Source organism: Hyla sarda, chromosome 2 (assembly GCF_029499605.1).
Source record: "Hyla sarda isolate aHylSar1 chromosome 2, aHylSar1.hap1, whole genome shotgun sequence".
Lineage (NCBI taxonomy): Eukaryota > Metazoa > Chordata > Amphibia > Anura > Hylidae > Hyla > Hyla sarda.
In genome coordinates, this window is record NC_079190.1 from 351,480,831 (window position 1) to 351,552,919 (window position 72,089).

Sequence of the window (72,089 nt, forward strand, 5' to 3'; positions counted from 1 at the left end):
AAGATATACGTTAGGGATTCCACCAACTCCCGGTGATTTTTCAGAGGACAATGCCCCCAACACACATTCTAATTCCTCAATAGTAATAGGCTCATCTAAAATATCCCTTTGAGTCTGCGACAGGGCTGGGAGTGGAATGCCGGAAACAAATTGGTCAATAGCGGCAAGATCATATGTCAATTTAGAAGAATAGGTGTCCTCATAAAAGGAAATTAAGACATTCAGAATAGCCTTCTCATCCTGGACCAGTGTCCCGGCACCATCGCAGAGGCAAGGAATACTGGTCGATCCCTGCTAAGCCCTAACAATACGAGCCAAGAGGCGACCCGTGCTCTCACCACTTTCAAAGTAGTGCTGCTGTTGAAAGAACCACTTATTGTCTGCCATTTACAACAGATGTGAGTACAATAAGGTCTGCAGAAACTGCCAGCTATCTCTATTAACCCCTTCCCGCAGAATGTCATATATAAACGCCGGGTTGTGCAGTGCGTTCGCGCATCCCGGCGTTTATAAATGACATTCAGTTAACCCGGCGATGCGCAGCATCGCACGGGTTAACTGGCAGAAGTCCCGTTGTTTCCAGCAGGGGACAACTTCTGCTTCACCCCCCAGGACCATCCATTGATGGTCCTGGTCAGCGATCACTGTGATTGGTCCCTGTGGACCAATCACAGTGATCTGGGGTGAAAGTTCAGATCCCCCGCACTGCCCGCCCCTGGAAGTCGGGCAGAACGGGGGACGAAGGCTGCAGGGGCTCGCGGGGACCTGCGGCATTCGGGGGGAACACGTGGGGACCGGCGGACTTACCTGGAGCAGCGGCGGGACCGAGGAGCAGCGGCAGGACCGGCCACGTGGAGGAGCAGCGACGGGTAAGTATGTAGTCCTCAGAGGCAGCAGTGAAAATCTTCACTGCTGCTTCTAGGAGTCTGAAAACTACAACTCCCAGCATGCCTAGACAGCCTTTGGCTGTCTGGGCATGCTGGGAGTTGTAGTTTTGCAACATCTGGAGGGCCCCAGTTTGGAGACCATTGTATAATGGTCTCCAATCTGTGCTCTTCCAGCTGTTGCAAAATGACAACTCCCAGCATGCACTGACTGTCCAGGCATGCTGGGAGTTTTAGTTCAGCAACATCTGGCCCTTCAGATGTTGCCGAACTACAACTCCCAGCATGCCCTTCAGCTGTCTGGGCATGCTGGGAGTTGTAGTTTTGCAACAACTGGAGACACACTGGTTGGGAAACATTGTTTCTAACTCAGTGTTTCCTAACCTGTGTGCCTCCAGCTGTTGCAAAACTATAACTCCCAGCATGCACTAACAGACCATGCATGCTGGGAGTTGTAGTTTTGCAACATCTGGAGGGCCCCAGTTTGGAGACCATTGTATAATGGTCTCCAATCTGTGCTCTTCCAGCTGTTGCAAAACTACAACTCCCAGTATGCACTGACTGTCCAGGCATGCTGGGAGTTTTAGTTCAGCAACATCTGGCCCTTCAGATGTTGCCGAACTACAACTCCCAGCATGCCCTTCAGCTGTCTGGGCATGCTGGGAGTTCTAGTTTTGCAACAACTGGAGACACACTGGTTGGGAAACATTGTCTGTTTCTAACTCAGTGTTTCCTAACCTGTGTGCCTCAAGCTGTTGCAAAACTATGACTCCCAACATGCACTAACAGACCATGCATGCTGGGAGTTGTGGTTTTGCAACAGCTGGTGCAACCCCCCCCCCCCCCCCCCCCCCCGCCACCCCCCGTGAATGTACAGGGTACATTCACATGGGCAAGGCTTTTACAGTGGGTTTCTCGCATCTTGAGATGCAGCAAATTTTGCGCTGGGAAACTCGCTGTAATCCCCTGCCTGTGTGACTGTACCCTAAAAATACTACACTACACTAACACAAAATAAAATAAAAAGTTAAAAACACACAGCCCCCCTCCCCCAATAAGAACGTCCGGTACACCACTGTTTCCAAAGCAGAGCCTCCAGCTGTTGAAAAACAACAACTCCCAGTATTGCCGGACAGCCGTTGACTGTCCACGCATGCTGGGAGTTTTGCAACAGCTGGAGGCACCCTGTTTGGGAATCACTGGCGTAGAATTCCCCTATGTCCCCCCCCCTATGCAAGTCCCTAATTTAGGCCTCAAATGGGGCATGGTGCTCTCACTTTGGAGCCCTGTCGTATTTCAGGGCAACAGTTTAGGGCCACATATGGGGTATCGCTGTACTCGGGAGAAATTGTGTTACAAGGTTTGGGGGCTTTTTTCTTCTTTAACCCTTCATGAAAAGGAAATGTTGGGGTCTACACCAGAATGTTAGTGTAAAATTTTTTTATTTTTTACACTAACATGCTGATGTTGCCCTATACTTTACATTTTCACAAGAGGTAAAAGGGAAAAAAGCCCCCCAAAATTTGTAACGTAATTTCTCCCGACTACAGAGATACCCCATATGTGAGCGCAAAGGGCTCTGGGGGCGCACAACAAGGCCCAGAAGGGAGAGCGCACCATGTACATTTGAGGTGATTTGCACAGGGGTGGCTGATTGTTACAACAGTTTTGACAAACGCAAAAAAAACAAAACCCCACATGTGACCCCCATTTCGGAAACGACACCCCTCACGGAATGTAATGAGGGGTGCAGTGAGAATTTACCCCCCCACAGGTGTCTGACGGATCTTTGGAACAGTGGTCCGTGAAATGAAAACTTGTACAGCCCACTGTTCCAAAGATCTGTCAGACACCAGTGGGGGGCAAATGCTCACTGTACCCCTTGTTACGTTCCTCAAGGGGTCTAGTTTCCAAAATGGTATGCCATGTGTTTTTTTTTTGCTGTCCTGGCACCATAAGGGCTTCCTAAATGCGACATGCTCCCGAGCAAAATTTGCTCTCAAAAAGCCAAATATGACTCCTTCTCTTCTGAGCATTGTAGTTCGCCCATAGTGCACTTCAGGTCAACTTATGGGGTACCTCCATACTCAGAAGAGATGGGGTTACAAATTTTGGTGGGTATTTTCTGCTATTAACCCTTGCAAAAAGGTGAAATTAGGGGGGAAACACACATTTTAGTGGAAATTATTATTATTTTTTTTTACATATGCAAAAGTCGTGAAACACCTGGTGTTCCGCTAAGAGCACTTGTTGCTGCAATTAGGTTTGACACGCTCTAGTCTTAGATTTGCAGGTAGTAATATCCCTAATAAGAATGCTCCGCACATATGCTTTTAACCTCTTAAGGACCCATTCATTTTACACCTTAGGACCCGGCCATTTTTTGAACATCTGACCACTGTCACTTTAAACATTAATAACTCTGGAATGCTTTTAGTTATCATTCTGATTCCGAGATTGTTTTTTCGTGACATAATCTACTTTAACATAGTGGTAAAAAAAAATTGATAACTTGCATCCTTTCTTGGTGAAAAATCCCAACATTTTATGAAAAATTTGAAAATTTAGCATTTTTCTAACTTTGAAGCTCTCTGCTTGTAAGGAACATGGATATTCAAATTTTTTTTTATTCACATATACAATATGTCTACTTTATGTTTGCATCATAAAATTGACAAGTTTTTACTTTTGGAAGACACCAGAGGGCTTCAAAGTTCAGCAGCAATTTTCCAATTTTTCACAAAATTTCCAAACTCACTATTTTTCAGGGACTAGTTCAGGCTTTGAAGTAGATTTGAAAGGTCTTCATCTAAGAAATACCCCACAAATGACCCCATTATAAAAACTGCACCCCCCAAAGTATTCAAAATGATATTCGGTCAGCCTTTTAACCCTTTAGGTGTTTCACAGGAATAGCAGGAAAGTGAAGGAGAAAATTCACAATCTTCATTTTTTACACTCGCATGTTCTTGTAGACCCAAGTTTTGAATTTTTACAAGGGGTAAAAGGAGAAAATTTATAATTATATTTGTAGCCCAATTTCTCTCGAGTAAGGACATACCTCATATGTCTATGTAAAGTGTTCGGCGGGCGCAATAGAGGGCTCAGAAGCAAAAGAGCGACAAGGGGATTTTAGAGAGTATGTTTTTCTGAAATGGTTTTTGGGGGGCATGTTGCATTTAGGAAACCCCTATGGTGCCAGAACAGCAAAAAACAAAAAACAAACAAACACATGCCATACCATTTTTGAAACAAGACCCCTTGAGGAACTTAACAAGGAATTAAGTGAGCCTTAATACCCCACAGGTGTTTCACGAGTTTTGCATATGTAAAAAAATTTAATAAAATTTCACTAAAATGTGTGTTTCCCCCCAAACTTCAAATTTTTGCAAGGGTTAATAGCAGAAAATAGCCCCCAAAATTTATATCTCCATCTCTTCTGAGTATGGAGGTACCTCATAAGTTGACCAGAAGTGCACTACGGGAGAACTACAATGCTCAGAAGAGAAGGAGTCATATTTGGCTTTTTGAGAGCAAATTTTGCTCGGGGGCGTGTCGCATTTAGGAAGCCCATATGGTGCCAGGAGAGCAAAAAAAACCCCACATGGCATACCATTTTGGAAACTAGACCCCTTGAGGAACATAACAAGGGGTACAGTGAGCATTTACCCCCACTGGTGTCTGTCAGATCTTTGGAACAGTGGGCTGTACGAAATTTTTAATTTGCACAGCCCACTGTTCCAAAGATCTGTCAGACACCAGTGGGGTGTAAATTCTCACTGCACCCCTCATTACATTCCGCGAGGGATGTAGTTTCCGAAATGGGGTCACATGTGGGGTTTTGCTTTTTTTGCGTTTGTCAAAACCGCTGTAACAATCAGCCACCCCTGTGCAAATCACCTCAAATGTACATGGTGCACTCTCCCTTCTGGGCCTTGTTGTGCGCCCCCAGAGCACTTTGCGCCCACATATGGGGTATCTCCGTAGTCGGGAGAAATTGCATTACAAATTTTGGGGGGCTTTTTTCCCTTTTACCTCTTAGCAAAATGAAAAGTATAGGGCAACACCAGCATGTTAGTGTAAACAATTTATTTTTTTACACTAACATGTTGGTGTAGACCCTAACTTTACCTTTTCATAAGGGGTGAAAGGAGAAAAAGCCCCCCAAAATTTGTTAGGCAATTTCTCCTGAGTACGGCGATACCCCATATGTGGCCCTAAACTGTTGCCTTGAAATACGACAGGGCTCCAAAGTGAGAGCGCCATGTGCATTTGAGGCCTGAATTAGGGATTTGCATTGGGTTGGACATAGGGGTATTCTACGCCAGTGATTCCCAAACAGGGTGCCTCCAGCTGTTGCAAAACTCCCAGCATGCTTGGACAGTCAACGGCTGTCCAGCAATACTGGGAGTTGTTGTTTTGCAACAGCTGGAGGCTCCATTTTGGAAACAGTGGCGTACCAGACGTTTTTCATTTTTATTGGGGAGGGGGGGGCTGTGTAGGGATATGTGTATATGTAGTGTTTTTTACTTTTTATTTTATTTTGTGCTAGTTTAGTGTAGTGTTTTTACGGTACAGTCACATGGGCGGGGGGGTTACAGCGAGTTTCCCGCTGCGAGTTTGAGGTGCCGCGCAAAATTTGCTGCATCGCAAACTTGCAGCCTGATACTCACTGTAAGCCCCTGCCCATGTGAATGTACCCTGTACATTCACGGGGGGGGGACCTCCAGCTGTTGCAAAACTACAACTCCCAGCATGCACAGTCTATCAGTGCATGCTGGTAGTTATAGTTTTGCAACAGCTGGAGGCACACGGTTTGGGAAACACTGAGTTAGGAAACAGACAATGTTTCCCAACCAGTGTGCCTCCAGTTGTTGCAAAACCACTACTCCCAAACATTCTCAGGCATGCTGGAAGTAGTAGTTCGGCAACATCTTTAGAGCCAGATGTTGCCGAACTACAACTCCCAGAATGCTTGGAGTTGTAGTTTTGCAACACCTGGAGGACTACAGTTTGCAGACCACTAATACAGTGGTTCCCAATCTGTGCCCTTCCAGATGTTGCAAAACTGCAACTCCCAGTATGCCCTTACTGTCCAGGCATGCTGGGAGTTGTAGTTCTGCAACATCTGAAGGGCCAGATGTTACAGAACTACAACTCCCAGCATGCCTGGACAGTAAGGGCATGCTGAGGATGTGTAGTTTTGCAACATCTGGTAGGGCACAGTGGTCTCCAAACTGTGGACCTCCAGATGTTGCAAAACTGCAACTCCCAGCATGCCCAGACGCCAAGGGCTGTCTGGGCATGCTGGGAGTTGTAGTATACATGGTCCCATTACAGCAATGCATGTCGCTTTACGGCGACGTGCATTGCTGTAAAGGGCCCGACCGCGGCTGAAGAGGAACTCACCTGTCGCCACCGCCGCCGTCTTCATCGCCGGGATCCGGGTCTTCAGGGACGAGGTAAGTACCGGTGCCGGGCCCCAGCACTCCCCCGTCCCCTGCCCCGTCTTCCGGTCTTCCTCCCATCCTCTCCGGACTTCCAGGGGCCGGGCAGGGTGGGAGGAAGTAACCGCCCCCCCCTGCGATTGGTCGGTTAGCTAACCGAAGAATCACAGGGGATAGGAGGAGGTGGCAGGCTTGCCCCCTCGCTCCTATACTTTAGCATGGTCCTGGCTGTCTGTGACAGCCGGGATCATGCAAAATTACCGGGCGGTCGGGTCCCAGAGACCCGATCAGCCCGGTATCGCCGCAGATCGCAAGGGCGATTTCCCTTGCGATTTGCGGCGATTGCCGACATGGGGGGCCTACATGGCCCCCCTCGGCGTTTGCCCTGGATGCCTGCTGAAGCATTTCAAGCAGGCATCCAGTTCCGATCTCTGCCCGGCGCGCGGCAGGGACCGGAAAACGCCAGGGCGTATGGATACGCCCTGGGTCCTTAAGGCCCAGGGTGTGAGGTCGTATCCATACGCCCTGGGTCCTTAAGAGGTTAAGGAGTCCCAGACAGTACCCATTGAAGCAGTTCCCGCATTGTTCTCAAGAAAGGTGTTTATGTCAACCCGAAGCATGTGGCCCACCGAGGAAATCTGAAGCCAAAAAGGATTCAGACACCACAGAGAACCCCGCAATCTAGGATAGGTGTCAAATGTAAGACGTATAAGTATAGGGGAATGGTCGGAAAGATTACGGGGGAGATACTCCACCGACCCAACCAGGGGAAAATTAAATCATTGCCCAATGCAAGATCAATGCTGGAGAGCGTGCCATGAGAGCTAGAATAACAGGAATATTGCAAATCAGTGGGATGCCGTCTCCTCCACAGATCTGCCCACTCCACCTTCTCCACAAATCTAGTCAGATCAGTAGATCCCAAAGCTCCAGACTGTCCCCTGGTAGGAAACTTATCAAGGGTTGGGTTCAACATGTTAATGATATCCCCGATCACCAGGAGCGACGCATCAGGCCGAGAGGAAAGGAAAGATACCACTCTGCACAAAGTGTTGCTCGAGTATGGGGGGGGGGGAGGATATATAGTGCCACCATCATACATAAATTGCAGTGAACAGTGCCATAGAGACACACAAATTTGCCCTCCAAATTGATTAGACAAGAAATACAAGAAAACAAAATACTTCTATGAATAAGCACACTTACTCCCCTTGCATGCAATGAAAAGGTGGTGTGGAAGGTGTGGCCAAACCACAGTTTGTTTAGCATGTGCTTAGTATCATTAGTCATGTGTGTTTCAGAAAGACACAGTATAGCAGGTTGATAGGGCTTGAACGCCTGGAAAACAACCAGACGCTTAGTGGGATCATTGAAGCCTCTTGCATTCCACACCACGACAGTCATATTATTAGTCAGAGTACAAACGGAGAAACATAAGTGACAACATGGAATGGCGGACGCCAATATCATCCGTTAGTCGAGTGTCAGAAGATCACAATATAGTAGGTTGATTGGGTGTAAGCGCTTGACAAGCAGCATGACACTTAGTGGGATCATGAAAGCCCCTCACACTCCACGCCACTATGCGTAAGTCGTTAGCCATAGTACAAAAGAAAAGACATAAATGACTACGTGGAAGGACAGACAAAGAAAGCGGACATAGACATACAAGACACAGTACTGTATGAAAAATTGGAAGGAAAGACACAGAAAAACACAAACACCCCAGACAAACAACAAACCAAACAGTCGAAACACGCAATGCTAGAGGCAAACAAGTAGCCCAGGTAGGATCAGCAGGTAACATATGGAACAAAAGGGTCAGATTACCAGCATGCCATGCTCAAAGCTGAGCCAAAAAACATGAAATAAATGAAGGACATTTGGCAATATTGAGGGGTACCTAGAAAACAATTACCCAGTACCACTAGCAAAATAATGCATAGATCAAGTAACAGGAAGGCCTAACATAAGTAATAATACACTCCTGACAGCACATGACGAGTGTATATATACATAGGCCTTGAGAGTCCCAGACATGTCATCATGACCTGCAGATACGTAAAAAGTCCACGAAAAAAACCTCAAGGTCTAGCGCGTCTTATCTGTGCCTCATGCAGATCCAGCCACTCCGTAGCCGCCACAAAGGTATCAGACATATGAGTAGTTCCCAAGGCAACCACACAGAGGCATGCAGGGTATAGCATAGAGTACATCACATTCAGGGCACGCAGTCTGCGTTTAACATCCGTAAATTTTGCAAGTCTCTTCTGGGCTTCAGCCGAAAAATCTGGAAAAATCGAGACATTGATGGTGAGAGAGTCCATGTCCCAAGCTTTACAAAGGATAATGTCCCTGTCTTTGTAAGGAAGAATCCGGATAAGGACAGCTCTGGGTGGAGATTCAGGTGGAAGGGGACGGGTAGGCTCCATATGGGCGAGCTCAACTGCAAACAGAGGAGTCAAAGTCTCTCTTCAAAATGTATTAAAGGAGTAGTCCGGCGCACACTTTTTTCATTTTATCCCGACCGAGCTGCAAAATAAAAGAAAACAAACTTTCTCTTACCTGCCAACGAGCCCCCGGAGCTCCGGTACACTCTGGTACAGGTGTTCGGTCCCCGGGCTGTATTCTTCTTACTTCCTGTTAGCCTGGCACGTCACACGGAGCTTCAGCCTATCACCAGCTCCTTGTGACGTGCCGGGCTAACAGGAAGTAAGAAGAACACAGCCCGGGGACCGAACACCTGTACCGGAGCTCCGGGGGCTCTTTGGCAGGTAAGAGAAAGTTTGTTTTATTTTATTTTGCAGCCCGGATGGGATAAAATGAGAAAAAGCACGCCGGACTACTCCTTTAAGGAGATCATTTTCAAAATATTCCCGAGGGTCACGACCCTCAGCCTTTTCGGGGACACCCACCAGGCGTACATTATTTCGCCGCAAGCGGTTTTCCATATCGTCAGATTTAGCGGCAAGAGCAGTTAGATGGTTAATCACACTGTGAATGTCTCTCTTAAAGGGGTATTCCGCCCCTGGCATCTTATCCCCTATCCAAAAGATAGGGAATAAGATGTTAGATCGCCGCGGTCCCGCTGCTGGGGACCCCGGGGATCGCCGCTGCGGCACCGCGCTAACATTACGCACAGAGCGAGTTTGCTCTGTGCATAATGACGGGCGATACAGGGGCCGGAGCAGTGTGACGTCATGGCTCCGCCCTTCATGACATCACGGCCCGTCCCCTTAATGCAAGTCTATGGCAGGGGGCGTGACGACCGCCACGCCCCCTCCCATAGACTTGTATTGAAGGGGCGGGCCGTGATGTCACGAGGGGCAGAGCCGTGACGTAACGATGCTCCGGCCCCTGTATTGCCCGTCATTACGTGCAGAGCGATCTCGCTCTGCACAGTAATGATAGCGGGGTGCTGCAGCAGCGATCCCCGGGGTCCCCAGCAGCGGGAACACCGGCGATCTGACATCTTATCCCCTATCCTTTGTATAGGGGATAAGATGTCTAGTGGCGGAATACCCCTTTAAGTGGAGGGACCTGATCCTCTAAATCCCCCACTCTTTCCTCAACGTCGCTGACCCGCTCGGACACCTTTTGCATATCATGGCAGATAAGGTTAACGTTCTCACATAGTTGCCCAAGAGCAGCTTAAAATCAGTATTGCCCTTAGAGACGGCCAGGAAAACATCTTTCAAAGTGGGTTCAGTAGGTGGAGATGAGGATGAAGGGACAACTGTAGGCTCACTGTCCACACCAGCATTTGAGGGGTTAAGATGTAGAGAGGACCGTGGAGCAGCAAGGAGAGTCTCAGTGGGGGATAGTTCCAGGAGAGACTCAGCAGGGCCAGTAGACAACATAGCAGATATGGTAGAGGAGTCCCAATTTGAAGCAGAGTGCACTCCAGCACAGGGAGGGTTAACTGGAAACTGACCTGCAGCAGCATGGTGTACAGACCTTGTGCACATAGAAGGATCCACAGCTGCAGAGGAACCCGAATTATCAACTGGCCAGTCAGCTCCTTCCTGTTCCTCCTCACAACAGGGAGGCACCGGAGCCCCAGCTGCCGGCTCCGTGACACTTACAAGATCTCCAGGCAAGATGGAGCTGGGTCCCCTTAGGCTACCCCGGAGATCTCCAGGCAAGATGGAGCTGGGTCCCCATGCAGCTCGGCCTCACCATCTTCCGGCAGCCCCTGGGTCTTTCTGTTTTGCTTGTGCCTGGCCATTCTGATATACACTGGCTCCAGGCACCCTCACAGGCAGGTAGGGATATTAATAGCAGAGTTTACAGCCAAATAGCTAGGATAAACTTAGGATTCTCAGCGGAGCTCAGCAACGCCCCGCTACAAAGCATCTTAAATTCTTGACTGTCTGTTCCTACTGCATATCCCAAACTCATTTAGCATAGTACTTTAGGTTGTCAAACCATACTAAATAGAAGTACAGTAAGGGGGGCAGACCCTGGAAAGCCCCTGCAGCAACAGAGCTGGGTCTGGTGGGGAAAAGAGGGTTCCTGATCTGAGAGGAACATTACTGTCATCATGGTGGGGGAATCGTAGAGAGCCTCCAGTATAGAGGGAGTTTTGGCCCTGCATTAGATGTAGAAGGAGACTAGAGTTCAAAAACTTTTCAAAAGTTTGGCTCACACGGCTCGCAGAACTTTTGAAAAAGTTTGGTTCAAGGCAAACGGGTTCTACATGAACTGGCGAAGCAATAAGCCACAAAACATGTGTATAACACTGCCTAAGAGCTCTAAAGCTATGTATAACACTGAACACAAATGTATTCAAGTAGTTTTAAAGTTGTAAAGTTAATGTCAAAGTTACGACAACATGCAACAACAGCGGGTAAGTTGCCCGCTACCTCTGGACCAAGCCACCAAGTGTGGTGAAACATGTCGAGGGGGGCATTGATTTATATTTTTAATAGTGTGGATTACCCTCTGCTAAGTAGGAGTTAAACTGCAGATAACCCTGATGACTTCAAGTGACACATACAGCCAGCTGGCATATGGATAATGAAGAGCAAATTGTAATGTGAGGGTACACACAGTTTTTCAAGTCTACATTTTTCTTTTTGTTATACACTTTAATAAAGCTTGTGGGGTTCTTAAACTGCTTAAATATGCATCAACTTGGTTTTACAGGTGAGGGTATACAGTATATCCCTTTAATGGTCATTCAGATTGAAGTACATAATGTAAGCATTTTGTCATCATGTATTCCAATGTTAAGATGCTGCTGCTCCTGCCTCTTGCAGGTTTAGTTTCACAGGGGTAGCAGAGTGTTAGGTTAGATTAACACTGCGGAATCTCCGGGCAGAAAATTTCCACCTTGAGATTCCGAGTGGACACTTTAGTCTTCAATAGACTGCAATGTGTTCCAAGAGTATTTCCGCCTGTAGAATGAGCAACGCCATTCTTTAGGCGGAAATTTTCAAGCGGATTTACCGTTCACAAATTCCGCTTCACAAATTCCAAAATGTGAATTTGTGAATGGAAATCCATTCACTGCACTATACATTTTAGTAAGTGGAATTTCTTCCTGCAATTTCAAAGTGTGAACCTAGCCTTAGGGGGACAGAAAGTGGAACTCCATTCGGCAGGTGTTTGCCATTAGAAAGCTGTGGAAAGCTTGCTGCATTGTTTCTCTCTATCTAAATCCAATGTAAAATCCCCAAGTCTGGCTTCATACCGAGGGTTAAAGGGTACCTTTCATCAAAAAAACTTTTAATATATTAAAGATTAATGTATGCGGAATAACTTTCCAATAGTATGTTACTAAAAAATATGCTTCTTTCTATTTAATTTTCCACTTTGAAAAAATGACCACTAGGGGTCTCCCTACCAGTCCTTTTTTATAGATTTCATACTCATGCAGGAGTCCTAAATCTCAGACTGCAGCCGGAACACAGACAAACTCACCACTGCTCACTGCCAGGGAGCAATGCTGAGCGTGTCTGTGTCCCGGATGCAGTCTGAGATTTAGGACTCCTGCATGAGTCTGAAATTTATAAAAAAAGGACTGGTAGGGAGACACCTAGTGGTCATTTTTTTAAAGTGGAAAATTAAATAGAAAGAAGCATATTTTTTATAACATATTATTGGAAAGTTGTTCTGCATAAATTAATCTATAATATATCAAAAGTTTTTTTTTTGATGAAAGGTACCCTTTAAAGAGTATTGCTATCAAGTACTCATCTCTTTCATTCATAATTGCTGCTATCATTGGCAGGAAACCAGTATATTGTTATGAAGTTGTTAATACTGTCCACAGTTTAAAGGGAATAAATTTACATATTTTTGGAAAAAAATTGTACAGAGATGGTGGGAGTGGCAACAAAAAATGTATCTAATTTCTTCTCCCAGGAGCCGTCAATCCAGTCTGTGTGACTATGTATAGATAGTGTGAAGAATGCTATGGCCACCAGTCAAACTGCGGCAAGGTCTGCCCTATCAATCAGTAGGTTAAAGGGTTATCCACCATAAGGTGATTTTAATTCGTACCTGGCAGACAGTAATGGACATGCTTAGGAAGGATCTGCGCTTGTTTTGGGGCTAAATGGCTATGTCACGAGATTACCATAACACTGTAGCTACCTTTTTGTGAACTTGTATTTCCTGTTTGACTTATGTTTCTTTTACTACAAATCCGACAATGCCATTTTCTTCCCTCCCACACATCATCCACCCCACCCAATGATACAAAAGATCTGTGGTTTTCAATCAGGGTGCCTACAGCTGTTGCATTAGTAGTAGATTGATCCTTCCACCCATTGAAGCAGACAGGATCCCTGTCATTAGCTGACTAGTGAGTAAGGTCTTGGCCACATTGCAAGCTGGGAAAAATCCGAGACAACAGTCATTTTGTATGCTGGTAAAAATAAATATTGGGGTGAAAATCACAGAAGAATTGTGAGAAAACCATCACACACAGGTACAGACACTATATTATGAACTACACTAACTTTACAGCCCCTGTAGCATAGTCAAATAAAAAAAATTCCTGGAATACCCCTTTAAGACACTGAGTCAACTAGGGCTTTTGTGGGCCATCAAGGGCTGAGTGTTTTAATCTTAACTGACTCAGCTTTATTTCCTGAGATTTTTTAATGTGTCCAGGCTCTCTTAGGCTAAGTCTCCACTTGTTTCTTTGTTTTTGCAAAACGCAAAGAAAAATGCCAATTCTGCCGCATGGTTTATTTTTTGGTCAAAAAACGCTGCGGCCAGATTTTAGCTGTAAGTCAATGAGAAATCGCAAATTTCGAATTCCACTTTGCGTTTTTTCACTTTGGCGTTTTTTTAATCCTTTTGCCATTTTTTCACTTTTTCTGTGTTTTTTTCCGCTCTTTGGCATTTTGAAAAAAACGCTGTAGTTCCCTCAAACTGGCGTTTTTTGTCAAAATTGTGGCGTTTTGCTCCAATAGAAGTCTATGGGAGTGAGAAAACGCCAAGAAAAACGCTATGTTGATTTTAACTTTGGCATTTTTGCAGGCGGTTTTTAATCTTTTTTGGACTTTAGCGATCCAAAAAAGTGATGTAGATAGCTGTTTTTAATAAAATTTCGAAGGGTACCATTACATTTTTTTTTTCAAAAATATACAGTAGTGAAGGAAAAAATTGTATCTAACGAAATGTATATTATTGGAAAAAAAAAACTATTACTTTTTAAACAGGGATCAATTTATGTGTGCAGGGAAATAAAAATGTGGCCGACAATTCTAAAAATTTATTGTGTGTGTGTGTTTTTCACTTTTTTGCTTTATTTTTTTAATTTTTTTTTAGTTAGTACTACTACTCCCAGCATGGAACACACTGTTCCATGATGAGAGTAGTAGTACCTGTACAAATCGACAGATCGCCCGCTGCGATCTTTCTGTATGATATATAGATGCGGCGGCCGCTCTTTTATGGTCCCCTGCCCTGAGGTATATTTACACTTATTCATATTTCCTGCAGGGCGGTGATTGGCCAGATGGTTCCAGCCAATCACAGCTCTCTGTGAGAAATAGGAACATGTGTATATATACGGCCGTGCAGGGGACCATAGGAGAGCGGCCACCGCATCTATACATTGTACAGGAGGAACACAGCGGCTGTCAGAAGTGATACCCGCTGTGAGCTTTCCATAACTGCAGGTAATACTACTCCCAACATGGAGCACACTCTGCCTCATGCTGGGAGCTGTAGTACCTGCATTAATAGACAGATCGAAGCAGGTGTCAGAAGTTATACTCGCTGCAATCTGTCTATTAATACAGGTACTACAGCTCCCAGCATGGAGCAGAGTGTGCTCCATGTTGGGAGTAGTAGTGCCTGCTTAAGGACACATCACAGTGGATGTCACTACTGACACCCTCTGTGATCGTCCTGTCTGTAGCAGAGATGGAGCGACTGTATACATCGCTCGCATCCCTGATCGGCACTATACTCCGGCCGGCCACTCATTCATTTATTCATCTTTTCCTCAGAGCTGTGATTGGCTGCAACCATCTGGCCAATCACAGCTCTGGGTGGGAAATATGAATTTCTGTTGACATCAGTGGCCGGAGTATAGTGCAGAGAGGCGAGCGATGTATAGACCACTCGCTTCTCTGCTATATTATGGACGATATATGTCTATAGTACAGGTACTATCACTCCCAGCATGGAACAGTCTGTTCCATGCTGGGAGTAGTAGTACTACATAAAAAATGTTTATATGTAAATATGTAAATCTATAAAAAAAAAAAAAAAAAAAGTGAAATCACACTTTATTAAAAAATAATAAAAATTGGGTTATAAAATATATACATTGCGTTTAATAAAAAAATTTCCATCACTGCTGCATCCTTTTTTTTTTTTTTTTTGCTGCACAATAAATTTTGGGTACCAAAAAAAAAAAAAACGCCAAGGTGCAATTTCCACACAGATGAAAAAAACGCCGGAAAGAACGCAAGAAAAAACGCAAGAAAAAACGCATGATAACGTCACTTGCACTGGCGATCTTTCAGCCGTTTTTTTAAATCCCTAAAAACGCAGTGCAAAAAACCAAGTGGAGACTTAGCCTAATGGTGCTCTAGTGTTTTTCTTTTGAACTGTCCTGCCTTGTTTTTGGATCCATCCAAACTCAGGTTATTTCTTCTGGATAATCCTATTTTGGCTTTGTCAATGTCCTCCTGGTTTAACTTTGGTTTCTTTGACTAATCTTTCTCTTCCTGTTAGTGGTCATCCAGGTAGGTCTGTGGTCTACAAACTTTATTTTATTACCAGACTTTTGCATGTGCAAGTCCATTCTCCCGTGCAGCAGGCTCTGTTTAACCCCTTCATGACCCAGCTAATTTTTTTTTCTGGTTCACATTTTTTTCCTCCTTACCTTCTAAGACCCATAACTTTTTTATTTTTTGACTGACAAAGTTATTTTTTTTCATCATACAATCATTACAAAGCCAGAAAAGAATATGGAATTGCACAATTTTGTAGGGAAATTTTTTTGGGAGTTCAAAATTCTAAATCTGACATGCAATCTGTATTCTATGGGTCAATACAATTCCATTGATACCAAACTTGAATAATTTTTGTTTTGTTTTACGGTAAAAAAAAATTTAAACCTTGAAAAATAAAAAATAAACTTTGTTCATTACCATGTTCTCACCCCTATAATTTTTTTTTATTTTTCCACCTACGGAGTGGTTTTAGGGTTTGTTTGTTTTTTTTTGCACCATGAGCCGTAATTTTGAATGGTACCACTTTTGTCTAGTTCTGGCTTTTATGATCATTTTTAAAGAGGTACTCCGTTACCTTGCTGTCGGAGCTCTGCTTTCCAGCGTCTGGAAGCTATTGTTCCGAACGATGTGTGTGCGGGCTTCCGTGTTCAGGGCCGCCCCTCGTGACATCACGCCCACCCCCTCAAAGAAAGTCTACGGGAAGGGGGCATGACTGCCGCCACGCCCCCTTCCATTAGACTTTCGTTGAGGGGGTGGGTGTGACGTCACGAAGGGCGGCCCTGAACATGAAAGCCAGCACACACATCGTTCGGAACAATAACTTCCGGATGCTGGAAAGCGGAGCTCCGACAGCAAGGTAACGGAGGACCCCTTTAATAAATTTTGTATCCAAAAATCTGCAATTTTGTGGTTTGGAATTTTTTTGCATTTACGCCATTCACCGTGCAGGATCAAAACATAATAATTTAATAGTTTGTACAATTATGCACGCGGCAATACCAAATATGTGTATTTTTTTGTTTGTTTGTACAGTGTTTTATTTAAACAATGGGAAAAGTGGGATGATATGAATTTTTATTAGGTGAGGGATTTTTTAAATATTTTTAAAAAGTTTTTTTTATTTTTTTTCACACTTTTTGGCCCCCCTAGGGGCCTATCATAAGCCATCATTAGATGGCTTACATAGATCAATGTAATGCTGTTGCATTACATTGATCCATGACATCTGTACTTGATTGCTAAGGGCTGCCAAAGGGAGCCCTAAGCAATCACAGAGCCAAGGAAGATGCCGAGGACAAGGTAAGGCCTTAGTAAGTCTTAAATAGTGGCAACCATTTTCTGCAATTATTTAGCTGAAAAATAAATCCTTTGGGAGATTTGAAATGAATATCACTTATGCTGAATCGATTTGTTCATTGCTACCGTATTCAGAATATGTTGTGGATCTTTTGCTTATTTTCCTCATTCAGAAAGGAAACAAATCTACAAAATAGCATTATTGTGTATTTAATTGTGAAAACTCTGTGGATTCCCAACAAACCTCACAACTGTGGATTTTTAGTACTTTATTTATTTTTTTTATTTTTTATTTTTTACATAGTTTACATTTATACTCTTGAGGACCAGGCCATTTTTCACTTTTTCATAATTTTTTTCTTTTCCCCTTCTAAAAATCACACTCAATTTTCCACCTACAGATCGATGTGAGGGCTTGATTTTTTGCTCCACCAATCTTACTTTGTACTAGGTTCAATCATTTCCCCATAAAATATATGGCAAAAAAAAAATAAAAAATTATATATATGTATATATATATATATATATATATATATATATATATATATATATATATATATATATATATATATACAATTTGTGTAGTAAAAGTGAAGCAAAAAAAAAAGTCATTTTGTAATATTTGGGGGCTTTAAATTTTCCTTCTTTCCTTCTTATATAGGTTTGATCATTTAAAAAATGGACTCAGGGTTTTTCAGTTTTTGCATTTTCGTTTTTTCCTCCTTACCTTTTAAAAATCATAACCATTTCAATTTTCCACCTAAAAAATCCATATTATGGCTTATTTTTTGCGTCGCCAATTCTACTTTAAAGTGACATTAGTCATTTTACCCAAAAATGCACGGCAAAACGGAAAAAAAAACATTGTGGCGTGGCTTGGCGCGCTGGCAGACGGTCGTGTCCTTTGACTGCTCCTGCCCGAGCCGTCTGATTAAGGGCTAATTCACCATATTATGGGAGGCAGAAGATGCCAAAAGAAAAACCAGCAGCACCCTAAAGTCTCCGAGGACCCCCCTCGCACAATTGAAGCGTTTATTCAGCCCGCACAGCGCAGCCACATCGTGCGCTCAGAGGACCTGCCTGCCGGAGCAGCCATGACAGACAGACCAGTAACTGCGCACGCTTCCCCTGGAGGGGCTGTGTTCGTGGCGCAAATGCCGACTCACCTAACCACATCGGGCCCCGCTCCTACACGGCCCCACCAGTCGGCAGGAGGACGGATCCAAGATGCAGCACCCTCCACCATCGGGGTGCTGCGTGAAGGTACAGTTACGCCACTTGCCCGCACAGTCGCTCTCCCGGCCATTACTGGAGGCGGCCCACGTGACACGGGCAGCCAGCCGGCACCTTCCCGGTCCCCTCTGCTGCAGCCTCCGAGCCTCAGCTCGACGAACCCAGCGTCCCCTCAGTCACACTTTCTCGGGGACCCTCCTCTCCCTCACCCCCTATACCATCAGGAGTCACCCGATGCCCCCTCGTCTCTTCAGGGCCCGCAAATGCAGCCCCCTTCGCCAACCCCAGTGCTTCCGTGCACCTCAAAGGACGGCTCACCCTATACACAAGGGGCCTCTCCCACCTGCACTCCATTACAGGGAGACACTGAAGCCTCACCTTTACCCCCCATGCATCCTCCCCAGCCGCCCAACCGGAGAATTAAGCACAGTGGGCCTCACACTGACAGTGGTGACTTGCCTCTCACCTGCAGTGCGCAATCTACCCGTCCACAAGTACCTGACCCACCTCCAAGAAATGTACTAGATTGGGCGACAGAGATGGAGGTAGTTGCCGCTACCTCTGATAAAGATCCCAGCAACTCCTCAGACGATACGAGTACCGGAATACTGGGGCGCCAGCCCTCCAGCAAAAAAGAAGCTATTTAAGACTCCCTCCAAGCTGTCGGCTAACAGGCCCTATAGCTCCACGTGCTCCTCTTCCGAAGACTCTCAATGTGAACTACGCCGCTCACTTAAGTCCCACAGGCTTCGTCACCCACCCTCCACCAGTGGAGGATCTACCCCATCAAACCTGGACAAGGTGGGTTCTACATTGCCAACACCAGAATACTGGGGCGCCAGCCCTCCAGCAAAAAAGAAACTATTTAAGACTCCCTCCAAGCTGTCGGCTAACAGGCCCTATAGCTCCACGTGCTCCTCTTCCGAAGACTCTCAATGTGAACTACGCCGCTCACTTAAGTCCCACAGGCTTCGTCACCCACCCTCCACCAGTGGAGGATCTACCCCATCAAACCTGGACAAGGTGGGTTCTACATTGCCAACACCAGAAGTGGCGGTCAATACTCTCAAAGGACACCACGAACTCCAAGCCCTCTTGGCCCTGCTGCCGACTAAGGCAGACATGTTGTAAATGGCGAAGGACCTGAGGTCCGCATGGCAAAGCGACCTACAGCCGGTCAAGAAAGAGATTTCTCACCTGCAAGAATGAACTGTGAATGAACTGGAAGTGAATGAACTGGAAGAATTTAAAACATCTATTGCATCTCAAGTACGCTCTCTCCAGGAATCTACAACGTCCTTATCCCTGCAACAGGCAGCCACTATTGCACATCTGGACGACATTGATAATAGAAATCGTAGAAACAATATAAGGGTCAAAGGTTTGCCAGAATCGTTACACCCGCAAGATCTACCAACGACCCTCCAGAGACTGTTCAATGAGGTTCTGCAGAAATCCCCTGACAACCAGATAGAGCTGGATAGAGCCCATCGTGCACTCAAAGCTAAAAACCCGGATCCAAAAAAACCAAGAGATGTTGTGTGCCGAGTTCATCATTTTCTCCAGAAGGATGAAATAATGCGCAAAGCCCGAGACCTTAAGTGCCTCACCTATAACGGTGCCCAGATTCAGATTTTCCCAGACCTCTCACTTCGAACGCTCCGTCTGAGAGCAACTCTGAAACCGCTACTTGAGACTCTCCAAAACGCTAAGATCGTTTATAGATGGGGCTATCCATTCTCCCTGACAGCTAAACATGGCACCACCTCGGCCACCCTGAGATGTCCGGATGATCTCCACCACTTCATGCGGACTTTCAAACTCCCTCCGGTTCCTCTCCCGGAATGGATCGCCATGTTTTCTATTGGACCCCCACCAGCGCAAAGTCCCCCTGCCCCGAGACAAGACCAATCGACGCCCTCTCCTTCCCTGGGATCCCCTACATCTCGACTGATTCCTGAGAACACCTCTTCGGCCACACTCCCTCAACGCCCGAAGAGGAAGACCTGATTGTGTTGTATTGTCTTTGCTCCTGAAATTACCTGTACCATGCTTGTCCCGGGAGGCCCTCTCTGTGAGCGTCCTGCTGCTGGACCTCCCACGGGACATCTTTCATTTACTGGTTTAGTATACTGTTCCATATAACTAGTCTGCTGGTTTACTTACATTTCTTAGTTTGTTAGATTCCTTGTCTTCTACTGCCTCCCATCCATTGGTTGCTCAAGGGCTCCTTAGTTGCCCGTCCTTGAGAGCCCTTCATACCTCGAACACACTCTCTGTCTACCTATGAGAGTGACCAGCCTGTTGTTTTATGGCCCCGGCCACTTACCTCGTTAATGACTTCTAGGTTGAGGTTAACGGCCCTATGCTTGTGTGCCTTCCGTGTATCCCCCACTAGGTTAGAGGTCAGGCTGGTCCTGTCCTCCTATTTGGCCATTATGGCAACCTTTAGTAGTACCCTCGCTTTCGTGTCTATACGTTTGCTTCTCTGTTGTGTTTCTGTTCTCACTCCTCTTATTTCTTCCCTTCCCTCTCCTAGGTCTACTCACTCGCTCAAACCTACCTGCCATGCTGCGGACGACGGGGTACTCACTGGGCACTCGGGTAAGTGTTTCCACATCCCATACACCCACCATGGCAGTTGATGTCAAAATTGCCTCCCTCAACATCAAGGGCTTCAACACCCCTGAGAAGAGGGCACAGACCTTTCACTCCCTCCACAAACAAAATGTGCATATTATCGCATTGCAAGAGACACACTTTAAATCTGACCACCTTCCGCCCTTTAGCTCCAGATACTACTCACAGTGGTTCCACAGTATGAACCCTGAAGCCAGGACGAAAGGCGTCTCTATTGCCTTTCATAAATCTCTACCCATCCAAGTGTCCTCCTCTCTATTAGACCCTAATGCTAGGTATGTCTTCCTTAACTGCACATTGGCTGGTAAGTCCCTCACCATAGCCTCCATATACTCACCTAACAACTCCCAAATACCTTTCCTCCTCCGCACTCTTGATGCCTTGACTGAGTTTGCTACGGGCCCTATTATATTATGTGGAGACCTCAATATACCCCTCTTCCCAACATATGATACCTCTACTGGGTCCTCCTCCATCTCCCACACTTAACTAAGAGCCCTGAGACGTAGGTTACATGACTTACAGCTGAGCGATGTTTGGTGTACCTTACACCCCCAAGGGAGAGACTATACATTTTTTTTCCCATCCCAGACATTCATATAGCAGAATAGACATCTTCTTTCCTCACCATCTTCTTACCACTGTCTCTTCAGCCTCCCTAGGCGTAATGACCCTGTCCGACCATGCCCCTGTTTCCTGTACCTTTTCCTTGTCCTCCCTTGCCAAGCCCCATGCTTCTTGGAGGCTTAATGAATCTCTGCTCCTGGACGCTTTATGCCTGCAGGACCTTAGAGACTCCATTCGGCATTTCAACCTCGACCATGCTTTAGACCCTACTTCCCCCGCGATGAAATGGGACGCTCTGAAGTGTGTGCTTAGAGGGGTGTTTATGAAGCATGGGGCTCGGTTGAAAAGGGACAAATCTGCCAAATTCCTATTGCTGACACAGAAACTCAGAGCTCTAGAAACTCTACACAAAAGCACCCAACAAGATCAGGTGTACAGGGAGCTGACCCGAGTTCGACATGAGCTCTTAGACCTGTTAAATGCCTCACACCGCCATTATAAGCAACTTACAGGCAAAACCTTTTATGAATGGAGCAACAAGTCTGGTCGCCTATTAGCATCTGCTCTTAGATCCAAATGCTCGTCTACATTCCTATCGGCCATCAGAACTGAATCTGGCTCCATCTCACACCTGATATGCTTAATACCTTTCGTGCTTACTCCAAAGACCTGTACAACCTACCCAAACCCCCCGCCCACTCCCCTATAACATCGACACCCCCATCCCTGCAGCAATACATAGCCTCCACCGGTCTACCGTGCCTACCCCAGTCCGTTCTCCAGGCACTTGAATCCCCCTTCACCCCTGAGGAGTTGGGCTCCGCAATTTCCGCCCTTCCGGTGGGTAAGAGCCCAGGTCCGGATGGTTATACCTCAAAATTTTACAAGACCCTCCAAGCGGATTTGCTGCTCCCACTCCTCCAGGTGTTCAATAATGTCTCCACGGACTCTCCCCTCCCCCCTCCTTCCTGAAAGCGTATATTACAGTCATACCCAAGGAGGGTAAGGATCCTCTCCTTTGCCCGAGCTTCCGACCAATATCCCTGATCAATGTAGACGCCAAGCTGTTCGCGAAATTACTGGCCAACAGATTAGCAGAACATTTGGGCTCCCTTATCCACCCTGATCAAGTGGGCTTTGTACGCGGCCGGGAGGCACGTGACAACACCCTGAAGGTCTTCTCGTCGATCCATCACGCACGGCGTAATGGAACCCCTCTCCTCCTCCTATCCCTGGACGCGGAGAAGGCCTTTGATCGGGTGGACTGGGACTTTATGACAGCGGCGCTCGCTCAACTGGGACTGGGAAAGCTGATGCTAGACAGGATCCTAGCTTTGTACTCAAACCCCTCCGCCCAACTTTGTATAAACGGTCACCTTTCTGCCCCTTTCCCCATCAGAAATGGAACAAGACAAGGCTGTCCCCTATCCCCTCTCATATACGTTCTCTGTATGGAACACCTACTCACGGATATTAGACAGAACCCAGATATACGTGGCTTGTCGCTGGCCTCCTCCCAATACAAATGCTCAGCGTTTGCCGACGATCTCCTCTTATTTCTGACCTCCCCGCTGATTTCCTTACCCTCATTTCTCAACACCATACGCACATTCTCTCGATTCAGCAACTACAAACTCAACCCTACCAAGTGTGAGGCTCTCAATGTATCCCTGTCAGCTCAGACGTGGATGGCTCTGAAATTGTCCTATCCCTTTAAGTGGCAGGAGCGCTCCCTCAAATATCTGGGTATACTGATCCAATGAAGGGAAGAAGGGAAGGGGGCTCCAGCTCCACAAGGCGGTAAGTAAAATTTAACCTTTAATGATACATGGTTAAAAAATGTCCATGGTCCAAATAAACATAGAAATAGACAAAAGTGCCCAGTGAGTTAAAACCCACGTCAACCGACGCGTTTCGGACCAGCTAAGGGTCCTTAGTCATGATGCTGCATCCTATCTGGACGGCTGCTGCTTTTATACTGAACTAAGTATCATAGTCACATGACAAATTACATCACAGATTAAACCACAGCTGATGTATAATCACCGATAATGGGAGTACGGCATATACAAAGAAGTGCAAATATAACTAAAACAAATGGGAATAACCATAGAAAAGAAGCTAATAGATGTACGCTAAATCAGTTTTGTAATTCATGCCTTTGGGATACCTAGTATCCAACATAAGAATCCAAAAGGCTTCTCGTTTGAGGAGGACACGTGACCAGTCCCCTCCTCTGGACGGTGGATGCACCCTTTCGATGCCACATATTTCTATGCAGGACACATCACCTTGGTGAGTTTCATGGATATGTTTTGACAAACCAGATAGAGGCCGCATGTTAAAAACCGCAGTGTGTGAACCGTGAAAATGTTCATATATGCGTCTCTTCAATTTTCTGGTGGTGCAACCTACATATTGCAAATTGCATAATTTGCATGTTGCCAGATAAACGACATGTGTGGTGTCACAATTAATAAACGTTTTTATAGGATATTTATTCCCATTTACAGTTGACACAAATTCTGTCGATCTGGCAGCATGTTTGCAAAGATTGCATCTATTTCGGGCACACTTAAAAAAAACCTTAAGATAGAGCCAGGTAATTGAAGGCTCTTTGCTAGCTATGTCGCTTGGTGATAATTGATTGCCCAGCGTACGGCCTCTTTTGGCCACAAACTGGACCCCTTCATGCAAAATAGAAGTCAAAACTTCATCATCATATAGAACCGGTAGATGTTTGGATACAATGCTTTTGATCGCTGGAAAATCGGTACTATATTGTGTTGAAAATGTAATTATGCTCCTCGCCTTGACACTGTCAGAATTGACTTTGGTACTGGTTTCTGTTAAAAGAGCCTCACGGGTCTTACTTTTGGCTATATTTTGTGCTCTGATTAGTGTAGCTCTAGAGTAACCCCTAGCCAGTAATCTCTTATCAATATCTGTGCATGTATGCTCAAAGGAGGTTTCTGTGGATGAAGCACGTTTGGCCCTAATGTATTCTCCCACCGGTAAATTGCGGGTAACATGACTGGGATGGCAGCTTGTCGCAAAAAGAATGCTGTTGCCTGAAGTAGGCTTTCTGTACATTTCTGAATGCACCGATTTGATAGATATGTCACCCGTCAAGTGTACATCCAAGAAATTTATTGAGGGGCCCCCCCACTCCAATTTGAACCTTAAATTTAAGTTATTGTTGTTGATGTATTTGAGGAACAATGTGGCCTCGTCACGGGAGTGGGACCACGGGAGGTCGTCTATATATCGGCCGTACCAGTGCACTGCACAGGCATAAGGGTTGTCGGCCGAATATAGATGAACCTCCTCCCAGTATGCCATGTATAAATTGGCTAAACTGGGGGAAAATTTTGATCCCATGGGGCATCCTGTAATTTGAATGTAATGATCAGTGTCAAAGCGGAAAAAATTATTCTCCAGGAGAAAAAGCAATGTATCCAGTAAAAAATTTGACAATGTCACATCATAGTTACTGTACTTTCTAACATGGTATTTGACAGCCTCTATTGCCATATGGTGCGGAATGCAAGAATAGAGGCTAGTCACATCACAAGATAACCACGAATAACCGTCTAGCCAATCAATTTTCTTTATAGCTGACAATAAGGCTTTAGTATCGCAGACATAGCCTGCAGTGCGTACAACCAAAGGCTGCAACAGCGAATCCACCCACGATGACAGTCTTTCATGCACTGATCCAATCCCTGCCACTATGGGACGTAACGGTGGAGGGAATACCTGTTTGTGGATCTTGGGTAGTGCATGAAAGACTGGCATAACCGGACAATCAGGACAGAGAAACCCTGTTGCTCACTGAAAATATTCAGAGATACACCATAGGATATTAATGCTTTTAACTCCTTTTTCACTATTTCCGTAGGATCACTAGGGATTTTTCGGTATGTTACCACATCACTAAGCATGTTTAACACTTGGTCATGGTATAGTGATCTATCCAATATGACCGTAGCTCCACCCTTATCTGCTCCCCTAACTATAATGTAGGGGTTCTGTTCCAGTTGTTTGAGAGCTTTTCTTTCTGCATTGGTTAAATTATTAAAGGATGTTTTTTTGTTGTTGTTTTGAGAAAGATCTTTCAGATCTCTCTCCACACGACCTTGAAAAATGTCCATGGATTCAGTTCTCGCATTGACCTGATAAAAATAAGGGTTGGCTGTTTTAAAGCTTTTTTTAGTGTTGGTGACTGGGGTGATGTCAGACACAAAAGATTCTGCTGACAAATCAACCATGTTGAGCATAGCACATTGATCCTTAAAGGAGTGATGAAGTGGTAATTGGTTAGTTCCCAAGGTATTCAGACACATGGGAGGTGTGTCATCTCCCATGGCAACGTGATCATTATTGGAGTTAAAGTGACGTTTCACAGTAAGGAGTCTTACAAAGCGATTAACATCCTGTAATGTCCTGTATAAGTCAAAAAATGTTTTGGGGTATACACATACCTACGGATTTGATGGACTCGTACCACCTTAACTTCCCTCCTCTTCTCCAAACACTTCGCTCTTATTTGTCCAGATGGGAGCGCAGAGACTTCTCGTGGTTGGGCAGAGTCAACGTGTTCAAGATGAATGTTCTACCTAGATTATTGTACTTATTCTCCTGTATCCCAGTTCACTTGCCTAGCTCCTTCTTCCGAGAGGTCTCTGCGCTACAAACTAAATTTGTCTGGGCTGGACGTCATCCTCGCCTAGCTAGACATTTCTTGATTAGGCGTAAGCAGAAAGGGGGACTAGCACTGCCTGACTTCTCTTATTATTATCTAGCCACCACTCTCACCAGACTACTAGACAGTTTCCATCACAGGGCAACTAAACAATGGATCTCTTTTGAAAGCGAAGCTTCGGGGATTGAAGTCAAATCCATATTATGGCAACCGACCCACGTGATGCACATACAGGGCCTCGCAGATATCCCCGCGATTGCAGCCTCTCTACTCGCCGCATATAAGACGTACCTGAAGCACACACCCCTGCTGTCACCAGCTGACCCGCTTACCCCCTTGTTTGGTAATCCGACTTTTCCACCAGCTCAACATGTCACTTAGTTTTTATCCCTTCGCCTAACTGATGCACCCACACTCCGAGATCTCATCTCGCCCGGGGGACTACGAACCCTCACAGACCTCCTCCAGGGCTCTCCACCATCCATAAGCCATTCTTTCCAATACTCCCAACTGACTCACTATTACCATTCCCAGAAGGCCTGTCTGACTCTCCACAGGGATCTCACAGCCTTTGAGGAACTGTGTGTCTCCCACCCTCCTCCCCATAAGTCGCTCATTACCCTATACACCCTCTTACTGACGACCTCCACTACTGATCCCCTGCCCTTTTGCTCGGCCTGGGAAAGGGAACTAAACTGTCCCCTCTCCACAGACGACTGGACCCAAGCCTTCTCATGGTTCCACCGGTCTTCCACCTCGTGTAAAGCTCACAAAACCAACTACAAAATATTAACGAGGTGGTACCGAGTTCCCTCCCTACTGTCTCGCATCTTTCCAATGGTCTCGGACACGTGTTGGCGGTGTGGTGGTCCGGGGGGCACCATGACTCATATTTGGCTGCACTGTCCAGCTCTCGACTCCTTCTGGTCCCAGGTCATCGAGGTAATATCTAAACTGACCTCTATCCAAATACGTAAAGATCCGAAGCTGATGTTACTGTCTATGCACCCATCGTCCTGGCCTAAAACATCATCGAGACTCCTACACTTTCTCCTCTTAACAGCCAGGACGGTGATCCCCAGGCTATGGAAATCTGATACCCCTCCTACGCTTTCGTCCTGGCTTCGTGAGGTTTCCCACCTCCATCGTATGGAAGAACTCCTTGCGGACTCCCGTAACCACTTAGATAGGTTCTTTGGTATCTGGAGGCCCTGGACAGAGTTTATGTCCTCACCCGACTTTGAAACCCTACACTTACACTCTCATGACACTGTTCCACATCCCCGCTGACTTACTCTTACAGATAGCTGCCATCCCGGTGCCCGGTCGCCCCCGAACCCGTACGCGTTGACAGGTAACGTGCTCCTAATCTCTAGACCTTCCCTTCCTCTCTTTGTCTTTCCCTCACTCCCCTCTAGCCCCTGAACTTCTCTTTATCTCCTCTTTCTCTCTCTCCTTTCCCCCCTCTTCGCCTCCCATCTCTATCCTCATGACTAATATGGCATTCCATGTCTACCCTTTAACTATGCCTATTCAATACTCTTCTACAGCGAAACAAGAGAGTAGTATAAGTGGTTGACCATTAGTCGGATGTAGTCACAAGAATACCATCCTCTACTTGTCTTATTGCTTAGATCCCTAAGGACCCACTGTATTTTTCACATGTTTGGATTGTTCTCCATTTGTACTTTGACCCCCATTAGTCAGAGAATGTATCAGGTTACTGCTGTTATTCATTTTCCTGGGGTGGAACGGAATTGTTCTGTAATTTTCTTATGAAACTTTAATAAATTTACTTTGAAAAAAAAAAAAAAAAAAAAAGAACATAGTATCAAAATAGTGTCAATAAGAAAAAAAAAATAAAAATCATTGTGCGACAAAATCGAAAAAAAAAACACCCCATTTTGTAACTTTTGGGGGCTTCCGTTTCTACGCAGTGCATATTTCGGTAAAAATTACACCTTATCATTATTCTGTAGGTCCATATGGTTAAAATGATACCCTACTTATATAGGTTTGATTTTGTCGCACTTCTGGAAAAAATCTAAACTACATGCAGGAAAATTTATACGTTTAAAAATGTCATATTCTGACCCCTATAACTTTTTTATTTTTCCACATATAGGGTGGTATGAGGGCTCATTTTTTGCGCCATGATCTGAAATTTTTATAAGTATGATTTTTGTTTTGATCGGACTTTTTGATCACTTTTTATTCCTTTTTTAATGGTATAAAAAGTGACCAAAAATGCTCTTTTTTTGACTTTGGAATTTTTTTGCGCGTACGCCATTGACCGTGCGGTTTAATTAATGATATATTTTTATAGTTCGGACATTTACGCACGCGGCGATACCACATATGTTTATTTATTTTTTTTTTTACACTGTTTTATTTTTTTTTATGGGGAAAGGGGGGTGATTCAAACTTTTATTAGGGAAGGGGTTAAATTACCTTTATTAACACTTTTATTGTACTTTTTTTTTTGCATAGTACATAGTTCCCATAGGGACCTATAACACTGCACACACTGATCTCTTGCACAGATCACTGGCGTGTATTAACACGCCTGTGATCAGTGTTATCGGCGCTTGACTGCTCCTGCCTGGATCTCAGGCACGGAGCAGTCATTCGCCGATCGGACACCGAGGAGGCAGGTAAGGGCCCTCCAGGTGTCCTGTAAGCTGTTCGGGATGCCGCGATTTCACCGCGGCGGTCCCGAACAGCCCGACTGAGCAGCCGGGTCACTTTCACTTTCACTTTAGAAGCGGCGGTCAGCTTTGACCGCCGCTTCTAAAGGGTTAATACCGCACATCGCCACGATCGGCGATGTGTGGTATTAGCCGCGGGTCCCGGCCGTTGATGAGTTCCGGGACCGACGCGATATGATGTGGGATCGCGGCGCGATCCCGCTTCATATCGCGGGAGCCGGCGCAGGACGTAAATATACGTCCTGCGTCGTTAAGGGGTTAAAAGGGTTCTCCTCTAGAAAATACTTTTTTTTTTTTTTTTTTATCAACTGGTGCCACAAAGTTAAACAGATTTGTAAATTACTTCTATTTAAAAATATTAACCCTTTCAGTACTTATCAGCTGCTATAAGGTCCACAGGAAGTTATTTTCATTTTTAATTTATTTTCTGTCTGACCACAGTGCTCTCTGCTGATACCTCGGTCCATATCAGGAACTGTCCATAGCAGGACAAAATGGACAGTCCTGGACAGTTCCTGACATGGACAGCAGAGAGCACTGTGGTAAGACAGAAAGGAAATTCAAAAAGAAAAGTACTTCTTCTGCAGTATACATCATGATGATAAGTACTGGAAGCATGATGATAAGTACTGAAAAACGGAAGTCATTTACAAATCTGTTTAACTTTCCGGCATCAGTTGATTAAAAAAAAAAATTCCAAAGGAGTACCCCCATTAACCTCTTAAGGACTCAGGGCGTACCTGTACGCCCTCAGCCCAGTCCCGGTGTTTAAAATGGGGTCACGCCGTGACCCCGCATCACACTGGGTCGGTCCCAGCTGCTAGTCTTAGCTGGGACCCTGAGCTAATAGCGCGTAGCACCGATCATTGTGCCGCGTGCTATTAACCCTTCAGACGCGATGATCAAAGTTGACTGCCACGTCTGAAAGTGAAAGTAAATGCTTCCCGGCAGCTCAGTTGGGCTGATCGGGACATCGCGATAAAATCGCAATGTCCCGATCAGCTAGGACGCAAGTGGAGACCCCCTTATCTTGCTCCGTCGCATCCGATCTGGGTTTGATTGCTCCAAGCCTGAACTACAGGCTTGAGCAATTGAGCCCCTATCTCGCTGATCCATGCAAAGCTATGGCTTTGCAGGGATCAGCGTAAGAAAATCAGTGTGTACAGTGCTGTAGGTCTCTATGGGAGCTATAGCACTGCAAAAAAAAGTGAAAAAGAAAGTTAACAAAGGTCATTTAACCCCTTCCCTAATAAACGTTTGAATCCCATAAAAAAAACTGCGTAAATAAAAATAGAAATAAACATATGTGGTATTGCCACGTGCATAAATGTCCAAACTATAAAAATATATTGCTAATTAAACCGCACGGTCAATGGCATACGCGCAAAAAAAATTCAAAGTCCAACATAGCGTATTTTTTATCACTTTTTATATCATAAAAAAATGAATAAAAAGCGATCAAAAAGTCTGATCAATGCAAAAATGGTACTGATGAAAACTTCAGAAAACAGCACAAAAAATGAGCCCCCAAACCGGCCCGTATGCGGAAAAATAAAAAAGTTATAGGGGTCAGAAGATGACAATTTTAAACGTATAAATTTTCCTGCATGTAGTTATGATTTTTTTCAGAAGTACGACAAAATCATTAGATTGCATATACTGTTCAATATTATGCCATAGCACAGCATTGATCAGAGTTATCTGTGCATGACTGCTCCAGCCATGACTGGAGCATCGAGGCACAGATCGGACGGCAAGGAGGCAGGTAAGGACCCTCCCGCCATTCTCTCAGCTGACTGCGATGGTCCCGATCAGCAACGCTGAGCAGCCTGGAAGTGGTTTTTAACATTTTAGACACTGCAATCAACTTTGATTGCGGCGTCTAAGGCATTAATGCCGAGCATCATGTCCAGCATTAGCCATGGGTCCCGCAGCTCCTGAGCCCGCGTCATAGAAGGGGTGCGGAAGACAGGTACACCCTTTGTCGCCAAGAGGTTAAAATTCACATAAGCAGTTCTTCACCTAAATTTGCATCATATGGTGTAGATTTGCTGAGGAGGATTCACCTGTGGAAATAATGGGGCCTTCTGCTGCACAAAATCCATAGCATTTTTTTTTATCCGAGTGCTATATTGTTTTTCCCCCCGAAATGCCATTTTGTAGCAATTTTCCATAACGCTACGATATGGGAAAATGAACAAAGTTACAAATGAGCGGTTGTCTAACATGGGAGTTAGATTCAAAATTTTCTAAGGAAAAGTACAGAGATTACACTGATGAATGATCCAAATGGTTATTGCACTTGAATTGCCTTTAAACTGTATACTTAGCAAGTATTTTACCCAAGAGATGCATCCTCATTATATTTATTCATTTATGAAAAACATGAGAAAAAAAGAATGGAGCCAGGGATAGAGGCGTTAGCAGGGGAAAGCTCTACGTGTGAACACTTCTCTTTGCAGAGCTCATTAATTTTGTTTAAACTTCCATTTGCAGAAATATCAGGAGAAACAAGTTTTCCTCATGCTGAGTCAGTGGACTCATTACCATAAGTAATTGCAGAATTATTCCTCCAGGCTTAGCACCCCTGGGCTGTACTGCCTGTCCAGAGCTGCTAAAACAGCAATGGAGAGGAAGACGTGATGGATCTCATGGTTCTGCTGAGTGATTTCTGGGCATTAAGATGGAAAGCCGAAAAAGTTTTCGAAGTCTATTGGACATGTTGAATCATAATGAGATGTTCATAGACACTTACTTGACAGTAAAGCATGGTTATGCCAGCAAGGCATCTTATCTTATGATGGTAAGCAGTGACGTTGGGACATGAGTGTTTTGCAAGTTACAAGTGAACACTGAATGGATAGGAAAAGGAGGAAACAACTTTAGGAGCAAGATCTTTCAATTAAAAAGAAAAGGCGTGGGCATAAATGCAATGAACTATGAAAGTTGTGCTTTTAGCAAGGGTGGATTGACAGGTCGGAAACTCGGGCACTGCCTGAGGGTCAGGGTCTGAGAGGGGCCCTCCCACTACAAGAACTGCTGCTTCATAAGATCAAGGAGCATGCAAGCTGGACATATACAGACCTCAAGCTTGCATGTCCCCTGATCTTCTAAGCCACAGCTGTACACACTATTCTACTATTGTATCAGATCTTATATAGTGATGAGCGGCATATGCCATATTCAAATTTGAAACATTTAGTGAATATATGGATGAATATTTGTCCTATATTTGCGAAATTCGCATATTTGACATATTCACAGTTATTTTCATTTTGCGTAAATGCGCATGTGCGTATGCGTAAATGCGCGTGTGCGGATGCACATGCGAGTATGCGGATAACTATCTACCTATCTATCTATATTATCTATCCATCCATCTATCCATCTATCTATCCATCTATCCATCTATTCATCTATCCATCTATCTATCTCCTAATTCTTGGTCTATAAATATGAAAAAAATAAGAAGTGCCTAAAATATCACAATTTTATTGAGTCTTTGTTAAAATCCACCCAAAAAAAAATACGTGACCCATACAAAAGAGTGCTCCAAAGCAAAGGATAAATAAATATCCACAAGGTTACTTTTGCAGTCTGCGACTGATAGTTTTATCACTTATAGTCCAGCAGGCTACCAAATATTTAAATACAATCTCTCGACTCATTTTTACTGAGGGTAATCTCAGTGTCCTCAGGAGAGTCAATATATAAGAGGGTAGTAGCATACACAGGTAAGGTGCTAGTAGGGTTTAAAGTGTCCAGTGCTCAGTGGTAACAACCTTGCACAATGGTACTGCACAAACCCGGTCAATATTGCACTATACCCAGGTATTGCACTAAACAATATTGCACAATCCCACATTATTGCACTTATATGTAAACACTATCTCCCCATGGCAATTCACCACATATATAAATGCCCAGTATGCAGTAAATGAAGTGAGAGCTGGGATAATGGTCCCCGCTCCCAAACTCACGACCCCCAGCTCTCACTTAATTTACTGCATACTGGGCATTTATATATGTGGTGACTTGCCATGGGGAGATAGTGTTTACATATAAGTGCAATAGTGTGGGATTGTGCAATATTGTTTAGTGCAATACCTGGGTATAGTGCAATATTGACCGGGTTTGTGCAGTACCATTGTGCAAGGTTGTTACCACTGAGCACTGGACACTTTAAACTCTACTAGCACCTTACCTGTGTATGCCACTACCCTCTTATATATTGACTCTCCTGAGGACACTGAGATTACCCTCAGTAGAAACGCGTTGAGAGATTGTATTTAAATATTTGTTAATACAGGTTCTAGCATATAACGTGTGTGATCACCCCTTGCCTCTATGGCATACAGTCGGGGGCACACTAATTCCTGCATAGATACAAGAGAACTCATAATAACATGTACACAAAGAGAAAATCGAGTTCAAACAACTCCTTAATTAAAATCATGATTTTATTGAAACAATTTAAAAAACAATGTAAACAGAGGCCAATAATTGGAGATGGGATTAAGGTTAGATTCCAGTACAAAATAATAGGGCTACTGCCAGCTGCAATGGGCTAACATGTAATATGGTGTAAAAAGTAATCAATATGGTATCTCAGTCTCTAGGAGAACTGCACTGCACATAAATTATTACTACTAAAGTGCTCTATATACGGTATTTATAATATACACTGACCACAATTGTGGGTATTATTAAATATAAATTAGTGTAAACAAGTGCCAAAATAAGTTGCAACCCAAATGTGCATATACATACAAAGATAAAATATTGCATAATAATAGTATGATAAGAATAGTAGCACAAGCACTTAGCTATGGATCCATGCAGACTACAGAGAGACACAGAGACTGGTCAAATAAAGTGCATATGGTAAACTTACCCATATTAAGCTGCAGAGCCCTGACCCCTACGATCGTTTTGGTTTCCCTTTATCAAGAGGTACCTGCTGCCGCCACCTCACGATCGCCCTGATTCGTCGGCCGGATTACCGGCCGACCAATCAGGGCGCCTGCTGCGGGTGTCACTCCCGCACCCGCTCCGCCCCTCTTCCGGAGGATGTGAGCGGGTGCGGGAAGATGACCCCGGGTGCTGGGGACCCCGATCCCCGGCGTCCATGTTGGGATCGGGGCCCCAGGAGCGATGGCGGCGGCGAGGGACAGTCTTGCGATGGAGCAGCAGCAGGAGGTGAGTGACAGCCTCCTGCTGTTGCTTAGCAACAGCTCCCAGCATGAAAAAGGGCATGCTGGGAGCTGTAGTTATGCAACAGCAGGAGGCAGACCACCACAACTCCCAGCATTCCCTTATGGGCATGCTGGGACTTATGGTTTTGCAACAGCTGGAAGCACATTTTTTCTATGGAAAAGTGTACCTTCAGCTGTTGTATAACTACAACTCCCAGCTTGCACAAACAGCTAAAGTGCATGCTGGGAGTTGTAGTGGTGCATCTGCTGGTTGCATAACTACAACTCCCAGCATGCCCATTGGCTGTCGGTAACTGCTGAGAGTAGTAGTTTTGCAACAGCTGAAGGCACACTGGTTGTGAAACTCAGAGTTTTTTTTACCTAACTCAGTGTTTCACGACCGGTGTGCCTCCAGCTGTTGCAAACTACAACTCCCAGCAGTCACCTTACACCATGCACCGTACATGCTGGGAGTTGTAGTTTTGCAACAGCTGGAGGCACACTGGTTTTGAAACACTGAGTAAGGTCACAAACTCAGTGATACATAACCAGTGTGCCTACAGCTGTTGCAAAACTAAAACTCTCAGCATGTACAGTCTGTCAGCGCATGCTGGGAGTTGTAGTTTTGCAACAGCTGGATGTCCCCCCCCCCCCCATGTGAATGTACAGGGTACACTCACATGGGCGGAGGCTTACAGTAAGTATCGGGCTGCAAGTTTGAGCTGCGGCAAATTTTCTGCAACAGCTCAAACTTCCAGCGAGAAACTACTGTGAACCCCCGCCCGTGCGACTATACCCTAAAAACACTACACTACACTACCACAAAAAATAAAATAAAAAGTAAAAAACACTACATATACACATACCCCTCCCCAACCCCCCTCCCATCCCCAATAAAAATGAAAAACGTCTGGTACTCCACGGTTTCCAAAACGGAGCCTCCAGCTGTTGCAAAACAACTACTCCCAGTATTGCCAGACAGCCACTGACTGTCCAGGCATGCTGGGAGTTTTACAACAGCTGGAGGCACCCTGTTAGGGGAATTCTACGCCAGTGATTCCCAATGTCCACCCCTATGCAATCCCTAATTTAGGCCTCAAATGCGTATGGCGCTCTCACTTTGGAGCCCTGTCGTATTTCAAGGCAACAGTTTAGGGTCACATATGGGGTATCGCCGTACTCGGGAGAAATTGTGTTACACATTTTGGGGGGTATTTTCTGCTTTTACCCTTTTTAAAAATGTAAAATTTTTGGGAAAAGAAGCATTTTAGGTCAAAATTATTATATTTTTTTTACATATGCAATAGTCATGAAACGCCTGTGGGGTATTAAGGTTCATTTAACCCCTTGTTACATTCCCCGAGGGCTCTAGTTTCCAAAATAGTATGCCATGTGTTTTTTTTTTGCGGTCCTGGCACCATAGGGGCTTCCTAAATGCGGCATGCCCCCAAAGCAAAATTTGCTTTCAAAAAGCCAAATGTGACGCCTTCTCTTCTGAGACCTGTAGTGCGCCAGCAGAACACTTTTCACCCCCATATGGGGTGTTTTCTGAATCGGGAGAAATTGGGCTTCAAATTTTGGGGGGGGGGGGGTATTTTGGGCTTTAACCCTTTGTAAAATTGTAATTTTTTTGGGAAACCAAGCATTTTAGGTAAATTTTTTTTTTACATATGCAAAAGTTGTGAAAACGCCTGTGGGGTATTAAGGTTCACTTAACCCCTTGTTACATTCCCCGAGGGCTCTAGTTTCCAAAATAGTATGCCATGTGTTTTTTTTTTTGCGGTCCTGGCACCATAGGGGCTTCCTAAATGCGGCATGCCCCCAAAGCAAAATTTGCTTTCAAAAAGCCAAATGTGACGCCTTCTCTTCTGAGACCTGTAGTGCGCCAGCAGAACACTTTTCACCCCCATATGGGGTGTTTTCTGAATCGGGAGAAATTGGGCTTCAAATTTTGGGGGGGTATTTTTGGCTTTAACCCTTTGTAAAAATGTCATTTTTTTGGGAAACCAAGTATTTTAGGTAATTTTTTTTTTTTTTTTTACATATGCAAAAGTCGTGAAACACCTGTGGGGTATTAAGGTTCACTTTACCCCCTTGTTACGTTCCCCGAGGGGTCTAGTTTCCAAAATGGTATGCCATGTGTTTTTTTTTTTTTTTCTGTCCTGGCACCATAGGGGCTTCCTAAATGCGGCATGCCCCCAGAGCAAAATTTCCTTCAAAAAAGCCAAATGTGACTCCTTCTCTTCTGAGACCTGTAGTGCGCCAGCAGAGCACTTTTCACCCCCATATGGGGTGTTTTCTGAATCGGGAGAAATTGGGATTCAAATTTTGGGGGGTATTTTTTGCTATTACCCTTTTTAAAAATGTAAAACTTTTGGGAAATCAAGCATTTTAGGTAAAAATTTTTTTTATTTTTTTACATATGCAAAAGTCGTGAATCACCTGTGGGGTATTAAGGTTCACATTACCCCTTGTTACGTTCCCCGAGGGGTCTAGTTTCCAAAATGGTATGACATGTGGTTTTTTTTGCTGTTCTGGCACCATAGGGGCTTCCTAAAGGTGACATGCCCCCCAAAAACCATCTGACGCTCCTTCCCTTCTGAGCCCTCTACTGCGCCCGCCGAACAATTAACATAGACATATGAGGTATGTGCTTACTCGAGAGAAATTGGGTTTCAAATACAAGTAAACATTTTCTCCTTTTTACCCCTTGCAAAAATTAAAAAAATTGGGTCTACAAGAACATGCGAGTGTAAAAAATGAAGATTGTGAATTTTCTCCTTCACTTTGCTGCTATTCCTGTGAAACACCTAAAGGGTTAAACACTTACTGAATGTCATTTTGAATACTTTGGGGGTGCAGTTTTTATAATGGGGTCATTTATGGGGTATTTCTAATATGAAGACCCTTCAAATCCACTTCAAACCTGAACTGGTCCCTGAAAAAAAGCGAGTTTCAAAATGTTGTGAAAAATTGGAAAATTGCTGCGGAACTTTGAAGCCCTCTGGTGTCTTCCAAAAGTAAAAACTCATCAATTTTATGATGCAAACATAAAGTAGACATATTGTATATGTGAATAAAAATTTTTATTTGGAATATCCATTTTCCTTACAAGCAGAGAGCTTCAAAATTAGAAAAATGCAAAATTTTAAAATTTTTCATCAAATTTTGGGATTTTTCACCAAGAAAGGAAGCAAGTTACCACAAAATTTTACCACTATGTTAAAGTAGAATATGTCACGAAAAACCATCTCGGAATCAGAATGATAACTAAAAGCATCCCAGAGTTATTAATGTTTAAAGTGACAGTGGTCAGATTTGCAAAAAATGGCCGAGTCCTTAAGGTGAAAAAGGGCTCAGTCCTTAAGGAGTTAACAAAGACTCAATTAAATTGTGATATTTTAGGCACTTCTTATTTTTTCATATTTATTGTCAATGCCAAGAAGCCTTCATGATTTAGGCCAAGGATAGGCCAATAACGTCCTTATTACTCTATTCTTGATCTATACAGAAGTGATAATGGGTCTATGACATTTTTCATTTTGAATATTGTCATGCCATATTCGCAAATATCATCACTATCTATCTACCTATCTAATTTTAGTGACGATATTCGAGAATATGAGGATATTCGAGAATATTTGCTCTCCAGTCTAATACAGTAAATAGTATAGGAGCCTTCTTTAGGCCACAAGCTGGAAGCAGGGAGGGATGAGATCATTGTGATGTGTTCTGTGTGAAAATAAATATGAATATTCATAATTACGAATCTTATACTCTAGTCGCCTCCAGAGCTGGAGACACTATTCTGTTGTTACATTATGCCGTATGGACCAGTATCCTCCAGAGCTGCAGCCACTACACTGCTGTATAATCATGTCTTATCCTCCTGTCACCTCCAGAGCTGCAGTCACTATTCTGCTGTTACATTATGTCTTATCCTCCTGTCACCTCCAGAGCTGCAGTCACTATTCTGCTATCAAATCATGTCTTATCCTCCTGTCACCTCTAGAGTTGCAGTCACTATTCTTCTGTTACATTATGTCTTATCCTCCTGTCACCTCCAGAGCTGTATTCACTATTCTGCTGTTACATCATGTCTTATACTCCAGTCCCCTCCAGAGCTGCAGACACTATTTTGCTGTTATATCATGGTTAATCTCCTGTCACCCTAGTGCTGCACTTGCTATTATGCTGTCTTATACTGCAGTCACCTTCAGAGTTATACGGCATAATTGTATCCTAAGTTTAAAATACCACTGTGCAAGATACTGGGACATGCATTTGTAGGAAAAGCAGCAGACATACAGTCATAATTCCCATTGCAGCGCTAGGGTTTGTGTTTTGCTGGATGGAATAATGTAGACCTTAATCTGTAGGGAATATGCGATGTACATGTACAGAAATTGTCTCATAGATGCTGTCAGCAGCCGCAGTGAATGACTGACTTTGGCGATCATTAACCCTTAAAATGCTTCAATCCTAGTGCAGGTTATCTGTCCGATCAGCAACCCCGCAATGTGTTTGCAGCGTACAGATAATTTTCATGCTTTTTTGAGTCCTCCTGCCATAGTCTATGCTGACCTCGGGGTAGTAGCTGATCTCTGATACTAGTAGAGTACAGATTACACAAGGTAATGCTTTCAGCAATCATTAAAAACTCAGAGGTACAAGTTCTTTCCCAGAGTTCTCTGTAATAGGAGCGTCCCTGGACCCACATCTCACTAATTATTGAGTTTGGTCAGAAAACTGCTCGAGGTGTCAATCCTCGAGGATAGGCCAGGACATTAAAATTACATTTTCTCAGTCATGCAAACTGCAGTAGTAAAACTGTTGACAGATTTGCTTTAATCTTTTATTTACTAAATCTTATATTTGAGTCATTTATGAAGGATTCAGAGATGAAGCAAGAAAGTGTTAAAACAGTTGGAGTTGGAAGTTTGCCTTACCGACTTCCCAGCTCCGCCAGTGAGATCACTGTACTCGAAAGAAAGCTATGTCAATCTTAAGCACATGCAATGAAATCGTAAATTATGTCACAATGTCGCTTCCTATTTATATATGTTGGATATTCATAGTGATAGTTGTTGCTTTTTGCAATAGGTTCTGAGCAGTAAATTGATTTGATTAAGTTAAAGGGGTACTCCGGTGCTAAAACATCTTATCCCCTATCCAAAGAATAGGGGATAAGATGCCTGACCGCGGGGGTCTCGCCGCTGGGGACTCCCGTGATCTTCCACGCTGCACCCCATTAGAATCAGCCCCCGGAGCGAGCGAGCTCCGGGTTTGATTACTAGCAATCACAGGGACGGAGCATAGTGACGTCACTGCTCCGCCCCCGTGTGACATCACGCTCTGCCCCCTCAATACAAGCCTATGGAGGGGGCATGACAGCTGTCACGCCCCCTCCGTAGGCTTGCATTGAGGGGGCGGAGCCGTGACTTCACACGGGGGCAGAGCAGTGATGTCACTATGCTCTGTCTCTGTGATCGCTAGTAATCAGACCCGGAGCGAGCACGCTCCGGGGGCTGATTCTAACGGGGTGCAGGCTGGAAGATCACGGGGGTCCCCAGCGGCGGGACCCCTGCGGTCAGGCATCTTATCCCCTTTCCTTTGGATAGGGGATAAGATGTTTTAGCGCCAGAGTACCCCTTTAAGAATGGAATGACACATGCACCTATACCAGCATTACCTTCCAAGATTAAGTGTCCTGCCCATTCTGTTATAAGCTTAGATGCACATAACTTTCTCTTTCTGCAACTGTAAACACATCAGTGTAAATGTAATATGCTCATCCATTATAATATATCACTACCTACTGAGTAATTTATTGACGTCTATAAGAGCTTTCAGGAACCCCAGTGGCCACTTGGGACATTATTAAATTACACCTGGAGTTATAAATTCAAATCTCTGAGAAGGGTATTGACAGGGGAGAATGTGTCTACTTAATTCCCTTGTATGTTTTAGTAAAGGGTTAACGAAATCCTTATCTGCTGTGAGAATTCCTAAATGACATTATAAAAACAGCTGGCTCCCATAGCTGCCAGTCTCGATGAAAATATTGCTCTGCATCACTGACAGTTACATCTGTTTAAACACCATCTAAAAATCCGGTGTTACATCAGACAAGATCCCAGTCAATTTAAAAGCTGAAAAGCTTTCAAATAAATGAATGAGAGGCCGTGTACCTGGTATGATGGCTTAAATGGAGGATAGGATAACAATTACGGCAGATAGCAGGGGTCGAGTTATTTAAGAAATTGGATATGATGCTTCTTATATTTAATCTCTGTCGGGGAGTTAATGCCACTAGTTTGCAGTTTAATTTCTAACAATATCATTTTACAGAAAGGGTTATTCTATGACTTTCCTTATTACTAAGCAATGGTCACTTCATCTACAAAAAATGGGTTAACCCCAGAAGATACACATTCATGATTGGCTGACTAAATATCTGTCTTATTTAGGATTTTTGTCACAGTTGTTGACAGTTTTTCATTTTTCGATTATTCATTTTTTATTTGGTTATTTATAATAGTTTTTTTTTAATCATTTTTTAAGCCCATTAAAATCAAGGCTGTTCCACTTTATTTAGCACAAACAGGTAAGGCTGATGTGTCACCCTGTATTTGTGGGAGGGGCAACTGTTGGTATATAAAATACTGCCAGGATCCTGTTCACCTGCAACATGTAATATCCAGTCCTGTTCAGACATTGGACCTCATTTACTATTTCAAACCTGACATATTTTGACAGGTTGTGCGCCAGATTGTGCGCCAGAATTTGCACCAGAATTGGAAAAAACCCGACAAACTCTCCATTTTGCTAAGAAAACCCGAAAAGGGGGTATGGCCGCTGGGAAAAGGGGGCGTGGTATACAAAAGGGGCGTGTCCTCATATATAGTCTTGTTCATATTATCATATCTGCCATTAATCTTGATCCTGGTTCTTGTACTGTTTGTTAGTATGCTATATCCTGCCTAGTATATGTTTGCTGCTTTACAGTATTCCCGTTATTGTTTCCCAACTTGTACAGTTTGGTTTGTTTTTGTTTGACTCTTTCATTCATTCACTTTAGCACAGCATAGGGTCCGTCCTCTTGGTTGCCGATCTTTTGTTTAGGGCAGATGGGCAATAGGAAGGGACAGCAGTTGTAGGGACAGTTAGGGCTCACTATCTCCCTGCACCCTGCCCCCCTTTCATGACACAATGTCATCATGGCGTGCGCCACCCTTCAAACCCTTTTTCTATTTTTTTCATTCTTTTATACTAACCTTTGCGTTTTTAAACAGTATACTGTTTTTAAAAGTGCATACAGTTCCGTCAGTTTTTATTTAAAAAAAACCCATACGTTTTTGAAAATTTTGTCCATTTTTAATGGGAGGGGTCTTGGGTGTGGACCTTAGGATTCAAATGCGCATGTGCAAAGTAAAAACGTATACGTTTTTCCCATATGGAACCGTATACGTGTGCATTTCCCATTGACGTCCATGTTAAAAAAAAACGTATGCGGTTGCAGTACGGTTTTTAAACCGGAGTCAAAACCATGGTTGACCACAATTTTGTCTCCGGTTTAAAAACCGCACTGCAACCGCATACGTTTTTTTTTTTTAACATGGACGTCAATGGGAAATGCACATCTATACGGTTCCATACGGGAAAAACATATACGTTTTTACTTTGCACATGCGCATTTGAATCCTAAAGTCCCCACCCAAGACCCCTCTCATTAAAAATGGACAAAATTTTCAAAAACTTATGTTTTTTTTTTTTTATAAAAACTGACGGAACTGTATGCACTTTTAAAAACAGTACACTGTTTAAAAACGCATACGGTTTACTTTTTTTCCATACTGTTCCATCCGTTTTTTTGCCATACGGTTTTCTTTAGAAAAACGGATTGAAAACAGTATGGCAAAAACGTAGTGTGAACCCAGCCTTACTTAGGTAGCACAGTGGGTTCTCACACGTTGTTTGTTATTCACTACTGTGAATGTCCAAAATGAACATAGCAGTAATCACTTGCATAACAACTATAACGTGGCTGTCAAGGGAGCAGTTGCCAACTAACTAAAGCTTATATGGGCACTGGCAGATACAACAACTTTTTATATGTTGTACATCTTGGCAAAACATTAACTTTTCTAATATACTTCATAAAAAAATATTTTCTTTTTATAGAAACCTACTGTCTGATAGCACTCCTCTGTGCTCTTTCATGTCTGATAGGACTCCTCTGTGCTCTCTCCTGTCTGAGAGGACTCCTCTGCGCTCTCTCCTGCCTGATAGGACTCCCTTGTGCTCTTTCCTGTCTGATAGGACTCCTCTGTGCTTTCCCCTGTCTGATAGGACTCCTCTTTGCTTTCTCCTGTGTAATAGTACTCCTTTGTGCTCTCTCCTGTCTGATAGTACTCCTCTGGCCTCTCTCCTGTCTGATAGTACTCCACTGTGCTCTCTCCTGTCTGATAGTACTCCTCTGTGCTCTCTTCTGTCTGATAGTACTCCTCTGTGCTCTCTCCTGTCTGATAGTACTCCTCTGTGCTCTCTCCCATCTGATAGTACTCCTCTGGCCTCTCTCCTGTCCTATCAGACAGGAGAGAGCACAGAGAAGTGCTAGCCCACCCTCACTTACTGGACTTTGTCCATGCCTGTGCTTCAGCTTGGACAAAGCCATGATTTTAAAAGCCATGATTTCTATAAAAAGTACATAACATTTTATTATGAAGGATATTAGAAAGGCTAATGTTTTGCCAAGATGTACAACATATAAAATGTTTTAGTATCTGACAGTGACAATTTAAATACCTATAACCACCTGTATATCATTTACCAAACATGGTCAGGTAAAGTCAAACATTTTTTTTTTTTTTTAAACACAAACACAAACACAAAGCTATAGGATACAAGACCAACAGCCACCAAACAAACTATATTCTGCCTATGAAGATGAAAAAACCCTTTTCTTCATGTTGGCTGCCCATACAAATGCCAAGTGGAACTGCAAGATCAATTAAGAAGGTGGGCACCTCAAAAAACAGGGACAGAGGCACCTGCCTTGGATGTTCCCAGGGCACCTTGACTGTGGCTTGGCCGGGCCCTATGTGGATCATATGTGGATCACATATCCCACTCTCGCTTATTTCTGACCCTATAGTTCATATTTGTTGTTTTGGTTACAACTTACCTGCTCATCAGCCCCTCGTAATCCCCGCATTGTTATGATGCCTGATGGGCTTCTTTTGTGACACCTATTAGATGGCTATATGTTTCTGTTTCCTGGTTCCACTTAGTCACATGATCTCCAAGTACCATGGACTCGAATTATTGTATTTGTCAAACACTGTTGACTGGTCAACATCAATTATGTAATCTTGTTCTGCTGTTCTATTATCTTTTATTTCAATAAAAAGAGATTTGTGAAAAAAATTAAAACAGGGTCAGAGGTCTGGGCAATTTGATGTTGATGTGACCAGGGCCAGCGTTAAGGCGGGGCAAACCAGGCAATTGCGCAGGGCCTGCATCCCGGAGGGGGCCCCTTGTGGGCCGCAACTAAGCAGCCTGCAGGGGGCCCCATCACATTCGGGACTCCCTGCGTCTTTTCAAGACACAAGGATTTCCTGGTTACCTTTCTGCGGCCCCACGTTAACTTTAAAAACACAGAGGCCATAGGGAGGTAGCGCATGCAGGGATGTCACTGACGTCCCATGCGTGTGCCCATAGGAACGGAGGAGCAGAGCATCGGGACATCACGGAGGAGGATGCGCGCTGGCGGACTTGTAAGGTACCAGCTGCACGTCAGCTTCGGTACTCCGACCAGCGCTCCTCCGGTCCCGGGACCTACTGCTATGGCCTATTGTGATCCCTGAGAGGAGCAGTGGAGGGAGCACTGAAGTGGGGCGGTACACAGACATACAGCCTCCAGCCATACACTGTATATGAAAGCTGTATGTCTGTGGGAGGAACTATACTGCCAACCTAATGTGGGGGAACTATGCTGCCAACCTAATGTGGGAGAACTACAGCCTAATGTGGGGGAACTATACTGCCAACCTATTGTGGGGTGAACTATACTGCCAACCTAATGTGGGGGAACTATACTGCCTGCCTAATGTGGGGGGAACTATACTGCCAACCTAATGTGGGGGTACTACAACCTAATGTGGGGAAACTATATTGCCAGCCTAATGTGGGGGGAACTATACTGCCAACCTAATGTGGGGGAACTATACTGCCAACCTAATGTGGGGGAAACTATACTGTTAACCTAATGTGGGGGAACTACAACCTAATGTGGCGGAACTATACTTCCAGACTAATGTGGGGGGACCTATACTGCCAACCTAATGTGGTGGAACTACAATATAATGTGGAGGAACTATGCAAAAATATAAAATTGTACTAGTCTGATGCCTATAACTTTTATTTTTCTGTATATGGGGATGTATGAGGGTCATTTTTTGCACTGTGTTTGTAGTTATCGGTACAATATTTGTTTTGATGGGACTTTTCAATTGCTTTTTAGATATTTTTTATGGTATTTGAAGTGACCAAAAATGTGCAAATCTGGTTAGTGCACTTTTACGACATTTGAGACCCCACTTTTGATTTTGCCCAGGGCCACGTTAAGCCTAAAACCGGCCCTGGATGTGACATTAACTCAGGCCTCAATTGACAACTTTTAGACAGGGTCACAGGATCGCAGGGGGATATTGCAAATATTTCCACCAGTGGTGTACTGCCTCTGGCTGGAATGATCTGACATAAAGCTGTCAATTTGAACTTGAGTTGTCTGATAGTGTTAAAGATTTTCTGATCAGTTACCCCTTACCTAACACTTTAAAGTGAACCAGGACCTTAGTGTTGTTGTTTTTTTGAGAGGTGACTTAGAGAGAAAAAATGTGAATTGTTTTTCACCCCTGTCACTCATTCTCCCTCTACCCTTTCCTCTGCCTTCTCCTCTTCTCCAGTTCCAGATGAGGAGCCCATGTAAGTGGGGTCCGCACAAGAAAAAAGGAACTTCCAGAAATGCCAAGGTATATGTTTCCTTTACGGAGATGCCAGTCATAGGCTTTGTGCCAGCCACAAACGAGAAAAACATCACTGCCTTAGTGATTATCGGGCAGATCACTCAGATACACAGGTATCTCCTAAATCGTGTTCTAAAATTCTGATACCAGGCAGTGGGAATTTTGCAGGCAAATCTGTTTCTGGTTTAACATTTGTGGATTGTTTTGCTGCAGTCAATTGTGTGGATTTTGATTTTATTCCATTTTTATTGCTGGTGTGGATAATACTCCTTTGCTAATGGGTAAAATATCCCTAACCACTTTAAAGGGACACTCCAGTGGAAAACAAATTTTGTAAAATTAACTGGTGCCAAAAGAGATTCATAAATTGATTCTACATAAAAATCTCTATCCGGTACTTATCAGCTGCTGTATACTACAGAGGAAGTTGTATAGTTCTTTTCTGTCTGACCACAGTGCTCTCTGCTGACACCTCTGTCCATGTCAGGAACTGTCCAGAGCATGAAAGGTTTGCTATGGGTATTCGCTTGTGCCCTGGACAGTTCCTGACATGGACAGAGGTGTCAGCAGCGAGCACTATGGTCAGACTAAAAAGAATTCCATAAAGAAGTACAGCTTACTCTGTAGTATACAGCAGCTAATAAGTACTGGAAGGATTAAGATAAGAGATGAGTGAATTGAATCTGACAAATCCAAATTTGTTACAAATTTCCTGAAAAATTAGATTTGTAACAAATCCAAATATCCCCATGATTCGATAAAACGAATCACGTAATTAAAGAGGTATTCCAGGAAACAACTTTTTTTTTATATCAAATGGTTCCAGAAAGTTAAACAGATTTGTAAATTACTTCTATTAAAAAATCTTAATCCTTCCATTAATTATCAGCTGCTGAAGTGGAGTTGTTCTTTTCTGTCTGGCAACAGTGCTCTCTGCTGACATCTCTGCTTGTCTCGGGAACTGCACAGAGTAGAAGAGGTTTGCTATTGGGATTTGCTTCTACTCTGGACAGTTCCTGAGACACGTGTCATCAGAGAGCAATTAGACAGAAAATAACGACTAAACTTCAGCAACTCATAAGTACTGAAAGGATTAAGATTTTTTAATAGAAGTAATTTACAAATCTGTGTAACTTTCTAGAGCCAGTTTATACCGTATTTATCGGCGTATAACACGCACTTTTTAGGCTAAAATTTTTAGCCTAAAGTCTGTGTGCGTGTTATATGCCGATACACCCCCAGGAAAGGCAGGGGGAGAGAGGCCGTCGCTGCCCGCTTCTCTCCCCCTGCCTTTCCTGGGGTCTAGAGCGCTGCTGTCGGCCCTTCTCACTCCCTGGCTATCAGCGCCGACAGCCAGGGGGAGAGAAGGGGCAGCGGCACCCATTGCCGGCGCCGCTGCCCCGTTGCCTCCCCCCATCCCCGGTGGCATAATTACCTGAGTCGGGTCCGCGCTGCTGCAGGCCTCCGGCGTGCGTCCCCGGCGTCGTTGCTATGCGCTGAACGGCGCGGCGCATGACGTCAGTGCGCCGCGCCGTGCATAGCAACGACGCAGGGGACGCACGCCGGAGGCCTGCAGCAGCACGGACCCGACTCAGGTAATTATGCCACCGGGGATGGGGGGGAGGCAACGGGGCAGCGGCGCCGGCAATGGGTGCCGCTGCCCCTTCTCTCCCCCTGGCCGATAGCCAGGGGGTGAGAAGGGCCGACAGCAGCTCTCTAGACCCCAGGAAAGGCAGGGGGAGAGAAGCGGGCAGCGACGGCCTCTCTCCCCCTGCCTTTCCTGGGGGTATATCAGGGTATACACGCGCACACACGCACCCTCATTTTACCATGGATATTTGGGTAAAAAACTTTTTTTACCCAAATATCCTTGGTAAAATGAGGGTGCGTGTTATAGGCCGGTGCGTGGTATACCCCGATAAATACGGTATATACGGTACATACATTTTTTTCCCTGGATAACCCCTTTAACCTGTTGGGGACGAAGAGCGTATGCATACGCCCTTCCGTCCTGGTAATTAAGGACGAAGGGCGTATCCGATGGCCCGTGGGAATTTCGGTCCCCGCCGCGCGCCGGACGGGGACCAGGCCGGGGTGACTGCTGATACTATAGTGGTCTCTAGACTGTAGTCCTCCAGATGTTGCAAAACTACAACTCCCAGCATGTCCAGACAGCTGTTTGCTGTGTGGGCATGCTGGAATTTGTAGTTTTGCAACAGCTGGAGGTCTGCAGTTTAGAGACCACTGCACAGTGATCTCTATACTGCCCTCTAGATCTTGCAAAACTACAACTCCTAGCATGCCCACACAGTTGTTTGCCGTCTGGGCATGCTGGGAGTTGTAGTTTTACAACATCTGGAGGTCCACAGTTTGGAGATCACTGTTCAGTGGTCTCTAAATTGTAGCACTCCAGATGTTGCAAAACTACAAATTCCAGCATCATCACACAGAAAACAGCTGTCTCGGCATGCTGGGAGTTGTAGTTGTGTACCTCCAGCTGTTGCATAACTACATCTCCCAGCATGCCCTTCTGTGATCAGTCATGCTGGAAATTGTAGTTTTGCAACAGCTGGAGGCACACTGGTTGGAAAATACTGAGTTAGGTAACAGAACCTAACTCTGTATTTTCCAACCAGTGTGCCTCCAGCTGTTGCAAAACTACAACTCCCAGCATATACTGACAGACCGTGCATGCTGGGAGTTGTAGTTTTGCAACAGCTGGAGGCTCACTGGTTGTAAAATACTGAGTTAGGTAACAGAACCTAACTGAAGGTTTTCCAACCAGTGTGCCTCCAGCTGTTGCAAAACTACAACTCCCAGCATGTCCTGACAGACCGTGCATGCTAGGAGTTGTAGTTTTGAAACAGCTGGAGGTTCCCCCCCATGAGAACGTACAGGGTACATTCACACGGGCGGGTTTACAGAAAGTTTCCTGCTTCAAGTATTAGCTGCGGCAAATTTTTGCCGCAGCGCAAATTCCTAGTGGGAAACTCACCGTAACCCGCCAGTGTGAATGTACCCTAAAAACACTACACTACTCTAACACCTAATAAAGAGTAAAACACTACATATACACCCCTTACACTGTCTCCCCCCCCCCAATAAAAATGAAAAACGCATTGTACGGCAGTGTTTCCAAAACGGAGCCTCCAGCTGTTGCAAAACAACAACTCCCAGCATTTCCGGACAGCCACTGACTGTCCAGGCATGCTGGGAGTTTAGCAACAGCTGGAGGCACCCTGTTTGGGAATCACTGGCGTAGAATACCCCTATGTCCACCCCTGTGCAATCCCTAATTTAGTCCTCAAATGCACATGGCGCTCTCACTTTGGAGCCCTGTCGTATTTCAAGGAAACAGTTTAGGGCCACATATGGGGTATCGCCGAGAAATTGCACTACAAATATTGGGGGGCTTGTTCTCCTTTTACCCCTTATGAAAAGGAAAAGTTGGGGTCTACACCAGCCTGTTAGTGTAAAAAAAAAAAATTTACACTAACATGTTGGTGTTGCCCTTTACTTTTTATTTTCACAAGAGGTAAAAGGAAAAAAAGACCCCCAAAATTTGTAACGCAGTTTCTCCTGAGTACAGAAATGCCCCATATGGGGGCGTAAAATACTCTGCGGGCGCACAACAAGGCTCAGGAGTGAGAGCGCACCATGTACATTTGAGGCCTAAATTGGTGATTTGCACAGGGGTGGCTGATTTTACAGCGGTTCTGACATAAACCCCAAAAAATAAATACCCACATGTGACCCCATTTTGGAAACTACACCCCTCACGGAATGTAACAAGGGGTACAGTGAGCATTTACGCCCCACAGGTGTCTGACAGATTTTTGGAACAGTGATCCGTGAAAATGAAAAATGTAATTTGTTTGTTTGCACAGCCCACTGTTCCAAAGATCTGTCAAACGCCAATAGGGTGTAAATGCTCACTGTACCCCTTATTACATTCCGTGAGGGGTGTAGTTTCCAAAATGGGGTCACATGTGGGGGGGTCCACTGTTCTGGCACCACGGGGGGCTTTGTAAATGCACATGGCCCCCGACTTCCATTCCAAACAAATTATCTCTCTAAAAGCTCAATGGCGTTCCTTCTCATCTGAGCATTGTAGTTCGCTCACAGTGCACTTGATGTCCAAACATGGGGTATTTCCATACTCAGAAGAAATGGGGTTACAAATTTTGGGGGGCATTTTCTCCTATTACCCTTTGTAAAAAAGTAAAATTTGTGGAAAAACCAGCATTTTAGTGGAAAAATATTTTTTTTCATTTACACATCCGACTTTAACAAAAAGTTGTCAAACACCTGTGGGGTGTTAAGGCTCACCATACCCCTTGTTACGTTCCTTGAGGGGTGTCATTTCCATAATAGTGTGCGATGTGTTTTTTTTTGCTGTCCTGGCACCATAGGGGCTTCCTAAATGTGACATGCCCCCCAAAAACCATTTCAGAAAAACTCACTCTCCTAAATCCCATTGTTGCTCCTTCGCTTCTGAGCCCTCTAGTGCACCCGCCGAAGACTTGACATACACATATGAGGTATTTTCTTACTCGAGAGAAATTGGGTTACAAATTTTGAGAGGATTTTTTTCCTTTTACCCCTTGTAAAAATTCAAAAACTGGGTCTACAAGAATATGCAAGTGTAAAAAAATGAAGATTTTGAAATTTCTCCTTCACTTTGCTGCTATTCCTGTGAAACACCTAAAGGGTTAACACACTGACTGAATGTCATTTTGAATACTTTGAGGGGTGCAGTTTTTATAATGGGGTAATTTATGGGGTATTTCTAACCAGAAGACCCTTCAAATACACTTCAAACCTGAACTGGTCCCTGAAAAATTCCGATTTTGAAAATTTTGCAAAAAATTGGAAAATTGTTGCTGAACTTTGAAGCCCTCTGGTGTTTTCCAAAAGTAAAAACTCATCAATTTTATGATGCAAACATAAAGTAGACATATTTTATATGTGAATCAATATATAATTTATTTGGAATATCCATTTTCCTTATAAGCAGAGAGCTTCAAAGTTAGAAAAATGCTAAATTTTCAAATGAAAGAAAGGATGCAAGTATCGCCGAAAATTTACCACTAACATAAAGTAGAATATGTCACGAAAAAAAAAATCTCGGAATCAAATTTAAAAGTAAAAGCATCCCAGAGTTATTAATGCTTAAAGTGACAGTGGTCAGATTTGCAAAAAATGCTCCCATCCTTAGGGTCATAATGGGCTCCGTCCCCAAGGGGTTAAACTCCATTTAGTGCAGTCAAGCCTCCAGGGCATCTAAAATGGTTGCAAAATGTGTGAGGACATGGAGCAAGGAACTGTGGGAAGACGGAATCACCCGGAATCACATGCAGCATGCAGCCTATCAGCAGCCAGCCAGCCCTGTGATGTCACAGCCTAATATAATCGGCAGCAAGAAAGAGAGAGTGAGAGTTTCCTGTTAAACTAATTTGGGCCAGTTACTGTGAAAGGCCAGCCAAAGCTACACACTTGTTTTTGATGCCTAATATAGTTTTAAGCGTAGTGGAGCATATTGTCCTCCTCTCATAAGTGTAACATGTACGCACTCAGCTGTCGTATAAGTATGTCAGGCACAGAAGTGCCAGGACGTGCACAGAAGAGTGGCAGAGGCCTAAATTCTCCAGGCGCAGGTACAGGTCGCAGCAGACTAGGGGCGCATGGCAGCAGGATTCGCAGCGAGATGCCTGAGCTCCCGTTATTAGCTAGCGGTCGTATCTCAACTAACAACCCATCTGCCGTCATCGATTGGTTAACATGGTCATCCACTTCATCCCAAGTCACATCTGACACCTCAGTCAATAGTCGTGGGTTCCTCAGACACAACCCTCAGTCGGCATGGCCCCAGAGCAATCCCTGTCCTCCAATTTAATCTGTCCTATGCTGTTCCCTCCCCTACAGAAGTATTGTATGCTGTGGGTTCAGCTCCACTATTTAGTGAGGACAATCTACTAGAGGACAGTCAGCAGCTACTGCCCAGACAAGAATAGGAAGAAACATTGGCCGCTTCCTCCGCTAGGCGGGCAAGTAGTGATGAGTAGAGTGGCGTGGGAGGTGGTGTTTTGAGCGTTCAGGCTCCTGAAGCAGACACTGTTGAGGAACCGGAGGAGGACATCAGTGACGTGCAGACACAACTCGATGATGTTGAAGCAGATCGCACTTTGGAGCTGGGTGCAGATGGGGCTTTATCATCATCAGGAGAAGAGGGTTGCAGGTTGCCCTTGAGGCAGCACCTGAGCCAGCAAGGTGGTAGCAAAGTTGGAAGTCATCATGGTGGCAGCAGTCTGAAGTCTGGAACCAAACATGCCCGGGGTAGACCACTTTCTTTGCAGCAGCCTAGCTGCCCAGGAGGTAGTGGAACAGGGGTTCCTGGAGTCGGCGGCAGTAGCAGTCAGTCAGTGCGCACTGTTGGGGCGAAAATCAGCTACTCAGTGGTGTGGCAGTTTTTTTTTCAAGCATTCGGAGGATGTTAACATGGCCACTTGTAAGATGTGTAGGCAGAAGGTGAAGCGTGGCCAGGGTCCCAATGTTGGAATCACGGCCCTGCGTCAACATATGCAGCATCACCATAAAGCGGCCTAGGAGAACCGTGGCTCCGACGCGGTGGCACAGCCTGTTGCATCCCCCAGTGGCATGCCGATCCCTGTTTCAGCCAGCAGAGGCTCCACCACCTCAGCCGAAGGGAGCGGACTGTCATACTCATCTTCTGTCGGTCCAGATGTTCCTGCTACTCCTACTTCAAGTCAGTCATTCCTGTAGCAATCCATCAGCGAAGCCATTTCCAAGAGACAGAGGAATGCACCCACTTATCCAACGGCGCAGAAGCTGAATGTGCTGCTGTCCAAGTTGTTGGTGAGGCAGTCCCTCCATTTTCAAGTGGACACTCAGTCATGAGCATGGGGATGCGCTGAGAGGCAGGGGCTGGGACAGGCGGTAGCTGGCCTTGTGGCGGACCGCCAGTTCGATTTTAAGATACCAGTATGAGCTTTTTTACTGCAGAAACTTATGCACTGCAGCAATTATGCTGGCTAACCGGCCAGCCCAGCTTTACTGAAATACTAAACTAATCCTTCTTTCCTAACCAAACTATCAACTTATCAAATCAACACACCCAAACATACCGAAAAAGAACATAAAAATAGCCCAACTTGGCTTATATAAACATAAAAGTTAGCACTACGGGCTTTAACTGAAAAAAAAAAAAAAATTTCTCTTTTTTATTTTAATTTTTTTATAAATTTTTTTATGTTTTTATTTTTTTTTATTTTTTATAAATAATATATTTGTTTATGTAACTAAAATAACATTTTGCACTGCCCATTTATAACTCATACCATCCATACTTGGAAAAAGAAGATGAAAAATAAATAATTAAACAAATAAATAACGACATAATAACATACAAAACCACTCACACGTAACAAAACTACCAACCAAAACATAACAGATCCTGGACAAACAAAAGTATAACAGATAATCATAAAAATATTTGTGACACCGCACACACACACATATTAACATAATATCTGGCCCGACTGCCTTATATACAAGGCATACAAAATAAAATATACATATTAATATTGTTTTTCCTTCCTCTATAATATAACATAAATATAATATAAATGTAATTAAAAATATAGTATAATATATACAGCAGAAACTTACAAAACAATAGAAAACCCATAGAAAAACCCTACAGTAAAACTGTCCCCTCCACCCACACCTCCTGTACATGGGTCAGAGTCCATAGTGTCCATACAGTTCACATAAGCCCAGTCCTTACCTGACCCATGTCAGGTCACTCAACTGCACACAAATACACCCACCCCACCTAGCACTCCTCCCAACCAACTTATACATAAACTCATACACACCAAAACACAACCCACTTTAGGCCCAAGTTTGGTTGCCTGTAAGCCCTTCATACCATGTCAACCTAAAACAAAACAAAAAGCTAGTGTGTGCATGCACTAGCCCACCACCAGGAAGAAGGATGGCAGACTTGATAAATAAAATATAAACTCTTCCCCTAATTTCCCCCTACATTTGTCCCTAATTCTATCCCTCCATTAAAACTAACCCTGCTCTCACCCTATCTCTATCCCTATAACACTGCCCCTAACCAAAATAAAGGTACTCTACCCAAAAGGTCTAGTACCTAGGGCACATCAAAAGAAAATCCTCTCCATAGGAGAGATTCGCTACTGGTACCAAGACTGCCATACTCCAAAGACCTGATCTTCCCAAGGTCACCAGTGATGTTCCTACACATCTCCACCTCAGAGAGGACCTTCTGCTGAGTAGACACTAGGCACCGTGCATTCTATGTGTAGTACCTAACCACTAAACTGACTAGAAACAAAGTGCTCCGATCTCGGCCACCCAAGTTTTTGAATGCCCCATAAGCCCACTCAGAATAAACAAGATCGGCAAGTTGACTCCAGCCGATGGAAGCACCCACCCGGTTGTAAACCCCTATATTAAAGGGACAATGAAGCAGGAAGTGGTCCATGCTTTCCAGCGTGTCCCTACACTCTTCTCGGGGACAATCCCAGTCATCAGAGTTCCTGTACTTCAAGTTGCCCCTCACATATAGTTTCCCCTGAAAGCAGCGCCAGGCCAAGTCCCAAAACTTCAGGGGGAACCTTTTCATGTTTAAAAGCTACAACCCCACCTCTAGATCCCGACCTGGGCAGTCCATGAGCACCAGAGGCTTCTGGAAGTGGGTCAACAGAACTCGTTTGTCAAGGAACTGCCTTGACTGAGTCCTGATCTCCCCCCCCTCCAAGACCCCACCAACTAACGCCTTCAGAGTCGGGGTAGCATAAGCCGGAAGATGCCCACTCGCCCTCCTGTCTCCCATTCCTGGAAGAAAGGCCAAAACCATTCCCTACAGGAGAGTACCCACGGAGGAGCCCTCTCTGACCAGAGGTTAGAGATGTTAGCTTTCAAAAAGGTGTTTGTTAAGAACACCACAGGGTTTACCATAGATAAACCTCCTAGTCTCCTCGTGCGGTATGTAACCTCCCTCTTGACTAGGCTCATCCTGTTCCCCCATGACAGTTGGAAAAACAGGCTGTAGATCCTAGTGTAGTAAGCCTCTGGCAAAATACATACACTGCCCAGATAGATAAACAAAGGGAGCAGGTACGATTTAATCAGGTGTACCCTTTCCCTGAGGGTCAAAGACCAACCTTTCCACTGGTTGACCCTCTGAGCGGCATCCTTAAGCTTACCATCCAAGTTTTTGGAGGGATAATCATCCTGGCCGAAAGGGATGCCCAGAATTTTTGACGAGTCCTGGGGCTCTGGAAGGATGTCCGGGAGATCAAACATGGGATCTCCCCCTCCCAGCCAGAGACTTTCACACTTATCCCGGTTGATCTTAGACCCAGAAGCCTCCGAGTAGCGCTCCACCTCCGACATCACCACATCGACATCCTCTCTCGAGGACACGAAAATGGTGACATCATCAGCGTACACCACTACTTTCTGGGCGACACCCTGCTCCGCCAAACTCATCCTGACTCCCGCCATCGGACCGCAATCTACCTTCAGGACGAAGGTATTGATCGCGAACACGTATAAAAATGGGCTCAAAGGACAACCCTGACGGACTCCGGACCACACCTCAAAAGAGCGGCCAGACCACCCGTTCACAAGCGGGAAACTCTCTGCCTCTGCATATAAAGTCACAAGCCAATTCACAAAGGTACCCGGGAAGCCATATCTCAGAAGGACGGACCAGAGGTACTCATGGTTAACCCGATCAAATGCTTTGGCCTGATCCAAAGACAGCATGTACCCCTTCCAAAGGCCAGCCATACCCCGCTCCACTGCTTCCCGGACACCGAGGACAGCACTTAAGGAGCTACGGCCTGGAGCGGAGCAGTGCTGAGCCGGGGTGCAAACTTGACCAAGCAATTAAACAGTATTTTGGCCAGAAGCTTCCTATCTGCATTGAGAAGAGCTATGGGCCTCCAGTTCTCAATACGGCTCGGATCTTTACCCTTTGACAGAAGAATCAGGGCTGACCTCCGCATTGACTTTGGCAGAGTACCCAAGGAAAGACACTCATTAAAGACCTCGGTCAAGAGGGGTGCTAAAGACTCCTTAAAGGTCCTGTACCACACAGATGTTAAGTCATCCATACCTGGCGACTTCTTAGGGGCAAGCCCCTCGATCGCCAGTCTCACTTCCTCTTCCCTGATTTCCTCAACCAAAACGCCAAGAGAGGTCTACCACTGGCTCAGGAACGGTTTCAGTCAGGAAAGCCGACATCCTGTCCGGATCTAGATCCTTCCTTCCTAAGAGGTGTGAGTAGAAGGATCAGACAACCTCCAAGATCCCTAATCTGGACCGATTCAAGGATCCTGGACTTTCAACCAGTCTCGGAATGAACTTACTACTCACTGATATCTTGCAGTTTCTCTAAGCGGTACCTCCCAAAATCCCTCTCAAAAACCAAAGATGTGTGCCTATCATATTGACACTTTATCAGCAAGGATTTCACGCTGGAGATATCCTCCTGGCTACCTCCAGTCGAGACAAGGAGCTCAAGTTTCCTCCTCAGACCTCAATACAGCCGGTACTTGTTCAGGGACCTGAGGCTCGAGAGCTGGCGGAAGAACCCCCCAACCCGCTTCTTGAACATCTCCCACCACTCCAGCTTATTACTACAAAGGCCAAGCAAAGGTACCTGACTCTGAAGAAAATCCTCAAAGGACTGTCTTATCTCTGCTTCCTCCAGGAGAGACAAATTAAGATTCCAGTAACCTTTGCCAATCCGAGGAGTTTCTGAAACATTCAAAGAAAAAGAAATCAAACAGTGGTCGGAAAACTCTACCTCAATCGCGGACACTGCAGAAGAGACAGCTTCCTCCTTTAACCCGATAATGACCATGGACGAGTATAGACGTCCAGGTTGTCGGGCCTTCCGGCACCTGAACGTCTATACTCGTCCATTATTCTCGTGGGTGCTGCCCAGTGCACCCACGAGATCGCGGCAGGGACTCGGCTGTATCACACAGCTGGGACCCTACTGCACTGCCGGCACCAAAGTAAACTTCGGTCCCGGCAGCTTTAACCCTTACAGCCGTGGTCGGAAGTGACCGTGGGCTGTAAGTGTTATGACAGAGGGAGGGGGCTCCCTCTGTCTCCTCTGCAGCACCCCGCATCGTGATCGCGGGGTCCTGTGTGTGGCCGCGGTTGGCCGGGACCTACCGCACTGCCAGGAGTGAAGTTCACTTCACTCCCGACAGTTTAACCCTTACAGCCACGGTCAGAAGTGACCGCGCGCTGTAAGGAGTTCTGACATAGGGAGGGGGCTCCCTCTGTCTCTCCTGCAGCACCCCGGAGCATCGCGGGGTGCTGCTGCATACCTGGGCAGGCAGGGGTCCTACAAAGACCCCCAGGTCTGCCCTGGGTATTACCTGAGCATTAAAAAGTGTAAAAATAAATAAAAATGTAAAAAAAAAAAGAAAAAAAAAAGATTAAAAATAAATTTATTAAATGAATCTAATAAAAAAAATGCATAATGTGTAGGATCGCATTGGCGGACATTCGCAACATGTAATATGCTGTATATGTCCACCATGTGATCCTACATATTAAACAGCAGTCACGGTAATGAGCTCGCTGCTGCGGCTGGGTAGCTTTGTGTGTCCACTCATAGCGGCGGATTTCCCGCCGGCAGTCATGAGTGGACACACTGAGCTTCCCAGCCACAGCAGTGATGGATATATTTGCCATGAGCGGGTGCTTATTCCCACAACATGGTGGATATATACATCAGGAGCCTTAACTGTCACAGACAGATGCGTTATACTGCTAGCCAACCAAGGACCAATCAGAGAGGTCCCTGGTCCAGCCAATAACTTGTAGGGGTGCGGTTTATAAATGGGGTCACTTGTGTGGGTGGGGGTACTATTTTGCCCTGAAAGCCAAATGGCGCTCCTCTCCTTCTGAGTCCTACCATGCGGCCAAAGAACCATGTATGGCCTAAGCGGGGGTATTTCCAAACATGGGACAAGCAGCTAAATAAAATATAGGGTGCATTTCTTTCAATATCAGAAGTGATGTACAAAAAATATGTCCCACAAATGATGCATTTGTCAAAAAAAGCTAGTTTCGATTTTTTAACACTGACTTTGTAATAATTCCTGCCAAAAAACTATGGTATTAAAATACTCACTGTACCCCTTAGCGAATACCTTGAGGGGTCTAGTTTTTAAAATTCATTCGGGGGGGGGGGGTTCCCATGTTCTACTACTTCTCAGTTGCTGCAAACCTTGCTTAGCACATAAAAATAAGACGTACTTTTCACATTTTCAAAATGTCAAGTAAATTTGTTGGGCCTCTAATACATCTAAAATGTGAATAATAAAAAAAAAAGTTGAGAAAATAAAGTAGACATATGAAATTATAATTTTTGATAAAAAAATAAACATTATGTATAAATATATGCAACCTATTAACGACAAAATAACAAAGAATCGTCTTTTTTCAAAAAATTCACGGTTTCTTGCGTTGTAAATAAAAAAATACAAATGATATCGATTAACTTTTACTATTTTCATGTAGTACAACTTGTGACAAAAAAACAATGTCAGAATTGTTTTCATTGGCAAAACATTACCAGAGTTATTCTCAAATAAAGACATACATCCCAGATTTGAAAAAAACAGGCCTGGTCTTTGAGGGGAGTACAGGCTTAATTAGCTTGGTCCTTAACGGGTTAAATAAAACCTGTCTAGACTAGACCTACAGCTACCTCGATTATAGATGAAACCTGCGTGGCCTGAGGGGCTCCGGATGTGGTCATCCTCTAGGCGAGCTTCCCTAACTATGCTATTGAGAGCTATGTTATCATAAGCCAACCGATCATTGGAGCCTCTCCTATCTTCGGATCTCGTGACATTATTGAAATCCCCTCCAAAGATCACCTATCGGCTCGTAAAAAGGAAGGGCTTAATCCTCATGTCTGCGGGGCGTAGATGTTAATGAGCCAAAGCTCTTGTCCCTTCATGAGGACATCCAAGATCAGGTACCTCCCCATTTCTATCTCAATAACCCGTCGGCATTCAACCGCTGCGGAAAAAAAGACCGCCACCCCACTATACGGCTCAGCCGCAAGAGACCAGTGGGAGGAACCGTGCCTCCACTCTCTCCTGGCTTTAACCATGGAGGAAAGATCTGACAACCTGGTCTCTTGTAAAACGAAAATGTCGGCTTCAACACGCCCGAGAAAATCAAAGGCTGCAAATCTAGCCGTATCAGACTTAATACTGGTGCAATTAATGGACGCCAGCATCAGTGGGGTGAGTGTCGCCATCCTTGGTGATTGAGTTAGATGGCCTTAACCCCATCATTTTTGCCTTTTCTTGGCCCCTTCATCCCCAGACGAAGAGGCCTCCTTGTTTTTGGACCTTTTTTTGGATTCTGTTTGATCCATTTTCGGGTCCTCGTCTATGCCTGTCTCCAGGTTGGCCCCACCCCCAGGGGAACCCCCCCTGCAGGACACGGCCCTGATCCCCCCAGAGGCTCCCCCACTACAGGCACCCCATCCCCGCCCCCCCCCCCTCCAAGGAGGGAGAGGAGATGTTTTCAAGGACGTAGTACCAGTTAGACAGGCCAATCAGAGGGGGGGCAGTAGGCTTCCGCCCCGGACCCGGTCTGCAGCACAGGGCTTTAGAGAGTACACAGACCTTTTCTTCCGCTTCTTCCCCTTTTTATTGCCCTTCACTTTTGGCCTCTCCTCCCTCTTCTCATCCAGACTTTCATAGTGGGAGGAATCAGAAAGAACGGCCCCATCACCTTCCTCATTGGAAATTCTCCTCATCTCCTCATCCAGAACCTCATCCTCCAGAGCCTCAGCGATTACAGGACTAACCTCAGGAGCAGGACCAGGAGCACCTGATGCCCGTATCAGGAACTGTCCAGAGCAGGAGAAAATTCCCATTGCAAACCTATACTGCTCCGGACAGTTTCTGACACGGACAGAGGTGTCAGCAGAGAACACAGAGGACAAGATAAAAAATAAATTCATAAAGGAAAGAATTTCCTCTGTAGCATACAGCCGCTAAAAAGTACTGGAAGGGTAAAGATTTTTTTTAATAGAAGTTGAGTTAAAATGAAAAAATGTTTTCCACTGGAATACCCCTTTAAGAAAAGCTTTCTCATCGCTCCTGTATTAATTCAACCTGTTTTCACACACCCATCCTTGCCAATTGAGCATTTAGTCGGATAAGTAGAAAATCCCTCTTTAGGCGCTGCTTCTCACTCGAGTCAGGTAGTCGATTAAAAGATGATTTTTATTTTGACCTATGACGCATTTTGGGTATTAACCCTTTCTCAGATTGGTATATATTATATGTTTTGATAAATCCCTATATTTTTTTTTTATCTGAAGATATTTTATCTATTCATCGAAGGCAGGGCAGCTTTGTTGTGCTTTCCATTGTAAATATAGATTTATCCTAAAATCCTCTTGTTTTGAGTCTCATGATAACAAATATTAACTTCTAAGGCACAGAGGGAATATGGATTTGTTACATTTGCACATACTTATTGAAGCTGAAAAACATAAAACAGAAACAAACATCTGTTAAACATAGCCATCAGTTGGTAAGTTGGCACATCAGGGATGACCAGACAGACACTAAAGCAGCAGAATAGGAACAAGGGGGGATATTCATCAAAACTTATGTATAGGAAAAGTCCACCAGTTGTCCATAGCAACCAATCAGTTTGCTTCTTTCTTTTTTGAAAAGGCCTCTGAAAAACAAAAGAAGCAATCTGATTGGTTGCTTTGGGCAACTGGTCAACTTTTCCTCAGCACAGGTCTTGATGAATCTCCCTCAAGGTTACTGGCGTTAGAATGTGGACATAGTAAAAAGACTGGAATGTGGACACATCAGCAGAAGCGGGACTGAAATGCAGTTACCGGATCTTGGCTGGAGTGTAGACATGGGGCTGGTAGGAGAAGACAAAGGACTGACAGGACGATAAAAAAAACAGGTACCATATGTAGAACCAAGGAGCAGACAGTCATAACCAGAAGACAATTCAAAATCAGGCCTTGAACAAGACTTGGAATTAGAAATGAAACAGGGTGGCTTAAAGAGTCCACAGAATACAGGATCTGAATAAACCAATACATAGGTTATACTGTGCTCACAAGCCAAGACTAAAAGCAGCAATGGTGCATTCACATCATGTTTTGAGGATACTGAAACCGTCAGACCGTGTTTTTCCTTTCGGTAACAAAACGGGATACAGTCCAAAAATGAGCTGACCGGAGTCATTAGCTGACTTTGTCTGGTTCATTCAAATGAATGGGTTGCGGCACGGTCTGATGGGATATGGCAGCGGCTGGTTTTCAAATTCTCCTGCTGGATCTGTATCCCCAAAACATAATGTAAATGAACCCTAAAAAAGTTTATATAGCAGGTCCGGTTTTGTTAATTGTTGTCCTGTTGGTGTAAAAGGTGTGGTAGAAAAAGAGCAGAAGCAACTGAATAAGCCACCAGGATTAAATAAAATGTTGTCAGCAGAGGAGTTGGTAAGAAGCAACAGAATTTGTGACAGGAATAAGTATATATGGTAAACTGAGTCAACTAAAACAAAGGCAGAAACCACTTCACTTTCCAGCATACCCCAGTAGAATGGTGAGCCTACCTGATATACATATAAATTCATAGCAATTACTAGGTATTTTTTTTATTTTTTCCTTCATTTACATTCCCAGTGTGGTTGTTCCTTCTTGCTACTAATAAATGGTTAAAACAGTAAACTTTTTTGATTTCTACATATATTAAACAGGTAATGCAGTTGCTAAGTATCACACCCGGGAATCTTGCAGAGCTCAAGCATTCTTGAATGGTAAGAAAACCAAGGAAAACCAAGGAAAAACCCAGGAAAACTAAAAACAGACATCTAATCCTCTAACAAGGCTAAAAAAAATGCAGGTAAAATACCAGGGATCAGTCTGTGATGTTTCCCCCCCCCCCCCCCCCCATTTTTATCCTGTCCTTGTTCCAGTGATCGGTTTTACTGTCCATAATATTTCCCTAAAAATATCTCTAAAAATACATACATACTTAAAGTATATATAACAAAAACATGAGTTTAATCAGGGATAAGGGCTATGATCCAGTGGGACAGCTCATATAATGAATATACCAAGCTCTTCAATCAATAAAGGAGCTATTTGAAGTGCTGCAGGGTGAAGCCTGGACGAGAACTCAATGCCAGCGGGAAGAGACACTGCTGTCACCCCTACAATAAGACGGGTGCCCTGTGATGACATCTTTGCATAGCAAAGCTAGTGGTAACAAGTGAGCTGATCAAAGGATCTTACACTTGGAAAGACTTAGTCACAATTCTCCCATTATTCATCGGAATAATAAGTAGTTTAGTGAAAGAAATAAGGAAATGAAGAATTGTTTAGGCCCTTTGGTCTCTGTTCAAACCAATGTTTCAAAGGCCACAATTAGTTCTTTCACTTAAATTTGATTTGTGTACAAAAATGCACTGGATTTTGTTTAGCTTAACTATGGGACTTTGAAATGTTTGGCTAATAATCTTAGTTATTTAGGGAGAAGTTACGACTGTGATCATTTATCTAATTCTACACAGCTATTGCTTTTTCCTATCCCCTGCTTATGCAACTTCTACGGATTTCTAAGTAGAATATTTTGCAGATGACAGAAAGCAGACAAGATCCAAGATTGGTATTGATATATAATAATAAAGTCGCAGATTTATCTAAGAATGTCTACAGTAGAGCTATTTTCCCCACAATTATTTTAGTGGTGGGTTTGACTAGTGTGCATCTTATTTTTCAAGAAGGTGCAGCAGGATGATTAATTTTGCGCAGCTCTGCTGTGGTGGGAAAAGCTCTACCACATACACTTTTTCTAGACACTTGTTAGGGAGGGAAGTAGACACTTTCCCGGGTACTGAATTTGGCAGGTTAGGTGTTTTTACTTACTTTGACAGAGTTGCCGGGACATTTTTGTAACACCAAGCGCTCCAGGTCCCGCTCCTCCCCCCGGAGCACTAACAGCCTTCTGCTCTTGCTTGCAGCGCCCCGGTCAGACCGCGGTGAGACGTGCCTGCCCGCGTGTCGCATCCTGTGTCACTCACCTGCCCCGTCCTCCTGCTCAGTCCCGGCGCGCGCACCTAGTGAACGTGGGAGAGGCGTTACTAGGTGTGAATTCTTCCTCTCCACGTCTTACTATTCCAGTACGGATTTCCTTGCCCACTAAGTCTCCCTTCTCTGCTGAGGCCTTTCTGGACTCTGGTTCAGCAGGAAATTTCATCGAAGCCTCACTCATCAACAGGTACAATATTCCTGTTACCCGTCTCGTCAAACCTCTTTTCATAGCCTCGGTGAATGGAGAGAGACTGGTCTGCACCGTGCGTTATCGCACTGAACATCTGCTCATGAACATTGGAGTTCACCATCTTGAAAATATCGAATTGCCCAATTGTACTTCAGAAATTCTTCTTGGCTTGCCCTGGCTCCAGCGTCACGAACCTATCTTCGACTGGGCCACTGGGGACGTTAAGAGTTGGGGACCTTCCTGCCACAAGCGATGTCTTAAGTTGGTTCCTGTCAATCAAGTCTCCATCGCTCCTCCGTTGCCTGGTCTTCCAAAGGCCTATCAGGACTATTCAGACGTTTTTTGTAAAAAGCAAGCAGAGGTCTTATCACCACATAAACCTTTTGACTGTCCTATCGGCTTGCTCCCTGGTACCACTCCGCCCCGTGGAAGGATTTACCCACTCTCCACTCCAGAGACGCAAGCCATGTCTGAATATATTAAGGAAAACCTAAAAAGAGGTTTTATCCGGAAATCTTCCTCTCCAGCCGGAGCTGGATTTTTCTTTGTTTCCAAAAAAGATGGATCTCTACGCCCTTGTATAGACTACCGCAGTCTTCATAAAATCACAGTAAAGAATTGCTATCCTTTGCCTCTGATCTCCGAACTCATTGACCGACTGTGTGGGGCAAAAATTTTCCCCAAACTGGATCTAAGGGGCGCATATAACCTCATCCGTATTCGACAAGGTGATGAATGGAAAACAACCTTCAATACTAGAGATGGTTACTTCGAGTACCTTGTCATGCCCTTTGGACTTTGCAACGCCCCTGCAGTGTTTCAGGACTTTGTTAATGAGATCTTTCGGGACATGCTGTATTCCTGTGTGGTAGTCTATCTAGATAACATCCTAATTTTTTCCCCCAACCTAGAGGAACATCGCCTCCATGTCCGTCAAGTGCTTCAGCGCCTACGCAAAAATCATCTTTATGCCAAGATTGAGAAATGTCTCATTGAAAGAAGCAGCCTACCCTTCCTGGGTTACATAGTGTCCGGCCAAGGCCTTCAAATGGACCCTGACAAGCTATCTGCGGTAATGGATTGGCCACGCCCCACAGGTCTACGAGCTATCCAACGATTTATTGGATTTTCTATATATTACCGACAATTCATTCCCCACTTCTCCACCATCTTTGCTCCTATTGTAGCATTAACCAAGAAGAAGGCTAATCCGAAATCCTGGCCACCATAGGCGGAGGAAGCCTTTAATCATCTCAAAGCCGCCTTCGTCTCTGCACCAGTCTTGTCCAGGCCCAATTCTCTCAAACCTTACTTCCTTGAGGTTGATGCCTCCTCAGTTGGAGCCGGAGCTGTTCTTCTACAAAAAAAAACGCTAAAGGAAACAATGTCACTTGTGGATTTTTCTCCAAAACTTTTTCCCCTCCTGAAAAAAACTATTGGCACTCGAAGAGTGGAGACATCTTCTGGAAAGGTCCCTTCATCCCATCATCATCTACACGGACCACAAAAACTTGTCCTATCTCCAGTCCGCCCAGCATTTAAATCCTCGCCAGGCTAGATGGTCATTGTTTTTTGCCCGTTTCAATTTTCAGATTCATTTTCGCCCTGCGGACAAGAATATGAGGGCAGATGCTCTATCGCGTTCCACCGATGTCTCAGAATCCGAAGCTCTTCCTCAGCACAACATACCTCCAGAATGTCTGATCTCCTCTGCTCCTGCTTCTCTAGTGCCAATTCCTCCTGGAAAAACGTATGTTCCTCCACGTCTTCGCCTCCAAACTCTCAAATGGGGTCATTCCTCCCACCTTGCTGGTCATGCTGGAATCAAAAAGTCCATACAGTTAATTGCCAGACATTATTGGTGGTTCTATCTGAAGAAAGATGTGATGGATTTTGTATGGGCCTGTACGTGACAAAACTCCATGCCAGAAGCAGGCTGGTCTTCTCCTTCCTCTGCCTGTGCCTGAACAACCATGGTCCAATATAGCTATGGACTTTATCTCTAACCTTCGTGTATCTCATGGCAACACTGTCATTTGGGTGGTCGTGGATCGTTTTTCCAAAATGGCTCATTTTGTCCCACTTCCAGGTCTTTCCTCTGCGCCTCAATTGGCTAAACATTTTTTTCTCCACATTTTTCGTCTCCACGGACTTCCCACACATATTGTGTCTGATAGAGGTGTTTAATTTGTTTCTAAATTTTGGACAGCACTTTGTAGTCAATTAAAAATCGAATTAAATTTCTCTTCCTCCTATCATCCGCAATCCAATGGACAAGTGGAAAGAGTAAACCAGATTCTTGGTGACTACTTTCGACATTTTGTCTCCTCCCGTCAAGACGATTGGGTTGATCTTCTGCCCTGGGCTGAATTTTCGTACAACTTCAACAATTCTGAATCTTCCTCCAAATCTCATTTTTTTGTGGTGTACGGCCGTCATCCTCTTCCCCGCCTCCCCATTCCCACTTCTTCTGGAGTCCCTGCTGTGGACGAATTGACTCAAGATTTCTCCTCCATTTGGAAAGAGACCCAAAAGTCGCTCCTACTGGCCTCATCTCGCATGAAGAAACATACTGACAAAAAGAGAAGAATTCCTCCTATCTTTTCGACCGGTGAAAAAGTCTGGCTCTCTGCCAAATACATCCGTTTTCGTGTCCCTAGCTACAAGCTTGGTCCTCAATACCTCTGGCCATTGAAAATAAAAAATCAAATCAACTCTGTCTCCTACAAGCTCCATCTTCCTCCTTCTCTCCGCATTCCTAACTCTTTTTATGTCTCCCTTCTCAAACCTCTCATACTTAACCGCTTTTCCCCCAAGGTCACCGTTCCTGCTCTTGTCACTGGGCCCTCGGATGTCTTCTCCGTAAAAGAGATTCTCGCCTCCAAGGTTGTCCGAGGTAAAAAATGTTATCTTATTGATTGGGAGAATTGTGGCCCCGGAGAGAGATCTTGGGAACCCATGGCCAACATCCTTAACATGGAACTCATTCGTAAATTCTGGGGTTCCAAAAAGAGGGGGAGACTTAAGGGGGGGGGTTACTGTAACGCCGAGCGTTCCGGGTCCCGCTCCTCCCCCGGAGCACTCACGGCGTTCTGCTCTTGCTTGCAGCGCCCCTGTCAGACCCGCTGACCGGGAGCGCTGCTCTGTGTCTCTCGGCGGGGATGCGATCCCCGCGGCGGGACGTGCATGCCCGCAGGTCGCATCCCGTGTCACTCACTTACCCCGTCCTCCTGCTCAGTCCCGGCGTGCGCGGCCCCGCTCTCTAGGGCGCACGCATGCCGGGTCTCTCAGATTTAAAGGACCAGTGCACCATTAATTGGTGCCTGGCCCAATCAGTTCCAATCACTCCCTACTCTATATAAACCCACTTGCCCTTCCTGTCCTTGCTGGATCTTGTTGCCCTAGTGCCCTGAGAACGCGTTCTGTGTGTTCCCAAGCCTGTGTATCCAGACCCTTGCCGTTGCCCCTGACTACGAACCTTTGCCGCCTGCCTTGACCTCTTGCTACATCAGACTTTGCCTTCGCCTTGTCCTTGTGTACTACGCCTATCTCAGCTGTTAATGAGGTCGAGTCTCTATCGGGGGATACGACCTGGGAGTCACCGCCGCAGCAAGTCCATCCCGCCTTGCGGCGGGCTCTGGTGAAAACCAGAAACTTCTTAGAACCGGTGCCCTGGTACGGCCCATGCCATCGCCTCACTAACACAGAGGATCCACTACCCGCTTCCAGTCCAATTTCTGACAATTTTTACTTGCATTTTAGATCCTACAATCAAATTTGATTGCGGTGTCTAAGAGGTTAAAGCCGGGCATCACCGTGATTGGTGATGTCTGACATTAGAGATGGGTACTGGTGGCAGATAGCCGCCAGGACCTCCCAGCTATGACCCGTGTTCAGCTCCTGAGCACGTGCCATAGAAGGGGAGTGGGATGCTGTTTTCCACAAGGGGTTAAAGGTTGAATTGCAGAAGGTAGAAGTGATTCTCATACCTACTGGTAGGTGGTGTAGCTTTGCGCCCAAAAAATGTACCTTTGCGCACAAAATAGCGACTTTTGACAAAAGTCGCAAATGATAAATACGTGACCACTGCATGGTCAAAAAGAAAAAGGCAAAAAAAGGCAAAAAGAGTGAAACTGTCTATATCAAAAAGTCGCTAAATATGCTGCTTGTGCCTGAACTGCGCCAAAACATATACAAAAAAAAAATGCTCTAAAAGCAATGATAAATCTCCCCCAATATGTATGATCTGGAGAATAGAATCAACATCTATTTGGATTTTCTTCTGTACAATGATGCATTACAATTGTCTTTGACCACATCAAAAGAAAATAAACCGAAAAAAAAATGCACAATGGCTACATGACTAAATGTCAGAAATGTCCCCCAAAAATTATTTAAATTTAGGATCTTTACATAAAAGTTGGATCGTATAGATGGAATATGCACTCTTTAACATTTTTTTTTTACTACACATATGGGCCACAGCTATAGTAGTTACATAGAGAAAGAGTAGTAGCGCCATACACAACCGGTGACCGGCCCTAGACCTTGGTGTGTACCTAAACTTTTCTTTACTGGACCAGCCTCTATCCTAAAACAAACCAGCCCCTGTGACCGTATTCTAGCTTGCCTTGTACAAAGAGAACTCAAAGGATTGCACAAACCGTGCAGATTCTTGGACACCTAAGCATCCGCTGTTAATGTAACTTTTCCTCTCTACACTCTACAGGGCTTCCGCTGGTGGTCTCCTGGGACCTTCTGGGCTTGCACACGATCTACATCCCTCTTCTGGACCCCTATATAATGTTATATGCATACATACTGTACGCTCAAGGTGAGGGGCAAATTTATAGAGCCTGCTATACTCCTGTTTTAGAGAAACTTTCTCTACTGGGGTAACGCACGAGGCACCATCCTCTGGTCTTTTCTTTTCTACTTCTACACAAGTTATAGATTTTGGCTTATGTCCCAGGGGCTTAAATAGGTGCCTGGGAAATGAGTTTTACAATTATATATGGCCAGGTTAAAAACAATAAACAATATGTACTTACCCTGCTCCCGTGCCACCATTTTAATAGAGCCTGTTCCTACTGCACAGCACTTCCTGGTCTTAGTCTCAACACAAAGAAGCACTTGCTCAGCCAATCAGTGTGTGAGTATAGTTATTAGTTTTGCAGGTTCACTTGAAAAACATTAATTTCAGCATTAGTCCCTAAGCTCAAATATAATATTGTCTAAGAGGCCTAATGTAATGCTGATGGTTAGCATATGCCAGCATCCAGCGTGTCCTGCTGCTTACCTGTTTTATGGACTTCTACCGGCTGGAATCGTTACTTGGGGAATAGGCGTCAAGGGCTAAGCAAGGCCTATCTTTTCGGTTCTCCTCATACTGCTGCTTACCTCGGCCAAGTTACATGTTTGGCTCCTCCTCTAAAAATTGCCCATTATTTAAAATGATCACATTTTAAAGGAACTGATTCCAGACATCCCCAACAATACTTATAGAATGTCCTTGAATTTCCACTAAACCCCCCCACCGGTAGATTGAATAAAAAAATGGCTAAAAAAGTTAGATGCGGCACCTTCCAGTGTTTTAGCAAAAGATTGTCTGATAATTGGTGCAGGTAATATAAATTTTAATTCACATCAGACCTCTGAAATCTTTTAAATAAAGGAATTTAATAGTTTTGCTATTTACCTATTAGCCTGTGATTGTCGGTTGTAGTGTGTGGGCCTTACTGTTCAGACAGTGCAGTCTCGTATGAATTAACACAGCTCAAATAAAAATAAAAATAAATGCCTATTTTCTGCATAGTGTATTGTGAAATTTTCTGTCCACACATGCTAGGAATCTGGACTCTTTATGGGTGGGGTCATACACAGCATATTTTCTGAGTATTAGCTGCTGCATATTTTCCTACACATTGAAGTCAATGGGTAGCAAAAGCAGCTGTGTATTTTGCTACCCATTGATTTCAATGGGTAGGAAAGTTCATATCAGCAAAATACAGCACATGTGACCCTACCCTAAAACTGATTCTTGATGCCATCCCAGCAGATTGTCCGAACAGGTTCCAACACTTGATACATCAAGAATTATCTTGGATTTATGAATTGTCTGTGCTATTTCCACAAGGTATAAATAAAACCACTGTGAATTTTTGTCTTTGAGGTTTTGTTTTTACTAACAAATTGTACCAATGAAATTTGTAATTTTCTCTTTCATATGTATATTTATTATGTATGATTATTTTCTGTGTTTTATTAACAATTATGTCATGGGCTATTTAAGGGCTACTTGGGTTTCATTCATTATGCCTGACAAAGCAGGGGAAGGCTGTGAAAAGCATTGCATCCTGGGTAATTGAGCCCCCTACACCCCTCCCCCACCCCCACCCTCAGGCTTTGCTAATTTACAACTACAATTAGTGTACCATTAAAATGAAAAAACATTCTCTACAATGCTGCTTCAGCAACAATTATCTGCCCATCTAGTCTGACCAAACTAGTGAGGAACTCTCTGTTGGTAGTGTGAATAGAGCCTAAGGAATCTCTAAATGTTATCAAATGTTGGTTGTTTCATACCTAAACAAAATAAATACATGCAAAAATGAACAGGAAACAACATCAACAATTGAGTTCAGCAAATTAGATTTCTAAGCTCCTAAGCTCCATTAAGAAAAAAGCACAATGGAAGGAAAAGTACATCTCAAATTATAGCCTGTATTTATTTTCTAGAATACCTTACTGTTCTGTACTGAGTGTATATCAGTCTTGTTTATACCCTTTGTGGCTATTAGTGTATGGCTTTATTTAATAAACATTGTACATAATATTTTATTCTATTGTTTTTGAGTTATTTTGCTAGTTCATGATTCACTGTAGTTGTTTTTGTGTTCCCAATAAAAATGATGGCCCAGATTTACCTAGATATTCTCTTTTCACAATGCAAACTCAGACAGACTTTAAATGTACCAAATTTATAGTAGTGTCTCAATATGATTGCTAAATATATGGTCTCCTCATACTGATGCCACCTCCAGGCTCTGTCATTCTGCCGACATGTGACATGTAACTCCTTGTTAGATTTGGTCCTTTGTACCCACACGGGTACACTAAAACTTGGGAGTGTTAGCTAAAATTACAATTTCAAAATTTTAAATTTCAATTTCAAAATCTTAAATTTCAATTTCAGAATCTTAAATTACAATGCTTCTGCCAACTCCAGGCTGTGCCATTCAGACACTATAGGGTTTACTGATGCTGCTGGGTCTGGGCATGGGCCTAAAATGGGCCTAAAAATAATTATGGTAGCACTAGCTACCATAAATCTTCAATTAAAATTTCAAAATTCATCTTTTAATCTTAGGGATTTTGAAGCCCTAGTGTCTACTTATGCTGCTGCCAACTATAGGCTGTGCCATTCAGACACTATACGGTCTCCTCATGTTTCAGCCACCTCCAGGCTGTGCCATTCTGCCACTATATAGTCTCCTTATGCTTCAGCCACCTCTATGCTGTGCCATTCAGCCACTATAGGGTCTCCTCATAATTCAGTCACCTCCAGGCTGTCATTCAGCCAATATATAGTTTACTGATGCTGCTGGGCCTGGGCCTACAGATTTTTATGGTAGCACTAGCTACCATAAATCTTCAATTTAAATTTCAAAATTCATCTTTTAATCTTAGGGATTATGAAGCCGTAGTGTCTACTCATAATGCCACCAGCTCCATGCTGTGTCATTCAGCATATATGGTCAACTATATGGTCTCCTCATGCTGCCAAAACCTCCTTGCTGTGTCATTTAGCCACTATATGGTCTCCTCATGTGGCCAACTCCTCCTTGCTGTGTCATTCAGCCACTATATGGTCTCCTCGTGGATGCTGCCAACACCTTCCCCGCTGTGTCATTCAGGCACATTATCAGGGATAGGCAACCTTTTGGCAGTGATGTGCTAAAACATTTTTTGAAGTAACTTGGTGTTCCATAAATATGGGTGTGGCTTTATTATGTGTGTGGCTTACTGTGGGTGGGGTTTGTGGGGATGTGGCTTGTCACAGGGTAAGTGTTTTTTTATGAAAGTTTCCAATATATTGTCCCTGCTGTAAGTAACTTACAATGAAAACAATACAAAGAGAGGGGATTGCCCACAACAGCCAATAGTATTTGTTTTGCATGGATAAGCATTTTAAAATAAACCCCAGAATCAGACCCCACCATAAAACAAACCCCAGAATCAGACCCCAGTATCACTGCCCTACATAATACAGACCCCAGAATTAGACCCACCATAATACAGACCCAAGAATCAGACCACTTTATCACTGCCTTGCATAATACAGACCCCAGAATCAGACACCAGTATCACCGCCCTGCATAATACAGACCCGAGTATCACCGCCCTGCAGAAAACAGACCCCAGTATCACCGCCCTGTATAATACAGACCCCAGAATCACTGCCCTGCATAATACAGACCTCGTCATAATACAGACCCCAAAATCAAACCTCGCCATAATACAGACCCAAGAATCACCACCCACAATAATATAGACCTCAGAATCAGACTCCACCATAATAATGACCTCAGAATCAGACCCCACCATAATACAGTCCTCAAAATCAGAATCCACCATAATACAGACCCCACAATCAGACTCCACCATAATACAGACCCCAGAATCAGACCCCACCATAATACATACCCCAGAATCAGTGCCCACCATAATACAGACCCCAGAATAAGACCCAGGTATCACCGCCCTGCATAATACAGACCACAGAATCAGACCCCAATATCACTGCCTCGCATAATATAAACCCCAGAATCAGACCCCAGAATCACTGCCATGCATAATCTGTAGATGACTGTTATTGGGATCTGTTGATGACACACTTATGGGGGGATCTCTGGATGATGCATTTATGGGGGATCTTAAGATGATACACCTTTTTGCGATATGCAAATCACACTGTTATTGGTGTTCCTTAGATAACACACTTATAGGGGGATCTGTGAATGAAACATTTATGGGTGATCTGTGAATGACACACTTATGGGGGAGCTGTGAATGACACACTTATGGGGGAGCTGTGAATGACACACTTATGGGGGAGCTCTGAATGACAAACTTATGGGGAAGCTGTAGATAACACACTTATGGGGAGCTGTGAATAACACACTTATGTGGGAGCTGTGAATGACACACTTATGTGGGAGCTGTGAATGACACACTTATGGGGGAGCTGTGAATGAACACTGTTATGGGGAGCTGAGAATGAACACTGTTATGGGGAGCTGTGAATGACACGCTTATGGGGGAGCTGTGAATGACACACTTATGGGGGAGCTGTGAATGACACACTTATGGGGGAGCTGTGAATGACACACTTATGGGGAGCTGTGAATGAACACTGTTATGAGGAGCTGTGAATGAACACTGTTATGAGGGAATCTGTAGATATAACAGTTATGGGGATCTATAGACTGACAGAGACCAGAGCCTTTCTCTGGGGCAGGAAATCTGTTGTCAGAGTCAGGAGCTGAGCAAAGTGTATTCCACAGAAACATACAGACAACTTACTGGTCTGTAGCAGTGACCCCTGACCTCCTTCAGACACCTCACTGTGGCCGGTACAGAGCTCAGAGCGATCCCGCAAACAACCCCCCCCCCCCCCCACACACACACACACACACACACTATGCTGCTGACAGACAGTGGAGACCGGCAGCTGAAAGGTGACAGGGAAGGAAAAGAGAGAAAACTCTCTCTCTCTTAAGTTGTTCCCAGTGCAGCACAGCAAT